Source organism: Neopelma chrysocephalum, unplaced genomic scaffold (genome assembly GCF_003984885.1).
Source record: "Neopelma chrysocephalum unplaced genomic scaffold, ASM398488v2 Primary Assembly neopelma1_59, whole genome shotgun sequence".
Taxonomy (NCBI): Eukaryota; Metazoa; Chordata; class Aves; order Passeriformes; family Pipridae; genus Neopelma; species Neopelma chrysocephalum.
The window spans coordinates 15,198,735-15,269,379 of NW_020897714.1; the positions used below are offsets into that span (position 1 = coordinate 15,198,735).

General features: G+C 43.5%; 4 protein-coding genes across 6 annotated transcripts in view; 2 read left to right on the forward strand and 2 right to left on the reverse strand.

Moving 5' to 3' along the window:
* AGBL3 (ATP/GTP binding protein like 3) overlaps positions 1–9,666 on the reverse strand; it is a 12,083-nt gene extending 2,417 nt beyond the window's left edge. Inside the window, 10 exon segments of the mRNA XM_027679598.1 lie at positions 5,483–5,562; positions 5,719–5,836; positions 6,547–6,587; positions 6,589–6,635; positions 6,638–6,726; positions 6,728–6,769; positions 6,771–6,835; positions 6,838–7,252; positions 7,254–7,287; positions 9,657–9,666. Coding sequence (XP_027535399.1) covers positions 5,483–5,562; positions 5,719–5,836; positions 6,547–6,587; positions 6,589–6,635; positions 6,638–6,726; positions 6,728–6,769; positions 6,771–6,835; positions 6,838–7,252; positions 7,254–7,287; positions 9,657–9,666 — 941 coding nt within the window.
* A 21,239-nt stretch (positions 9,667–30,905) lies between these two features.
* PDE6H (phosphodiesterase 6H) lies at positions 30,906–37,850 on the reverse strand. 3 transcript variants are annotated; one of them, XM_027679768.1, is made up of 4 exons: positions 37,792–37,850; positions 33,021–33,207; positions 32,714–32,754; positions 30,906–31,839 (listed from the first exon to the last, which is right to left on the reverse strand). In XM_027679768.1, exons 2-4 carry the CDS (start codon positions 33,158–33,160, stop codon positions 31,763–31,765), a joined length of 258 nt encoding a protein of 85 aa, XP_027535569.1. In that variant the 5' UTR covers positions 33,161–33,207; positions 37,792–37,850; the 3' UTR covers positions 30,906–31,762. The 3 variants fall into 3 exon arrangements, with proteins under 3 accessions (XP_027535569.1, XP_027535568.1, XP_027535570.1); XM_027679767.1 differs by lacking the exon at positions 37,792–37,850 and adding an exon at positions 36,213–36,506; XM_027679769.1 differs by lacking the exon at positions 37,792–37,850 and adding an exon at positions 36,208–36,506.
* An 11,210-nt stretch (positions 37,851–49,060) lies between these two features.
* ARHGDIB (Rho GDP dissociation inhibitor beta) lies at positions 49,061–57,982 on the forward strand. Its single transcript, XM_027680023.1, has 6 exons — positions 49,061–49,369; positions 52,874–53,062; positions 53,646–53,729; positions 54,596–54,672; positions 56,183–56,246; positions 57,190–57,982. The coding sequence occupies exons 2-6, from the start codon at positions 52,885–52,887 to the stop codon at positions 57,387–57,389; spliced, it is 603 nt and encodes a 200-aa protein (XP_027535824.1). The 5' UTR covers positions 49,061–49,369; positions 52,874–52,884; the 3' UTR covers positions 57,390–57,982.
* Positions 57,983–59,288: 1,306 nt separating this feature from the next.
* ERP27 (endoplasmic reticulum protein 27) overlaps positions 59,289–70,645 on the forward strand; it is a 17,169-nt gene continuing 5,812 nt past the window's right edge. The window contains exons 1-4 of the mRNA XM_027680854.1: positions 59,289–59,306; positions 61,749–61,886; positions 65,310–65,423; positions 68,491–68,616. Of these exons, the coding sequence (XP_027536655.1) occupies positions 59,289–59,306; positions 61,749–61,886; positions 65,310–65,423; positions 68,491–68,616 (396 nt within the window). The remainder of the gene's footprint in view (positions 59,307–61,748; positions 61,887–65,309; positions 65,424–68,490; positions 68,617–70,645) is intronic.

Here is a 70,645-nt window from a genome sequence, read left to right on the forward strand (position 1 = left end):
CGCCTTGGCTGGTGTGACAGGCACAGCCCCAGCACTGATGGCAGGTGAAGACCACATCTCCTCAAGTGCCAAAATGACTGCTGCAGCCAAGGCCCTGGACTCTCCCTCAGCCTGACCTGACCTGACAGATGTGTCACCAGCCAGCCATGGACAAGGTTAGCTGCAGCTGGCTTTAGTGCTGCTCTGCAAATTATTACAAATGCTTGTACCCTACTGCCAGTAGGAGCAAATATATTTTCCCTCTCTGGAATTTGCCTTGAGTTTATTTTTTCACTAGTGAGAGTGTTGTCAGTCGATACATAATAGTGTAATAATGTGATGGAGACAGTTTAAATTATAGAAAAATGAGCTCTTCCAAATGCTGAGATTGAGTGAAACCTCAGCCAAAGAACTCTGTACTTATCTTTGTGAAACATACTCCTTACTGAGGTTTGAGATTATAGAAAAAAATGTCTTACTTGGATTTAAAAAATTAACCAAACATAAAATGCTTACCTTTTTCACTGGGTCAGATACCTGTTGAGTATCAATGCCTTGAGTCTGTGAAGCAGAATAAAAACAGGAATGAATTATTATTATTATTATCAAGTTCCAAAAGACTGATTGACCAAAAGGTATTATCAATCAGCTCCTTTATGGGTTGTTCAAGTAGTGTTCACCAGGATAGGGGAAGCTTGGTAAGAGTTCAATAACTAGTGGGAAAAAGAGTTAACATGTAAGGGGCTGGTCTTCCCCCCCCCCCCAGAGGGCAACCTCGGCTTTCAGTATTTAGCCTGATTTTCAAAAGCTCAGAAGACTCAGCAACTTGTGTTCATTTTGCAAGCTCCTAGGTTCTCAGCATTATAAAAAATATCTAAATTAAATTATTTTTAATGAATGTAGGAACATAACATTAGACTACATTATTTTTATCTATGATCTTAAAGTGTTTGTCAACTCCAACAAGACTCACATTGTCTAAATAGTTATGTAGGATGCTGAATAGCAATAATGGAGAAGTTTTTAAAAAATATTACATCTTATATTCTGACAGTGACCCTTTAGTAAACTTAATCCTATGGTAGTTGCTCAGCCAGCTAATGCTGAAAACCATATTACACACTCTGAATGGTAAGAAGGGTCATGACACACCTTTACAAATATTGCCAGCACAACTATTTCAGAGCTGGGTCTTGGTAATGATTACAAAGTTAACTAAAAAAATGATTGCCTGTTTCTCTAGAATGTTCTGTGACCTTTTCGTTTCTCTTCACTTCACAGCACTCTACTGGACTGGGAAACACAAAGGAAAATATTTTAATGGACTTGGCAAAAATTTTGTTCAATGAAACTGGAAGTGAAACAGATCCAGCTGAGGGAGTGAGGCGTTAGTTGGTTTTGAGACTGAAGAAGAGCTGGTATATCTCCAGCTCCAAGACGTATTCCTTGACAGATCTAAATGCACTGAATATTCAGATGTAATTTTACCATTTTTCCTGCCTCAAACTTGTTGGTATTGATACTACATTCATAGATGAAGAAGACAAGAAAAAGCAATGGGTATTCTAAGTCAGCAACTTTTGGTGACAAAATTGTTTGTATAAGGTTATAGTGGTTGAATTAAATTGTCACATATCAGTCTCTGGTCAGAAAAAAGCCAACAAAACAAAACACAGCATGTTTCTCCTGGGATGACAAATACAAGTATTTTTGATTTTATTACTTCTGTTCTTAGTGATGCTAAGGAAATGTGAAAATGTTCTCCTGACATTTTGGTTGGGTTTTTTTTTCAGAAATGTAGCCATTTTAAGGGCATATCATAGTTACAAATCAAAAAACCCCCCAAGATTTGGAAATAAACATGATAATCACAATGCCAGAAGGAGTACGTATAAGCAAGCTGCTCAAGATTGAATTCCTTATGCTGTTCTGTTCAGCAAATACTTATGAACCTGGATACAAACATATCATATTGACAAGGGACCTCACTTCCTACTCAATACAGCTTGTTTATTTTTAGTCTGGGAACCTGGACATCCATGCTTTCTCAGTAGCATTAATTGCCACTGCTCTGTTTTTCCAGTGTTGAGGCTTCTAAAAAGAAGGATTGGCAGAAAACACAAAAAGCTCGAGAAACACTGGTATAGCTGTTGAACCAATAAAAGCATTAATAAAGCAGTCAGCATTATAATGTTTATATACATAAAAAGAATATTACCCATAAAAATATCAGTGTGTCTTCTTTCCAAATGACAGTTTTCTCTAGGTCACAGTAATAATGCTTCTGTTTTACATCTTAAGGCCATATAGTTTTCTAGGCTGAACAGCAGCAAAATGCCGTTGAGGGCTACGTACAGCTCCAGCATGGATTTCTGTCAAAAATTCTACTGTAGCTTTGATATTTCTTGCTATTCACTTTTTTCAAATGTCTCTAAGAACTTTCATCAAGAATAATAACAGACATTTTGGTAAGTCTTTTGATCTAATAAACTTAATTAGTCACTGAAGTAGATCCACATGGGAAAATGCCCATAATCATGAGAGGAAGAGAAGTAAGAAGCTTCTTGCACTGATTGTGACTCATAGCTAGTCTTTTATTCCATTCCTTCAGCTGGCTCTGATGCTTAAAAAAAAATAAATCTTGTGTGATCTGATTTAACTTATTAACCCAGCAGAACACCATCTCATTCTTTTTGATGTGTTTGTTTTATTCTGTTAAACCAGGTCACGGCAGGGACTGAACATCAGAGGGATATAAGTGGAAGGAATATACAATAGAGAATGTGGCAGGAGGAGAAAAGGGAGGACAGAAAGTGGTTGTAAAATGGCTCATCACATCATGTGAAATGTCTGTTGGTATGAGGGATATGATAGTTCATTACTTAATACCTATCCTAGACTAATTAAACTTTAACAAAGGCTCTTGTGTGGATTCTGTATGATTCTTTTAATGTGGTTCTATGAAGGCATCCCTGCCTTTCTTTGTTCTTGAATATTTCTTTTACATATATTACCATTTTAAAGACTAAACTAAATGGATGAGAAACAATCCCCAACTTTCTGTGAGAAACAATACCCTAACTTTCTATGGTGGTCTTCTATGTTTGTCTGGTCTTATCTTAAGCAGTGTTACACCCTTTCAGTTCTTTTCCTGAGTTTGAAATCCCCCCAAATCAGTTATCCAACAGGATTCCGTATCTCCCATGTTATCTGGCAGCTTCCCTCACCACAAGTGCACTCACCAGAGCCTATCTGACTACAGCATGTTTCGAACTACTGTGTCTGAAACTAGATCTAAAACTCCAAATAATTCAATTTTTCAATCAGCCCAGTCATCAGATATGCCCATCTGCATGTTTTCCAAAGCATTACAGGGGTCACTTCAGCTGGACACACTCTTAGGACACAGTCTGGGTACTAGTTTCCCATTTTACTGGGTTTTTTTGCAGTATTTATGTCACAAATAGGAAGCAACAATTTACAGGAACTATTATTGTTGGCTAAAATTCATCCACAAGCTTTCTAAAATAATTTATATGGCTTTATTAATATAATAAATAACCCCATACGACCCGGTTGATTGGGGTTCCAACAATGAAATCCGTTTATTCAAATGGAACAACAGCTTGTATGTGGGTTTGAATAGTAACGTCACACCATGTGACCTTAACAACCAAGGCACTTTACTGCATGTGTGATAAAGTACTTGGGAAAGTACATCTCCCAGAGTGCTATTCAGCACCCTTCCTGTAACACGATCCCCACACATTTACTCACAAGAGTTTGCTTTGCATATTTACAGGAAACCTCTTGAGTAATATTATGTCAGTCACAGGCACCAAAAAAATAAACAAGTAAACAAGGAGAAGAAGCATGTTACAACTCCCTTTTCTTTTTCAGCAAAACAAGTAAATAAAGGTTTAAGGAAAATAAAATGTCTTATTGCCCCCCAGTGAAATCACTTTGTTAAATCTGAAGCTACATGTGCCTGTGAGCTTAGATGTAGGCAATGGGCACTTAATGCCACTGTGATGACTTTCTTGCATGTATGAGAGGAGTACACAACTCCCGAACACTCTGAAATGAATGTTGCAAAGTATGACTGACATCAGAGTACATGGGCATGATACTTCTCATGCTTAAAGCTGATGCCCTCCTTATCCTGACCCTATATCTGTTTACTCAGCTGTACTGCAGAACCTGAAAGCCACCTTCTTTGGAACAAAACCACAACTTTCTGGACAATCCAGGTTAAGCTACAGGGAAAATGAATACTACTGCTCTGCACTGTTCATTTGACTGTATTTCTATTGATTTGTTAGTTACTATTCTGACTGACTTAATCCTACAGTTTTTCAAAATAGAGGTTTTTAAACTCTAGTGAGTCTTTCCCAGTGTCATTCAGGACAGAGATATAAACAACAAGGAAAAGTCATAGCATACCTCAGTACCTGGTTTTAGCTGGTATGCAACAAGTAAGCCATCTCCTAATTCTCTTTTGATGCATCAAGATGATAGAGCCATCATAAAATCATAGAATGGTCTGGGTTAGAAGGGACCTTAAAGATCATTTAGTTCCAACTCCCCTGCCATGGTCAGGGACACTTTCCACTAGACCAGGTTGCTCCAAGTCCCATCCAGCCTGCCTTGAGCACTTCCAGGGATGGAGCAGTGACAACTTCTTCAGGCAATCTGTTCCAGTGGCTCATTACACTCATAGTGAAGAATTTTTTCCTAATATCTAATCTAAATCTACCCACATGTCTCTTTTTTATTTCTTTGCAGTTCAGCATCAGTTTTTAAGCTCAGATCTTGATTTCTATACTCTGGGTACCTTAAGTTTGATGAGATAGATCCAACGTAATAAAGTTTCCCCAAAAAAGAAATGTACAAAAGTTTTATTCCCCGATAAATGACCACGTTAGGGTCACAGCTCTTCATAATGCATAATGCCCACCTCTCTAAATCACCTGCACATCTGATCTTCCATTAACAGTCTGCACAGGAGGAGCTGATCGTGTTTAATAGGTGTGTTGTTGGTGGTTTAGTCAGTGTACAGATTCTTGCTCTTAGATCAGTTCCCCTGAACTTAACTGCTTTGGCTAAATGGAATCATGCTAGTGTCCTCCAAGGTTAATGAAAAAGGTTTCCACAAAACCAAATAATACACCTTATATGGGGCCTAGATTGCTCTTCAAAATGTAAGGCTGCAAAAAAAAGCATATTGATTTAAGTGATGCACTAGACCAAGGTCTGTATCAATGCAGTTTCATTTCTCCTCAGGAAGGCCACCTGGAGTAGATACAGAGCTCTGCTTCCAGTGAACTGGCTATTAAGGTTTGTCTATAAGATCTGTGTGGAATCTTTTAAGAAGTGTTAAATTAAGAAGTGTGAGTAGTAAAAGTCTAATTTTAGTAATATTTATAACTTTTCCTTTGACACTCTTTATGAGATAAGGAGAACATAAAATAAATTGTGGCATATCTAAATAATTCTAAGTTACTTGGTATTCCAGTCTAACACATCAGAATTTAGGACCTTGGAGTTCACTCTGGCTTGCTGTTTCACTACCTTCTTGTGTTCCTTCAGGCACAGCTAATAATAAGAAACACTGCAAATTTAGTTAATTGGTTAAAGAAATCCATTATCAAATTTATTATTGCTATAGACCTATAGACTACTTTGTTATTCACAGCTGGACTAACTCAGGAAGGAGAAAAGGCCTAGGGGGATCTTTACCTGCTTGTTGTTTACACAGTAGTTTAAGAGAGCATTATGGAAATGCTGTCCTATGGACTCCAAGTCTTTCGCGTGTGTTCTTTCATATGTCTTTTCAAATGTGTGTTTTGTCTGCAGCCTGAAGCATCAGTCCCTGTAAGCTAGGGATCTACAGGCCAAACGCAGGAACACAAACCTCATTTAAAACAAGCTGTACCTAGATGAAAAACATTAAATGTACTATTTCTGACACTAACTTTCTGCACAAGAGTTTTGTTTGTATTAATTTGTTGTAGAAGTTAAACTAGAGAGATTTAGTTTACTTGCTGAAGGTTTAATTTAATACCTGAAGGTTTAGTTTTATATCCATAGTATCAATGTCTTTGTGATTGGAAGTCTGCATAGGAAGTCAAAACTGTTTATATCAAAACAAGTAAATTGCCAATCTTTGCTGTCAAATGGACATCTGGGATCTATTCTGAACCTAACCTCATTCTGGAAAGTAGTTGTATGTCAGAAAAGAAACAAATGAAAGAAATAAGGAATTTGATAACTAGATTTTTTGCAGAGGATATGGGGAGAAATATGCTGAAAACATTTTGATGAAAACTTATTTTGCTTTGAAGATATAATTTATTACCAGAAAGGAGAAAGTATATTAAAGGAAAACCTGCAAATAACCCACTCTGAAATGCAACTAAATCCAAACAAAGCAGTCAGAAAGGCTTGGGTGCAGTGCAAAGATGTAAACAATATCAAAACAATGAGGGACATAGAGACATCAAACTAAAAAAATATGGTGGAAAGGAAAATCAACTGTTTCAAAGGGAAAGAAAATGAGGTTATCTTTTTATCATGTTTTAGGTACACCAGATGGAAAGGTAACATTTCTCTTACAATAGATCTGTATTTGCAATTCAAGTCATGGCCTGTTAAAAGCAGTGGTGATTTCCCACAATCACACCATCTGGATTCAACATTTGTACCACTTTCAAGGTAAAATTGTCTCACAGGAGTTAAGCTTTGCTTACCAAGAATGAAATCCATGAAGCCCTTCATTATCCAGGAACTCTGTTTCTCCTGGATGCACCCTCACTGTCAGTATCACAGCCTTCCTTGTCACTTTTGGAGGGGGATGATGGTGGTGGTGATGATGATGATGGTGTTTCCTGCCAGTGAATGGCATAAGATGTGAATCTTGAAGAATTTGGGCTTCACTGGATCTTTAGAGATGGCCCCCAGATACTCCTGCAGATTGGAGTAGGAGTAAGGATAATAGTGGGCAAAGTAGCAGGTGTATTGGTCATGAGGAAACTGAAACATCCAAAGTGAGAAATAATGATGTCCACTTTGCCCCACATTATTTTTCTAATACTTGATTAATTTCCAGTCCTTTACCAGCCATTTCTTATGCTGTGTCTTTGCATTAACTTCTGAGTACAACAATGTCCACAAGCCATATTTAGATAGGCTGTTATACTTGATAAAGCTGACAATAGTGAAGCGATATGGCATACCTGCCTGTGCATTGCTTACTTGTAAGTAGTACCACTGTGTGTCTGCTTGTGCAGAGGTCAGTGTGTGGGTCGGCTAGTACGCAAATTCAATGTTGGTAGGCAGAGAGCAGACAAACAGTGTGATGCCGGTTAGCACTGTAGTAGGATATAGTGTTAAATAGTGTGTGCTGCCATGAAAAAGCACACCACAGTGAATCAAGTGCAAATCTGATTTACACTGCTATAAATCAAAATCTATGTAGCTGCCAGGAAGATGCCTACTCCCACTAAGCATATCAATAATGCAACTGATATCTTGATTAGGACTTCTAATAACAACTTGAACTTCTAAAAACATTCTCTGCTCTACGCTTTAAAAGAAGGTGTTTAAGAAAAGGTGCTGAGTTTGTGTGTGTGATTATCATCTATAGAACACCTTCAGTGCTAAGCAAGCACCCAGCTTGATATTTTCTATCCCAAGAATTGCTAACTGCCTGTAACTGCCTGCACAACGTCATTCCTCAGGAGAGGAGGGACAACTGGCCATTCTTAAGGCAGCAGTTTTCAGCTCCTCACTTGGAAAGTTTCATTAAGGAAGCCTGAAAACCACAGTACCACAACACACACTTTGTTGGAGAGTTGGAGAGGCTGAATAAGAACCACTTCCAGTTGCCTGTGCATGAAGTTCAAGTCACTAATAAAGAACACGGAAAACTGCACTTTTTAAAGAACAGCAACTAAAAGACTATAACAGAAATCCCTTGTTTACAAAAAGGCAGGGAGCTGGGATTCTGAGTGTTCCTCCACATCTTATCCCTTCCAATAAATTAGCATGTCCAGTTGCAAAGGACAGAGGTTCCTTTCTAGACACACAGCAATTACAAGTTTCCTTGGTTACCAAATGTAGCAACCTGCTTATGACAGGTAATATGCCCATACTGCAGAAGTAGCTAATTTCTAAATAAACATAATGTCAATAAGTACCAGTGCTTTTCAGTGTATTACAAGCTTTTACTAACTGTGTTGGCCTCAAAAAGGGTGCCAGCTCCCTTTCAGTTTTGTGTTTCTGAAAATTTAGTGGCCACAACTAGTTATGCTAGGATTGCAAAATTGTTATTATGCTTTCTTATCAATGTAGTAGTATTTCAGGACCAAAATCAACAACTGCCAGAAGTTCCAAGTTCATCCAAGGCAACTGGATAAACTTAGCAAAACACAGGAAAGAATAAATAACTCTCATACTCAACCAGTGACAGTGAAATAAAGCAACTAACTTCCTTCAACTCTGTCCAATTAATTCTTGCCAGATGTAGAAGCCTGTAATTAAGCACTGATCCAGTCTGGCCAGGTTTTGTTTATAAATTTTGGCAAAAACATTATAGCAAATAGGATAACAAAATATTCTCCCAACATAGATTTCAGTGTTGATGTTTCAGCCATACAGTTCTCATCTTTTTCACTTTCTCTTCTGGCTGTTATAATTCTCCTTTCATATTTTCACAACAAATTCATTTTAAGCTGGTTCATATTGTTATTCATTGAGAACAATGGCTTGAGCTGAGCTGGACTTCTGGGATAAGTAACAGTACAGGCAGAACTTATGGATGATGAGACAGATGCATAACTATGTAACTAATTTTCATCCCTATCTATAGGAAAACAATTTATTCCCAAGTACTTTAAAATAACATAGGAAAGCATATTGATTTCATTAGGCTTTGAATTAGACTCATAAAGGAAAGCAAAGCAAGTCCTTCATCTACCTACAGCTCACAGCAAGATTTATCAGCTTGTTCCCACCTTCTCCTACATAAAAACTTCTTTGTCAAGAGTTTGCTATATCTGTATTATCTCCAAACCTGTTGTAGTGTACAATGACTCTGGAGTAGTAAGTATCCAATCTGAAAAAAAAGAGTCACAGGAGGAGTACAAGCAGTAAGATTATACTGTAATCTTTATAATATAAAGGACACACTGAAAAGTGGTTAATCCTATTTACACCAGTTCCACATAGGTGAATAGGGGAGCCTCCTTTTGAGCCTGATTTTTTGGATCTGTGAAGAAATCTTCACTACAACTCTAAATAAAAATACATATTATTTTGTGCATGTACAAACTTTTGCTGTGCAAACTCACCTCTGTTCCCTGTACATCTTGTTTACCATCAGATGACAATGATGAACATTAGACACCATTGGTACCATTAGGAAAACAGGTGCTTCAACTACAGCGTGAAGTCACCGATTGCTGACCACGCAGATACTGCACGTCTGTAATGCAGTGTCTCCCTGTAGCTGACATGACATCTGCCTGGCATGTCAAAGATAATCTGACGACCGACTCATTCTGACAGTAGGCCTTTCCTTACTGTAGTACTCACAGCAATCCTACCCTATTCCATTCAAGATGCTAGGATTTATTTTCAAAGGTAACAGAATAAGAGCATAGATATCTCAGTCCCACCTCTACGCATTTCCAATTTTTTTTATTATTTCCAAATTTCAGTTTGTTGTATATATAAAGCACAAAACCCGCCCAAGTCTTTACTATCTCAAAATAAGTTTGCAGTATGACTACTGTACGGACTGCATGAAAGCACTTATTAGCTGATATTAATATTTAAATGCATAGCCCTGCAATACAGTACTGACATTGCTAGAACATGAGATTTGTACTGAATCTGTAAGACCTCAACACTAAGGCATGTCAGATTTGCCCCGTCTGAACTTCATCTGCCTGCAGCTCTGTTTCACCTTATTTATCTGTGACAGCAATCTCTCTAATTGACATGTATGGCTAATTTGTTTTATTTTGTTTACCTTTGAGTGATACAAATACAGGCTTATACAGACAGCAGTGACAAGGAATTGTTCTATGTAGAAATGCAGGCTACAGCTGGACAAACCTCCTTCCAGGGGATAACAAGGAGAACAGGGAAATATCTAACATATGTAAAGAACACTGGATATGGTAAATTCAAATGTAACATGGACTTGCACACTCATGAAGAAAGAGAAAGGTGCAGCAAACATATGGAAATGACCCCAGAGTTATTTGGATCCTAGAGTGAGGAAGAAGATATCAGTATAACTGTTATACTTCTCCCAGCAAAGGACTTCAGAGGCTGATAATGCACAACAAACAACTTTTACCTTCACCAGAACAAATTGTCTACAGTGAAACTGATAACCTTAGGATCCAGAGCAGCAGTGGAAGGGAAGGTAGAAGAAGGGTGTGAATGAAGCTTATGTATAACAATTTTAATCGCATTATTATTTTTCCTTTTCCTGCAGCAATTAGATCTGGAATAATAATGATTTTCCTTTTAAGATTTCACTTACACTAACAATAAATTCTTGGCTTTATTAAATATAAGGCATTCTTCCTCTTTGCCCATATACAAGATTTTAAGCATAACACAATGACTTACCAATGTGCTTAATTCTGTTCTGATGACTTCACATTGGTGTGGCCAGTACACTAGGGAAAACTGACTGGAAGGTCACAGGTCATTCAGATTCTGAGGCTCCCAAGGATGGGGCACCACTGCCTCTGAGTTAGATGATAACGGAATCTCTTTTGCCCTTTAAAAAAACAGAGCACAAACAATCTTTAAGAAAGTTAAAGAACCCTCACATCAGTCTCTCTTTCTCTTTCAAGCAGAGACAGGCTGCAGAGATTACCTACATTAAAATACCATAACTTAGCATGTCAGAATAAAATTACATCCCACTGTAAAGGAAATTTAATGTGCCATCATATGCACCGCACTGAACTTAAAAATAGTGTTGAATGAACTGTTAATTCATTAAACCACAAAGCACTAGTGTTCAACTGCAGCAGGAAATAGCTTACTTGGGTTCCTATAGAAAATGTTGGCACCTTTACTTATTACTGCTTTTATGACTAGTATGTTATGGTTAAGGCCTACAATCTCAATGCCTGAGTCAAAAACTGGACTGTGCAATATTGTACAAATACTGAACAAAGCTTATTCCTACAAAACTTATCACACAGTGCGTATGCAACAACAAGATAGTACTGGCTAACATGACAGGAGAGGCAGATTTGGTGCTATCAAGAATTTTATAAAGCAACAGAGGCATTTGAAGGCACTGGGGAGTTATTTGCTTGTGAGCAAGGAATTCTTCAAAGTTGGGAAAAGTCACTTGAATGAAAACATGATAGGCAGAGGAAAGGCTTTGAAAAAAAATCTATGAATGATTGGGATTCTGGTACTGTGCATTCACCACAACACTGCCCAGAGTTAATTACTTGTCACAGAATCATAGACATGATCCCCTTTCAAAGCATTCCCTATCCTTCCTACTATCTGCTTATATCAGGCCAAAAGATAAAAGTTTGATTTCATGTGAATTTGTATTTGCTTTGGGCCTTAATCGGATACCAGTACCATTAAGACTTGTTTTTTGCCAGAAAAAAAATGTCTCATTGCTTTAGATCTGGTTCCTAGATCTAATTCTCTTCACAGCAGACAAAATAACACAATAGACAAAAGGGATTCACCTGGAGGATCTGGTTTCTGGTGTAGATGACATCATATGTAAAAAGGAAATGAATTAAAACCAGAACTGATGAAACCATTTTTGAAATGTAGTGGATACCTAACTCTAATGGATACATGGCTCAGTAACAGGTGATTCAGGGTAAGCTGCAAGATGGGACTGAGATAACTAGTCACTGAGATCAAGAACCATTAAGTGTGACTAGACCTACCTCCAATTTTGTTTAGAGTTTGACAGTAATGTGAGCAGTAATATTTTTCCCCTTCCCCTTTCTTCCACCCTGTGATTTTATAGGGAAAATGTAGGGGAATAATTGAAAGGGTCTTAATGTGTAAGAACAGTACACTGCTCACTGTCTTCTATCACAAGTGAGTTGGGGGGGGTCTTCATCCTAAAAAAACTAAATTAAAATACTAAAATGAAATTGAAAGTCCACAGGAGGACAGCTTGCTTTTGTTTATTTTCAGAGAGAAGAGTTGCCTCTGTTTAGGTTTATTTTATGCCCTGCAGAAGAATTAGTTCAAATCTCCATAGTAATGTACTCCATTGTTGTTCTATGCCTGGATAGTACTCATCCCTGTGTACAATTGAGACAGGGTGCTCTTCAGCTGTTTGAGGAGGCACAAGCAGGAAAGTCTGGTGGGTTATACAGTGAAGGCCCAACAGAAAGGTCAATTCACACAGGAGTTCAGGAATAACTGCAGTGTTGGAGTCCACAGTCACCTAAACATACTGGCTGGACTCTGTCAGCTTCCTCTTGTTCTTGAAGGTAGGCTCTCCTGAAGCACAGTCCAGAACATGAAATTTTGGATCTGCTTGGGTTTGCTCTTTGGAAGACCTGCTTTTCCTCCACTGGTTACAGAGGCACTGGTGGTGAGTTCCTTGGCTAACATAGGAGTCCAAGTTGGTTGTGTGTGAATATCCATCCCCAGGATTTCTGTGAATTACGAGCAGGCATGACTGCCCAGCCCTCTGAACATTGCTCAAAACAAAGGGGACATACAGTCACAGGAGGGACTGTGGTTGGTAAGTGTGATCTTTTACTGAGCAGAAGAGGGAGAATTTAAACCTACTTCTTACAGTAGTGACGTTACTATGTACTCTTGATCTCTATAATCACAAAACACCTACTAGCTCCACAAATAGTCTCCAGGACTAAACAGTCATGGGAGTTTTGCTGTTTGCTGCCACAAGACGAATGCCATGACTTCTATATCAGCTATATGTGTTATGGTCATATCAGTTTGTACATTAAAAGGGAACACTGGTTCTTAATACACATAGGAAAGTTTCTTCATCCCTCTCATCATCATATTCCATGTATACAACCCCCTCTAGAGTCAGACTGAATCTTCAACTCTGGAAAGCAATGTATATGTTTCTCTCTGTAGTGAAGGTGGTCCCGAGATGCACACAGGTGTGGAACATCTGTGCCATGCTATTAAAATATTTGAAATAAATTATGTCTCTGAGAAAAGAAATTTGAACCATAATGTTTCCTTACTTATGACGAGAGAAAATTGTGCATTTAATATAACTATATTACTACAGTGTGCCACAAGAAAACCCTTGTAATATGAGCAAACAGTGGGGAAAAATATCCTGAAACTGGCCTTAAAACTATTCTGTTTTGTAGGATGAAAAGTAATATTAGCTGATTAATATCCTGTTATTTCCAGAATTACTTTTTTCTTTTCCCAAAATGCCAGTTGAATGATCAGATTTTCTTCCCTTGTATAAACAATAATTTCTGTAATTTAATCACAAAACAAAATCAGTCATGTGCTCTTATTTCTATTATCTATTTTTATTTCTGTCACTGTAGTAGTTAAAAATCATCATCTCAATTGTGTTGTGTTAGTGCAATGTTTTGCTAAGAGTCAGCCTTCCTTTAGAGGGGTTAACAGGAGAGGCAGGGATAGGAGGCAGGATTGACTTTGCCCAGAGACTGGAGTGGAAGAACTGCCAATGTGTTATAAATCTGTTCTGTCCACTGGGCATCACTGTTGCTTACTAGAGTTTACAGGGGAAACTTCACAGCCTAAACTTTAGTCTGGGATCTCCAGGAATCTTTGGGTACTTCTGGTGAGAAGTTATGTATTGCTATATTCTTTCTTAGGAAAAAAATGTTTGTCTTGGTAGCAGCTTGATTTAAGATGTTTTCTTTAAGCTTTATATTGTAAACTGTTTCACTATCTCAGTCTTAATTTGTTTCTGAGTGAATCAAGAATGGCAGGAATTTAGGATGAGTGCACTAAAGCTTTGTTTGATATTAGAGAAATCTTTCTTCACAAATTATTAATTTGTTTTTAAAACATCTGTGCTAACTTTCCTTAAAAGTTTTACTTGGTTTTGCAAAATAGAGTGATAGGTGCTATTTTGAGATGCGTGTGTAAACTTTATGAAACAAGTTTTTGACATGTTTTCTTTCATGTAATTCTTTCTACAGTGTCACAGTACAGCTAAAGTTCTTTGGGTTTGCTACTTCTTTCCCTAAGAACCATTTATTTCTAGTGAACAGCTAAGAAAACAGAGGAAAACAGAACTGACTTTTAAAAATTTCGGTTACTGCTGCCAAGAGGTGGAATTAGAATGTCCACGAGGTGGTAGCAGTCTGTAAGGGAGGGCCGGGAGAGGGCTCTGAGCTTCTCTTCTTGATCCAGGGAAGCAAATATGCCCTGCATGTCTTGTGCATTAGAGTGAAACATTTACAGTGTACAAGCAGAGTTATTTTAGATCTATTTTTTTGAGTTATTTCACTTTGAGGTAATCTTGTGTGAGGTAAAGCAGTGAAGGATAACACAGCATCTTTCTTGTTGGCCCCATAGGCTGGCAGGACATGACTCGAACAAGGATGCCAAGTGCAAATCCATTTTAAAATTGCCAGCATAAGCTGATATCCGGGATTGTGTGCTGCTATGGGGCCTTCGAGGTCTTGTTCAGTCCATTTGCTTTTTATAATCTCCTAATGGCATCCAGAACAGCACAGCCCCATGCAGAGTATTGACCTCCTATATACTCCTTCAGCCCTCTAGGATCTGTTCAGAGTAATGTGAGGGGTTAACTTTATACTGCCTGGCTTTATGAGAGATCAGTTGTCATCCACCCTCCTGGGCTGACATAAAGTTCATGTTAATAGAAAAAGACACAGAAAACTTCATCATGTGCCCTGTCTGATTTGACAGAGGTGCAGTCATATGCCCACACATGATCAAGATTAAATTTGTGCTTGCAGAGTGATTTGACAGTGTGCAAATCCCTATTAATGTGCATGAAACCACAGTTCTAGGGAAAAAAATTATTTTTACTTCAGTTGCTCCTGCTATAACAGAGAAGAGAAAGGGGAGTTTCTGATGGATTATTGGGGCAGACAACTATAGGGATAATTTTGGTCTGGGTTGTAATTAGCAGAAAAGATATAGGAGATTGTTCTCTAAACCATTTTACTATGAATTCTGGCAGAATGTCATGCTTTTTTGATACCTGGAATTTGTGGGAAGGTGTGTGAGCACTGGCAGCACTAATATAATTCTATCCTGTATCTGTTCTACATCATACTTGAGTGAGGTTATTGTGTGTCAGCAGGACTTAATGTAAAGGCAACATTCAATTACAACAAAGTTAATTTAAATCCGCAGTGAAGATGAGCCCTGCATTTCTACGTACAAATGCTAGCTGTGTTGTGAATAGCAGCAGTTTCATTTGGGCATGGTGCTCAGATGTGAACACTCAAACATTTTGCAGCATGCGGTTTAAATCTTTTAAAGCAAGAGAAACGGTGCCAGTACTAGTATTGACTCAACTTTCACGGTCGTTTGCTTACTGAGAGCCACAACCAACAGCCTGAACTGCCTTTTTCTCCACAAAGTCCATGTTTTCTGCAAGTTTTTCTCCTCAGTGCTAATGATTTAAACACCTATTCATTGTTCAGTAGGACTGTCCCTGGAGGCAAAGAAGAAGTCTAAATGTCACTTAATGTTGCAGAAATGAAGAAAAGGTTTGTACTAGATCCCTTTCACCCGGTGCAAACATGCACACATGCTTTAAATTTCTCTCAGTTTCCATAGGACTATTCTTAGTGGTACAGTAAAATGTGCTTATGTTAAACACACTACAGAGGAGGTTCAAAATAAATCATGTCTCGAATAGACCTGATTCCCTTCTCGGCTGCTTTCATTTGGCTGTAATACAGCTTATGGAGTGATAAAATGCAGCTCTGAAAGTAACAGTTTGGTTTGTTTTTCTCTGATAAAATTGTTGATACATTTTCCTATTTCTGACTTCATTTCCATGTTTTCCTTTGATTCTACAATTCTCAAAGGTGCATCCTCCATTTTACAGAAAGCAGACTGTTCAAAAACCTATATATTCCGGGTACTTTTAGCTAAATAAAAAATAATATACTCTCTGGATAGTTATACAGCTGGCTCACTTAAGGGATTTTGTAAATGTCTATGAATTTTTACAGGTATTTGAGAAGCCCTTAGTCAAACAAGCTCCTTTAAATACAGTTATTTTTGCTTTGTTCTTTTCTGTTTTTTCCAGATATTTTATTCTCTTGGGTCATCTCACAGCGTCACATCCCTAGCAGCCAATACTGATTGTTGTGACCTTGCTTGGGTTTCTTTTTTATATTTTTCCCTTTTCCCAGCTCAAACTTTAATAAACCTCCTGGGCTTTCTTTGAAGATTTCATTTGCAACTCCAAAGAAACCCTTGTGTATTTTGAGTCTTCTATGTGAATTAAAAAGACAAGTTGCCTTTATTTTAAAGACTGAACATAGAGCTCTTGAAGATAGCTGGGTACTTGACGCATACCTGAATTCAAGCCTGATGTATAGAAAAAGTAAAAAATATTTTAAATATTTTTCTGCTTTCTTTAACAGATTGCTCTGAGCCTGTTGTTACTGAGTTACAAAGGAGGTCTGTAAATATGTTTCTTTCCCATTTTCCTCCAACTGTTCTTGTTATGGTATATGTACAAAAGTTCCCTCACATACTTGGGGAATATTTCTGATATTTTTCTTTGTAACCTCATTCGGTTTAAAGTCTCGGCTGAAGTTCTTGAGACATATTCAAACAACCTAAGATCACCTAAAAGAAAATCTGAAATGTTATGGTACAAACTTGGCCTTATAATGTCAGAAAGTTTGCAAACAACAGTATATGCCCTGTTCTGAGGCAACCCTATTTTCACACAAATGCTTCCCAAAATCATGTTACTGCATTCCAGCACAAGCCCTTGAGAGACATGGATGATGCTGAGACACTCCTGGAAATGGCTGGGGAAAAAAGGAGTCAGAGAAAAGGGGTGGTGACTGCACATGGGTCTTACTCCTCCAGGGATAGGGAGTGTCTTTTTATTATATGGTTGTGCAGTGCTTAGCACATCAAAGCTTTGAATCCTTTTAAAGGTTTTTGGATATTTTGGGAATGCCAGTAAATACTATTCTATTTAACGACTCATGCTGAAGCAGATGCCTGTGTTTGGTTATATGAATACATCCTTCAACTGCAGTGGTTTTACTGACTAGATCCCCCTTGGCAGTCATGCTATAGACACCTAAAGTCAGGAGAGATGAATCCCATCCTTGGAGACCTGTACCGTGCTGCCCGTATAACTAAGCATAGAAAGCTGATGTGTAGATGGTGCCTAACCCAACCCCAGTCAGAGGGCTGGGTGCTGCAGGGACTGTGTCCCTGGCATACTGAAGGGACTCCTCTAGATTTTTCCTGTTCTATGAATCTGTCATAACCATGCCCACAGAGCCAGACACATCTCAGGCAGAGCATGAGCTCCAGATAATAATCTTTCTCCCTTTTCCCCTCTGCCACATCTTCCCTCCCTGCTCTGTCCTTGCCTTCGGCTAATCCCTGCTGCTGTTCCCAGTGCTGTGCTTGTGCCCACACTGTTTTCTACCCACACTGCTGTTTTTTCACTGGTTTCACTTATTTTTCATTGGACATTTTTCACTAATGTTTTTCTAAATACAGAGGCAGCAGAAGTAAGAGAAATTCCTTCCTCAGCTTTTGAAATAGAACATAAGACAAGGGTTCACACACCTATTGCTGTGTTTCTGATAACTGCAACAGTGAACCCTGGGGAAGGATGCAGGGCAAGCCCAGAGTGATACTTTCAGCCTACAGAGGTCTGACTCAAAAGCTTTCTAAATCAAAGACATTAACTTTGAATGACGTTGCACAAACAAGGTAGAGACATGGCAGTGGGTCTAAGGTTGATGGGTCCAATCCTTTCTCCACCCTCCTTGCTCTTGACTGGCCATTGCTGGCTGCGTGGCTGTTTTGGAAACTTGGGTTTACTAACAGGAACCAACTCAATTATTTTTCCTGTTTTTTTCAAAATTAAATAATAATTAATTTTTCCTATTTATAAACTCAATGGAGATTGGCTATAGTCAGTTAACAAAAGCATTCCCATCAGGGGTGATTCGGGCCTGGTGGGAGACCAATGGTAGCAGGATTGATGCATCTCAGTGTCACTGAGTTTGTGACTTGCACTAAAGATTGCCTCTGATTTAATACTCAGCCATCCAGGACATGGATGCCCTGGGATAACGAGTCTCTGAAGAGTCTTGTGTCTTAGGAAGACCTCTGTAAGGAACAGTGCAGCCAGAAGTCTTCTTTAGCTCAGAGGTTACACCCCAAAACCGTAAAATGCAGGCTTGATTGTGAAAAATGTGACACCAGTGCTGAGAGGAACAGTGACCAACATTCCAAAATGGCACAGAAATAGGGAGGGGGGCAGTGAGAAAAGCTGATGGGGAAGATGCTTTAGGGAGGGAAAAGCTGAGACACCTATTTTACAAGAGAGAAGGTGAGCAGACAGTATATGCTTACTGATGGCAAGCTCTGATCCTCCAGCACTGCATCAATAAACAAGAGCATTTAGAGATCAGTTATCCTGACTGAGTCCTGTTACGTACCATGAACTTGAATTTACATTTCCAGTGATAGCCTAAAGCCATCTCCCCCACCAGTGATAGCTTAAAGCCATCTCCCCCATGCCTCTGAAGCTAACCCAGTTGTTTGCAGTCTGCTTTCCTACCTGACTCAATCTGGAAATGACACCAAGTAGTGGAATGGCAAATAGATTATTTTTCTGTGGCTTCTTGTACCTGCTATGTTTCTAATGTACCACTCTTACCTTGGGTGGTTTTTTGCTGCTGTACCAGAGCATGGAAAACATTTTGTTATTTGCTCATTTATTTATTTATTGTTCCATTTCTTTATGGAAACATGCTGTGTAGAGGTGGTGTGGTCTGTGGAAAATACTCAGCATCCCTTCAGTGATTTCTGGACTAGCATGCTGATGGCATGTCTGTATTTCCTAGCTCAAATGTGCTGGAGCTATCTCCAGTTAGAGCTGGAGTACCTGAGCAGTGCTGTGCTGAGACAGCAGTCTGGACCTGGAGGACAGCACAGCAATTTCGCTAGTGACTCCTTTGCTCTGCAGGGAAAATTAGCTGACCAGGCTGCTGTACTGAGGTATTAGGCTGTTTCCCAATGCAGAACTAATTTGGTGGGCATTAACTCAGCAACTTTTGCACCAGGCTCTGTTGTACAATGCAGTTGTGCTCTGTTGCCTGTTTCTGCACCAAAGAGGTCTGTGATATGACAGACAACATGACAAACACTAACACAGCAGAGGTTATTTTAGTCTCTCTGTTGCAAGATAGCTGTATATAGATTAGGACACTGTGGAGTAGATTTGGTGATACTTAGTGAGTCAAGAAGATCTAGGGCTGGCTGGGTAAATCAGCAAAGCAGATCTATAACGCAGAAAACAAATAGTTCAATAATGTTCCTACTTTCAAGATAAAAGCAAAGCCTCTTGACTCACTGAAATGACAACTGTTCAAATAAAGTAGCACTAAAAAGGTGATGAAGCCACTGCACCAGCTTTAAGCTATCCGGCATGGATGCTGCTGAGGAAATTGGTGCAGCAGCAAGAATTCTGCATGGACTGCAAAATGCTGCTGAGGAGCTACATAAAATCACCATAGGTTCATGTTTCAGCTAGTTGAAACACTTATTGTCCAGAAAGACGTATGTATCAAAAAGTTCCTGCTCTATAGGTGACTTCATGGACTTCTCTAGACTGCCTCTGATCTTGGATGATTTCTTCTATCTTTTCCCTAAACATTTAAAAATATTTTTCTAATGGACCGCCCATTAAATCAAAGCATAGTGACAAGCATCTTGCTTGCCTTGGTTGTTTTTTCCTGGGCTCTTTAGAAATAGCTCATGGAATCCCTGGGGACTGTAGACCACAGACTGAAAATCACTTATTAATTCTCTTTCCTTGTGCCTTGCAGACTTCTGGGACACAGCATGTCCCTCAGCAGAAAAATCAGGGTGATGCCTCACAAATGCTTTCATAGCTTATTTGAGACAGGAAGTATGTATCTTAGGTCAAGACAGTGGGGTATAAACAGCAAAAAGCACCTGATAGAGAGCAAAAGGGCTAAGTGACATTTAGAGTACGATAATGAATTATGTTCTTAATTCCTTTTTGCATTTGAAAATTTTCTTTGGGAGGTGAGATGAGAGGTGAGTGAGTTTATAGAGTAGAAAACAGACTAGACTTACTCTGCTGTGGCTAAGTTGTTTTTTTTATATTAAATTTGGGTTAGGAACAGTCTGTGGCAGATACTTTCTTCTTCAATTGTATTTTTAACTTTTGGCAAAGTCTCGTGGTCTTTAAGTTGTTTATTTTTATAGATTTGAGAAAGCAAAATAAATAAAAACAAGCTATTTGTGCTTGTGTCATTCAAAGTCATGACTATGACTTTCACTGTCAAAAGCAGGACCCAACAGCTGTTTTCCTGCAGTTGTGGAGAGCTTGGATAATACTTGATAGTGCTAAAGCTACAATATATTTTTCCAAAAGCCCCTGTCTTTGCTTCCAGCAAGACAAAGTTCTTATTTTTGGAGCATCTGCCAAAAGATAAAACTCATGTTATAAGACTGCATTTTTCCAAGTAAGTTCATACCAACAGCTGACATTTCCTAGAGTAGAGATCACTGCTTTCATGTAGGGGGACTTTATCTTGAGATATACACATATCATTGCGGATGAGCATCTCGGACCCCTCTGTGCTGCTTCTGGCACCAGACACTACAATAATGCTCCCCTCCTGCATGATGGGGTGGGTTGTGGGAGGCAGCAGGACTTCTTAGGCTCTGTGTCCAGATGTCAGGTACTACTACTCCTATGATTCCTCTTCCATCAGCTTTGGAAGTCTCTAGATGTTTCTATGGATGGGGAACTTCCCTGTGTTTCAGTGCCAGTAATGGGAAGCTTGGGAGGGTCTTCACTTGATACAGCCTCAATCAGAATGATTTTACATCAAGGCCTGAGAAGCATGAGTTGGTAGGGCAGAGGTTTTAAGGCTTAGTTTTCACAGAGACTCTTAAAGAATGCCACTGGCGTTAAAGGAGCTTTCTGGTATTTCTGGCTCTAAAAATCCAATAAAAATTTAAGCAGGAAAAACATACCAAAGTCACTCTTATTTTCTGTGTTTACAGATCCAGTTCTCACAATACACCACAGATATTACTGTCTAACCATACAAGGCTGCATCCTCAATAAGGACATCTCTATGTTAAGGAATTTCTCCTTGAGTTTGGCGTGGCCAGGAGCTGAGTGCTCAGCACTGTGTGCAGAGGGGAAGCTGGGCACAGTGACCCTTGAATGAACAGCAGGCAGGACCAGCACAAGCAGGTGGAGAGCCCCAAGAGAGCAGGACGTGTTTGGCAACCACCATCACCATCCTCCAGAGGGAGCTTAAAGGAGACAGCTGAGTACAGTGCATGGGGAGTGAGAACTGCAGAGGGTGCCCACTCACACGCCTGCAGCCTTGCTGTCTCTAGCACTGGAACAAAAGGAATGCCAGGTCAGTCACAGTCTGTGCTCGCTGGTACTGACAGCAAGTCCAAGGAGTGGCCTTGCTTCTCCAGCTGGACTTTGCACTGAGGGAATAAGAGTGTCCTGGATACCTACTTGTTAATTAAATCTTATTTGCTACAAATAAATTATTAGCATCTCTCTGTTTTGATCCCCATGGGAATCTGCTGTTCTCCCTCTGCTTCTGCTATGTCAGGAGACCCTGCCTGCCGGAAACATTAACCCCATTTGAAAGTTAATCACCCAGTTTCTGTTCTAGGTGTGACCTGCCAGCCTTTCTGAGACAATAATTCTCCACCATAACCTTGCTTTGAGTAACCCATGAAATGTAATATCTCCTCAGTTAAGACATTAGTGAGCATGAGGCAGTGTCTCCTGTTTTCACATCCCTGGCTAAAATGCTGAACCAACAAACTACCTTATCTTCTCTATAATGTTCCTCCTTGCTAATTACTTCATGAAGGCTAAGAACTTTACATCTCTTACCATAGTAAAGTCCTCAGACTCATTGCTTCAATGAGTTTATCTGGGTTTTACCGGAGGATCAGCTACCGATGCTTTGGAGAAGCCACAAGAGCATCTGTGCTTCTCCCAAGGACCCAGAAAGCTGTTTTTGCAACCAGTTGCCATAAATGTATGGTGACTTATGGGATCAGTTTAATTTTCAACAGCAGAGGCTCTGACCTTGCATGTAGGGGATGGCTGTGAAATGTATTTTTTTAATATTGAAAATACTGGTAGAACACAGTAATTGGAAAGATTATTTTACCTGCCCACAGGAAATTTACTTTATCAACTTCCAGTAACCTCTACTAACCTTAGCCATGTCCTATCTGAATTCTTGAAATGCAGCTCTTAAGTAACACTGACTTAAAAGAAAAACTACCCTCCCACTGTGTTTTGTAACTGTATTTAAATACAGATCTCTCTCGGTTAGAAAGAATATGGAGTAAACTGGAACACCTGATTTGTAGTTGATTATAACTGGCCAAACAATGAATGACCACAGCATCCTCTGCTTTGGAACATCAAGAGTAGTAGGATAACTTTGCTTTTGTCAGTATAGTACTACTGTCTCTTCCAAGGGAAATATTGAGGAAACTTGCACATGACAGCGAGTAAAATGAGGTGATTTTTTTATGTATTCTGAGAGGAAAATGCTTCTATTTTTTTCTTCATTAGGTATGAATGGGTTTGTTGTGTGAACTCCTTGACTAAGGGTACCATAGATAGTAAAGGTTTCTGTAAGTTCAGAAAGTGTCTCTACTGCATCATGAAGGAAAAATTTACCAAGTACTGTGATATATCAGCTCTGGCTCAGGATGTCCTTGAGATTAAATCAGTGGAAATACTAGATATGTTAGTAATGTACTATTATATATGTTCACCTTCTTGTATCTTGTCCTTTGCATCCATTATTGGCCACAGCTGGAGATGAAGTATTGTGTCTGAGGGACTTTTTGTCTGATTTGGTAGAGACTTTTAATTCTTATGCTTTTCTGAACATTTCTCAGTTAGACACTCAGAAGGCAGAAATAAAGCCCTATTTTGCCTGTCCCATGGCAATAGGCTAGAAATTTTGCAATGCCTGTGTCAAGCACGGTGGCATTATTTTAACATTTTAATGCCAATTCTTTCAAATACTTTGCTATGAATATAAGTTATCATGTTTAAACACAGCTCTTGCTCATGGGATCCCAACTGTGCACCAATGGTGTTAGATTGTCAAACCTAGCTGGGATTATCCTAATGACATCCTGTACAGTTCTGACTTGAAAACTTCACCACAGATGTTACCCTCTACATATCTATCCTCCACCCTGTCACATAGTCTTGGTTTGAAGACCAGCAGGGCACAGATCACGTGGAAAGTTGTTTTTGAGTTTCACTATTTCCTCTGTCAGAAATTAGCAATGTGGTTCTTATCTGAATTTGTCAAACACTAGTTTCCAGCCACCAGATATGATTTTACTTTTGCTGCTTGAAAGTAAGACTCATCTCCTCTTAGAAATGCTTTCCTGTGAAGACATTGCTGGGTCTGATCAAATGGTCTTTTGGCCATCTCTTTAGTAAACCCAAAAGGGGTTAGGGACCCCTGATAGAAAATAATGAAGTTGTTTTGGGTTACTGGGTACTGCTCAGCAGCTGAGCTCCAGTAATGAGTTGTGCTTGTGCTCTGAGCTTGCTGCAAGCAGAGAGGATATGTGCAAGCATAAACCACTGTGAACTCCAGTTTATTTCACACTTGGAGCTGCCAAAGAGGTCGCCTTCTCAACCCAGTCACTGAGCAGTCACTTTTAAAGCTGTAGCAATCCCCTTGCTTTGGATTTTTTTATGAGCTTTGGGCTAATTTACCCTCATTGTGAACATTCAGTGCCTCGTCACAAAGTTCAAGAGACTGAAGGGGCCATGGAGACAGATTTCTCTTCCCATTTTTAAGTAGTGTCAAAGTGAAGACACATGAAGGGCAGAGAATGGTTTTTGCACTGTTGTGTAGCTCCTGGCCACAATTCCAGCTTGAGAGCAAGGGATTTGTGCCATTGGGACCACTTTGGACCTTTATTTGGGGCTCAGAGAGAAATTCCAGGTGGTCCAGAAATTCACAGTATGACTTTTCTCAGACCTTCCAAAGAGATGATTGAAATTTTGCTCTGTAATTAATTTGTTATAACTAGCAACAACTTCCTCTTGTTTGCAATTTAGTTCAAATTAAATTTCTCTCTCTCATTTTTGTCTGTATGAACTTGTGAATCTTGTTTTTAATTGACCAATTTAGGTAGATCAAGAGATAATATTCTTCTAGCAGTAAGCACCCACAGGCTCCAAATTTCCCATGTTAAATCACTGTATTAGCCCTGGGCCAGGGTAGGGTAATATTCCTTCCTGAGGAGTTTATCAAGAGCATCTTAGGATCAGGGTAGCAAATTATTCAGGTTAAACACTGCTTGAAATTCAAAAGTTCCTGTGAATGCAGATTTTGTATACACAGAAAAGATTTGTGCTAAGAGGATATAAAACCATAGTGCTTTTTCAGTCAGGTAGTTCTCTGGTTTGCAGCAGGTTGTTTTGTTTTGGATCCTGACCTGATCCAAAGCCTATGGAAGTCAGTTCGAAAACTCCAAAGAGAATCTTGGCTTTAATTCAAGGAATTAAGTTGTATGCCTTAATGCCATAGGATATTATTGCACTAAAGAGCTTATTAGGATTAAAAATGGGATTAGGTATTACCATGAATGAATGCAAAGAGTTTACATGGCTGGCATAAAGCTGCAAAGCTTTATTCCACCTTTCAGGGAAATGGAGAAAAGAAAAAAAATTACATATCACAGCATTACACACAATGAGGTGCATTTTGTGTCTTTCAAAATGGAGAAATCTGGCACTAATATTAGGATGTAGAAATAGATCTTACTGTATGTTCCAAGGAAGCAGTTCTCACTGAACAGTGAAATGAAAATGTCTCATGTACTTCCATGCTCTTTGTCTTGAGTTTTAGATTTTTGATTTTTTTCCACATTTATTTTTCCAAATGAGTTTTTGGTTGTGGTTGCTTCATTAGCCCCTAGAGAATCTGCAGAGGACCCCTGGTGCTGCAGGGAAGCATGGAAAAGAGAGGAGAAGAGAGGACATCTGAAGCAGCTGCTGTCAGTGTGAGCAGATGGAGGAGGCAAAAGGCTTTCCTGAAATGCATTTTCTGGTGGAAAAGAAAGGCAAAGCACATAAGGGAAGAGGTAGAAGTGGGAGGAGAGAGGAGCAGGGAGGATGACAGGAAGGGGAGCAGAGCATGTCGTGCCAGAGAGCATGAATGGAGGCACACAGATGATGGGTGGGGATCATGTCCCCTGTGCCTCAACTTGGGGAAGGGTTGCTGAGGACTGACACTGCAGACATCTCCACACTGCGCTTTTGCAGCACACGACAAGTGGGAGGCCCTTGCTGCTGACTTTGCTCTCTGATGGTGGAACAATCCTGTGACAGCAGGAGGTCACTTGGGCTGCCTGGCTTTTGCTGAGGGTGAAGAGCAGGTACAACCACCTTTCTCAGAGGAATCACTGGGGGATAAAGGGGCTGTAAGTCTGAGCCAATGGTTCCTACTTGTTGTCTTCTTTTTTTGAGTTCTCACAGAGAAATAATAACTCCTGACAACTATCAGGCAGAAGGGGTAAAAGTCAGCTCAAATATTTTTCCTCCATCATATCAATGTGTTTTTATTTTTCACTGGTTTTTTTATGTCTTGTTATTGGAAACTTACAGACGGCTGCTAAACAGAGCTTGCTACGTATGTAGCTTTGATGTTGTAATGACTGAGCATGAATTTCATGTGAAAAACAAGCTTACTTTCTATATATCACTGTTGTATAGCTTGAGAGACAGCGGCAGTGGAGGTGGCCCAATGACTGCCCTGACTCCTGCAGGAACTATGCCTGATCTGTTCCAGATGTTCTCTGCAGGGGATTCTTGGATGCTTTCTACAGTGCAGTCACAAATGTACTCAGAATCAGAGCCTTCCCACTTCCCATGGGACAAGGGGCCAGCTTTCCCAAGGAAGGTGTTTGTTAGGACTTCTTGATAACAGCTACTTGTAATTTTGATGTTATTTGCAGACAGTTTTTCCTTGTTTTATCCTAGCTAATATTTGTCCTTCTTTGTTATCTATACCCTACAGCTGCCTCCATGTGGGAATCACAATTTCATTTGGCTGTTTCAGGGGGCTGTGCATGCTGGAACAACTTCCCTGCTGACTGTGGAGTCCTTACTTCATTTGTATTTTCTCTTCATCCCCTTCCTACAGGAGTTCAAAATGCTGAACAGTTTATCAGCTTCTGTCCTCAAAATGCCTAGAACTGAATGCAGCCTTCTGGTTGGGGATGCAGTGGTGTTAAGATCCTCTCAGATTTCTCATAATATAGCTCCTTGTGGTACTATTTAGGTATAGCCAGCTTTAGTCCAAAATTTGCTGACCATATTTCATTCCAATGTAATAGCTGACTTGCTTTCCCTTTACTCGTCTGAGATTGGTGCTTACCGCATCTTCTGGTTTAGGACTTTTGAGTGAAAGGACTTTCCCCTTCATCTGTGTGTTCCTCATCCCAGCTGTCTATATACTGACATTTTCAAGACTGCTTTGGCAGGAAGCTTATAGAGCTGGGGCTTCACCACATTGCTTTTCCATGTTCTTGAAAGAATCTTTCCTTCCTGTGCACTTTTCCTGTGCTGACCACTGTCCTGACCAAGCTCTCAAGGTACCAAAAGCATTCTTCACTCCCATTGTCCCCCTGACTAAAGTCCTGCTCTTCATGGGGCAGCATAATTCATTTATTTCTGTCATATCCCTGGTCTGGTCTGCCATAGGTACAGTCTGGTGTATGTTGTGTATGTGCTGGTGATTGTTATGTTCAGCTATTTCATTTACAGCCTCAGGAATGTGAGAGGCCCTCAGAAAAATGCCAGTGTTAGAAAATTCCTGAAGGCAACGAGCCTTCATAGTGAAGGCATTTTTTTCTCCCAGCAGGAGCAGGAAGGACCAAAATTCTCACCACATTTATGCTAAACTTCAAGAAGAGAAACCACATAAAAAGTGAGAGCATTTGTTAAACGTAAGGAAAAAAGCTGCAACTGATAGAATGAAATCCTTACGTACTCCCAGCACAGAGGCTTCAGCCATCCTACTCCCTCTAGGTGGATCACAGTTGGTGTGGGAAAAGCTTAGAGCCATAAGTGCTCCCTGCCTTGGCCTGTCAGGACGAACTTTGGAGGTGCAGGTGCCCAACATTAGGGTACTAAGCTGATCCCAGCCTTAAAAGCACTGACAGCACTACAAGGACTGGGGGTAAAGTTTCAAAGTTAAGTGGTCTGGTATGAGGAAATTCCAGGGTTGAGCACATTTATAAGCATGTGATAGTATCTTTTATTTTCATTGCATGATCTTCTGTTCTTTTGTTTCAAATCTGTCTTGATTTGCATCACAGTGGTGTGGTAATGCTGAAACAGACTGTTGGCTGGCATTACCTCCCCCTCATAAGGCTTTCCCTAAATGCTCTCAAAAACACAGACTTGTTCCTTAGAGCTCCAAGCTGAGGCCCTGGATCTTACTGTCTAGGACCTGGCTCAGACAGAATGAGATTCACTGATGAGCACTCAGAGCTGCAACCATAACCAATGACAGCTGTATTTTAAACACCAAGATAAAATGTTCAGTAGTCTGAAAAATCAGGTATTGGAGACCTAAAGGTGGTGGGCACTCTTGACATTAATTTTTCTAACTCTCAAAATCCCATTTATGAAATAGAAAAATGTCCTACAAAACAGAGTGATATTGTCAGAGGACATTTGTTAGTCCATACCATATTGATCAATACCACAGGAAAATGTAACAGTGGCTTGATATTGAGTGAGGTGCTGACTTGAAAACTGTTGTAGGATGGGAATTTTGCACTAAGCATCTTCAGATCTCCTGAAGAATCCAACTTATACTGAAGGTTTAGATTTTTTTTAGTTTATTTATTTTTTATTTTTTTTTTAATTTTTAATTGAGATTCCTGAGGTGATTTAGATATTGGGTGGGGAAGGGGGAGTGTGAAAGCAAGACAAGTGCTTCTCACTTTTCCAAAGGTTCATTCTTCTTTTCTTGCAGAGATTTGGGTTTAATTAATTTTCTCACTAGAGTCAGAAACTGAAGTCAGTGAGGATGGGACTCTAAAGTTGCAAGAAGATGTTTTTCTGGCTTTCAAAGTGCTGTTGGGAAGAGATTTATAAAAAGCCCCCACAAAGTGACTCCTGGACAATTCACATTTGTATCTTATAGGATAGAGAACATTCAAAGACAAAAGATTTTCAATTGTACACTCAGTGATGAGTTGCAAGAAAAAAACTCCAAAGATGGCACAAAAGAAAACATTTCTAAGACTGAGACTTGACAGCATAACACCAGGAGGCAGTTGAACTTGACAAACTTGAAACCCCTATGAACACTTAGAAAGTTCAGCGGCAGCAAGCAGCAAGAGGAGATGAGTGTTTGCATTCACAATTGTCATTTTTTGCTACACGGTAGAAACATGCTGATGTTCAGTTGCAAAAAGAGTCCCAGAAGAGGTAACTGGCCAAAAGATTTCAGCCCTAAGGAAACCATATGCACCACTTTTGGGAGAACACACCAGTCATCACTCAGAGAAAAACAGTTTCTCAGATGTTATCAAAGTCAGTCTTTATTGTCTATTGTTTGGAGATAAATAGCTGGTTTTCTCCAATGAGAAGTGGTGAGTGACTTTCCCCAGGAAAGCATTTCAGAGTGAAAAGCTAAGTCATCTGCCTTTCTCTGGTTATATTTTTGAAGCAAGTCAGACTAAATTACTAGGATTTTTAAAACATTTTTATTAATTTTTATTCCTTTTGACATATTTTTTATAGTAAAAGAACAGAGAATAACATATTATGATGTATATAGACTGAAGTCCTTCAACAAGCTACTTTTAACACATTCGCTTTCTTGCACCATAGCCACCTCTCACTGAAAAATGGAACTTCCAGGAATTACAGGTCATTAGAAAAAACTCAGAACTTCAAACAAAACAACTGTGAGGGTGTTTTAAGACTCCTCTTCTAAGTCTCAAAATTCCTTACAAGTAAAGGAATGAATGCAATCCCTATTAATGAATAGAAATTATTTTTAAAATAACTAATAAACTGTGTTGACTCAAAGCATCCATCTTCTGATACAGCTCAACAGCCAGGCATGAGAGCTGGGGTGTGTGTGCATTCCTGTTGGAATCCTGTAGGAAGGAGAATGGAGTAGTTCTCTGATGGAAACTAGGGATATGGCAATTAGATGTGGAACTACACCAGGACCCTCCCATTGGCTCAAAAGCTTCAGTTCCTGGACTAAGGAGAATTTTGCTTTTACTCCAGTATTTTCTGACAGAGTATCTCACTATCTTTGGACTGTTTTCCCAAGGCCTGAGATGAAAATGGAGGAAAATTTTCTCTTCTCACTGTTCTCCTGCTTAAAAAACCTTAAAAAAAGGGAAAACTCAATGATAAAAGAGGCAATCAGCTTGCAGGATCCAAAACTGGATCCAATGAGTCTTTTCCCAGAGAGAAGAGGACAGACTGAGACGGTGCAGTAAGGATCATATGATACAGGATGGCATAATGTGAGGGAAAGCATGAGAGCATTGCCATAGGAACTACATTTAACTACAGAAAGAGAGGGCTAGCACATGAGCTTGAAAAAAAATGAAATCAGTCCCCTACAGTAAAAGCTAAATAAAACATAATCTACATAAAGAACACTTAGGGAAAGAAGAAAAGCATTAAAAGGTGAGAAAGGCAGGAGAGATTGGAAGTAAGTGGAAAGGACAGACTGCTTCTGTCCAGGAAAATAGCTGTGGGCTGCAATTAGCTAAATGGTACATGACTTCTGTGCTGTGAGAGTGTTGTGGTTCTGAACCACTCTGTGGTTTACTAGTGTTTCTAATGGCAGGAGTGCTGAATAATGAAAGCTGTACTCTTGACTGCCAACAGGTATTAATTTCCTTTAGTTTTTGGTGCTGAAGCTATATTTTAACCGAAAACGGCTAGCTTTTATTTCTGGAATAACAGTAGCAGATAACTATAGCACTGCCATGGATTTGTAGTGATGCTTTATGTGTGGGGATCAATCGTTTAGACAGGATTTGTTCTCCTCTTCACATCACTGCTTGCTCCCATGGACATGTTCAGCATAGGATAAGATAAGATGGGAGGAGGCAGTTCTTATGCAATGAGGCTTGTCAAGCTAAAGGCAATGATTAAAAATTTTAACTCCTCTTATGCAAACAAACCAAAAGCCTTTCCTGAAGGGCAGTAGGGAATCTTGGTGCCTTCCCCAAACATTTAAGTGGTTATGGATGCCTCACCACTCCTCAGCATTCAGGCTACCAGAGACGAGGCGACACAGATCAATACCGTTAAGTGGATTCACTCCGTGCTTGCCTGCATATACTCATCCTACCCTTCTCTTGCCTCCCCACTTGTTCTGCTGTTACCTCTCTCTGGGGGCACCATTTGTCTGCTTGTCCAGACAAGCTCCAGAGCTTGAAGTTGCCAGAGGGAGAAGAGAGAAAAGCCTTCCTGCTTACGGGGGGCAGTGTGAAGGGAGACTTGTACCATGCTAAATACAGGGAAGAGGGAGCAATTAATGCAATAGCATCTTCTGCTGGATGTGATAGGACTGCTGGCACAGTCTGGTGACAGATCATAATGATTCTCTCTTCCTAACCAGCAGCAAGCATGTCCTGGGGAACAAATGTCTCTTGTAAATATGTATGGGCATGGGGACAGTGCAAGTGTCACACAGGGCATCCCATGAAAGGAGAGGAAACACAGCATCATTTGGAGTGCTGCTTCTTTGGAATTGCAACCACAAAGGAATGAATAATAGGATTAATTCACTTAGCTATTGATCTCAGACACACACATTTTCACTTAACATTATTATAACAGCCAGACTTTCATGGCTTGTGAGCAGTACAGCAGATACAGCATTTGCAAGCCCTTATCCCCATTTGCTGATGAGGTAAATCTTAGCAGCCCATTCCTTATGGTGAACCCCTGGGGAAGGTCCTCCTATGGAAAGATTGACTAATGTCTGGACTGGTGACTTTAAAGCTGTTCTCTACAGATATACTCTCAGCAAATAACTGGTGGCCCAAATAACATGAAGACCTACCCATGGAAACTATATAGAAAGCTGTCAGGGAAGGAAGAAAACAGAATAGGCTTGATATAATTAGGTCTGCACACAATGTCTCAGCTAATCAGGGACAAAGTTCAAATACAGCCTCCCTGTATCTCCATAAATATTGAATATCTGTGACAGTGAGAGAGGAAATAATATAGTGCAGGGAGACATTAAGACATTTTTCATAGTTTCATCACATGGAACATGAGGTCTGCTCAGTGTCCCAAATAACTTCTTTGCCAAATTAATCTGCAAAGGACGTTCTCATAACTAGCTCCTACAAAACCACCCTGCCATAAGTGGGTGGATGCAAGGGCCAAAAATTAGTGTCAAAGGTGGTGAAGACCATGCTGAAATCTGTGGAGTCACCAGGTGACACCAGTAGAGATGCTGACACATTAGATGATCCCAAACTGGGCCAGCTCGTGCAGTTCCAGATGGCTGAAAGCTTCCCATGGGCAAATCACTGTGATATCTGTAAAAGAGAGAAAATTAGAAATGGATTCTGGTCCCTGCATTCCTTGTATTTATTTTTTATTAATGGAAAGGCTGATTAATTCAGGAAACATTAAGAAGAATGAGACTCCACCTGAAGGTTAAATGAGCAGTTGAGCATTTCAAATCTGGTACTACCTGTCAGACCAAACCAGATCAGTGTGTTTTCTCTCTGAGAGAAAAAGCAAGCCAGCATTTCCTACAGTCTCTTCAGTGACTATGTAAACTGGTGTAAAAATTCATTCCAGTTTTGTGATCTCTACTATTCTTATAAACTTACTATTTTGTAACCAAAATGTGATCTCCTTGAAGGTATGCAGCTTTAAATCTGATGATGAATAATTTGGTCTACGGGTTCTGTAACTCCCTTCTTATCAATACCTACAAAGCTCTGACTGGCTACAGCTCATCCAGTGCATGTTTCTCAATCCCAGATGGGTACATAAAATTCTTAAAATTAGGATTCTGATGACAACACAAATACTTAACCATCTGGGATTTAGTTCCTGTGATTTTTGGTATTAATAGCTTGGCATTTAGCATTTCTTTGAGAATCTCATGCTGCTGAAATTCTTAGCTAGAGTATTAGCAGAAAACAAACAAGCACTTTAACAGCCAAATGTGAGTACTGAGAAATTGAAGCATGTCTAAATGGCCTTTCTGTCTTGTAGTGTATGAGAGCATAAGCATGAATGTGGCAGCTTGCGGAGGTAGTACTAGCCTTCCCTGGTGACCCTGAGAGCTGCCGAGAGACCAGGGAAAAAAAGAGGTCACCCCAGAATCCTCTCTCATCATGAAGTTTGTCTGCACTTGTGTTAAAGCAGGGCACGACAACAGCATCCTGCAGAGCTTACCTGTGCCCAGTCCCTCCATGCCTGGGATGTCATCTCCAAACCTAGGAGAGAAAAGAGCAGGTAAGGAGTGAGTTCGGGCCAGCAACAAGGAAAGGGGAGCTGCCCTGAACACCCAGCCAAGGAATGAGAATGGTGGGTGGGCAGCAGAAGAAGGGAAGCAGCTCTAGGTTGAAGAGCTGATGGCACCAGGGGGCAGGAGGAAGCCTTCTGGCTCCTTGCCCGAGCAAAGATGGTATTGCAGAAGCCCAGCTTAGAGTGGGGAGCCACCCAACCAGCATGGTTTCTTCTCTTTCCAACATTCCCTTACCCTCTTACTCCTTTTTTGGGAGGCTTGCTCTTGAACTGCCTTGTCTGTCTCTGCTTGAACTTGGGAGGCCCCTTGCGTGGTGTGGTGGAACCAGCTGGAGCATCTCCAGTGTTGAGGTTGGCAGCTGGGGTCTCACTCATCGCTGGGCTGTGTGCAGCAGGCACGCACCTCTCTCAGATCCCTCTGTCTGCAAGATAACAGCAAGGACTGACACAACACTCTGCTTATCTCTTCTAGGTATCAGTAGTCAGTTGACAGAATTATGGAAAATATAATTGTGACAGGATTAAAGTTAATGATATTAAAGATAAAGAAAGATTGTAATGCATACAAATTAGGCAGGGTAGCACTGTCTTTCATCTGGCAAGCTAGAATTAAGATGTCAAATGAAGAACAGTTGAGCTAAGGCCAAAAAACACTTAACCCCACGGTGCAATGACTTGCAAAGTCATGGGGACTCACACCTTCTTTTGTCTCAAAAACAGCTGGACTCTTGGAGACAGGTTGATGCAGCAGCTTGCCCCACAGTTTTGGTAAAATAAAAAACTTAATGCTGATGTTGTTTGTTTTCTAATTAGCCTTGGAATAGCAGTGCTGATGTTTTTACTGACTGGTTCAGGACCTGACTACTAGGAACAACAAAGACACATGCATGGCTTAGAGAAATATCCTGTCCTTGGGAATGATCATGATATACTTTACCTGTTCTTATACCTGTGCCTAAGCACTATCTGATGAACACTGATGGACATGGGATGTTGAGCTAGATGGGCCCTTTATCTGGGTGGAGCTGCTGTTAGGGTTTCATGATTATCAACACCAAACTTACGGGAAATAGCACAGGATTGTTGAAAGATTATAGAGAAAGCTAAGGCTTGGAGATAGTCTTTTATGCAGAAGTTAATTATGCAGGATTTAGCAGAGTATTTAGAAGAGTAACTTTCCCCAGGATGTGGCCATTTTGGTATTTTTGAAAATTATGTTACATATGCTGACCTCTCTTCACAACACTGTACATGAGCCAAGCTCCACTTCACAGGGGCTAAACAGTTCTTAGGGAGCAATTTTTGTTTGGGAGACACCTCTCCTGCCTTAGAGGGCTGAACTGCTGTACTCTGAACTTTTTGCTTCCTTCCCTGAGAAGACAGCAATAAGTCTCAGAAGTGTCCAAAGGGGAGCTTCCAGCCCTTCATTAAATTTTGTCTAATTAGTATGGTAGAATGGTCTGAGCAAGTGTATTTATGGATAAAAATAAATGCAATTTTTTTCTCCCTTCCTTGAAGTCACGTTCTTCCTCATGACTGCTACGTATGTCCTATCTCCAGGTGTTCGTCCCTGTGCATCCAGGCTGATGGAATTAACTTCAGGATTTGGTAGTGAAGACTAATCTCATTATATCACCATAGTACTTTGGCTTAATCCCCAACATCACCTGCCGTGACACTCGGGACTTTTAATCTCAGAACTATAAATGCCATCAAAGATTTTCTTTTCCTTAATCTAAAGAGGGTTCATGTATTTGACTGTCCAGAAATAGCCAGAGTGCTGGAAAGCAAAGCCTGAGACAGAAGGAGAAAGATCATCTGAGCAATCTTCCTGTGTCACTTGCACATCAATGCAAGGTGAAGAGCCATATTTCTGTATTTGTGGCAGTCTAGGAATACTTCACTCAGGACATCTTTCCATCTGTGGTTGCAGAAGGATGGTTCCAAATGATAGTTCTTCTGTCGCTTGTGGTCAGGCTTCTGTCTCAGCTGTAATATCCCAAGCAAGAGACTGGACAGGTTCCAGCAGCCCCAAATGGAGCAGCAGATGGTTGTGTCTGCAGCTGAAGTATGCACAGATGCTATTCCTCCACAAGTAACACAACGCTTCCTAAGCACACACTGTGCCCACAAACACAGGGATCAGCTCAAACCGTAGAAGTTCTTTGCCTGCCATCTCTGAAGCACCTGAAGAGTCTCCCAATATTTACAGCTTTATCTCCACAGCAGGGTGTTAAGACAGGTGAACAATGTCACCTTCATCTGTTACAGAATGAGATTTGGGTGCAGTGATAGGTATCACCTGGACTGCACTGCTGGATTTCATCCTTGCCGGTGATGAAATCTTTTGACTCATGGTTTTTTAGGCCCAAACTGAGAGGTGAAGGCACTTTGGCTCAAAAACAAAGACAGAATTTGGTGCCTCACTGTTACTCAGGATGGGAGAAATTCAGATGGTACTGCCCTACAACAAAATGCTTTGCATCAAAAAACTGCTTCATTTTTAGCACGTCTGCTAATGCCCGAAGTATATTATTATGCTGCTGTCTCAGGTGCAATTCTCATTGGTAGGTTGTCTCTCTGCATTAGATACCCTTCCTGAACTACAAGGCACATGCATCCACTTTTAAGCACCATGTCAATCTGACATCAAAGATATCTAGCACCCCTCTCAAGGGTTACTCCCAAAAGTACAACAGAAAAAACAAACCAGCTAACAGATTTCCATCCCTTAGGACTGACATCCAAAATTTGTAAGATGCATTTGAGCTCCATCTCCAACTGAATTCTTGCCCTGCTTCACCAAACCCTGCTGTCTGCCAGCATGATACCTTAACCACAAAAATGTCTTTGAGGGTCCACACCTTGTCCCTGACCTCTACTCAACAGACGAATAGCCAAGGGGAAGATTCAGTACTTGGAGTTTCCTTTTCCCCCAATCCAAACTAGTTGTATCCATCTACCAGCTACTCAATAACTCAGGATTTGATAGGAAAAATTATCTGCCCAAATCACACTTGATCCTCTCTCACCTGCATGAATTCAAAAAAGAGCACTCAATGAAACTTTTAGTAAGGGACAATTCTAACTTTTCCCTTACTAACTTCCCTCTACCCATTCTCTCCATGCATCACTAAAAGATTTGACCGAGGATGGAAAGCAACCTTAATGCCACAGAACAACCATATTTTGCAGTAGGAATCAAGCTGCTCTCTCACCACTGAGCTAGTGGGACTCGCCATTGTGCACAGTCAAAGATTTCTCCATTCATGCTGGGATGGGCCCTGACCCACTGCATGGAATCTACCCCAGTTCCCACATCTTGGAAACCAACTGCCCCTACACACAGCCAGACCAGCACCCCAGGATCACAGATTTGAAAGAAATGCCAATAGCAGCTTCTTCACAGCCTTTTGTCTTACCGTACCTGGTTACTTGAATAGTCCTTGGTATCAGATCAAATGTTTTGAGTCTCCTCTAGATCTCTGCAAGTGCTATGATGATTCCTCCCAGTGCTTCCTGGGCTGCCAGATCTCTTTTGCTTCTGCCAGCCCTGGGGTGCAGCTCCTGGACAAGAGCTGATGGCTGTTGATGCAAAGGCTGTTGAGGCATAAGATCCTCTGCCATACACTTCCTCTGCCCCCTCCTCTGACAAGGTGTTACTTAATTGCCCCTGACAGCATTTCTGCTCAGACCAGGGTTTAATCCTCTAGGTAAGAGCTTTGCTTGCATGGGAATGCTAATTATACCTAATATACATTAATGGGCTTATCTCAGTTGCGTCAGAAATCCCACCTCTAGGTTGTTGTCCAGGTTAATCATCCTTATTTTAATTTTCTTTGAATTTAAAGGGGCTTGAATACTACTGACAGATGCTGACTCTTTAATCTGCCCTGTTCTTAATCTCTGATTCTCTGTGGAAAATGTCCCTGGCAGATAATGTAGGTGTCACACTTGATCTTCTTCAGACAGTTTTGGTGCAGGAACTCATCTTCCCCTGTCCAAAACATTCAAAAATACAGACTTCTCCATGTGTGCTTGTCTTATGCTGTCTCAGGGGTGTCAGACACAGAACCTCCCTGAGCCATGGCACTCCATTCAGGGATAAAAGGGAAGTAGACAGCAACCAGGAGGAAATACCCTTGTTTGCACATTCTTTTTGATGGGCTTCTTGCATGCTCAGCTCCCGACCCCATAAGAGCCACTAGCATCATCCTTGCAGACAGGCTTTCAACAGGAAGTATTGTATCCAGTGTAAGATGCCTTTGAGGAGTCTCACAGCTCCAGTCTCAGTTGCTTGAACTGGCTAATCATAGTGATGGAAAAAGCCCACACAGGTCCAGCCCTTTCTGCTCCTGTGTTTTACACAGGATCTCAAACCCTTCATTCTAGCAGCTGTTTTAAGACCAAGAACAGGTGAAAGAGAACACACTCTGAAAGACAGAAACTCATTTAAAGTAGAACTATATTCCCAAATGGAAATAATTCGAAAGACTATCCTAGTTGAAAGAAGGGATTCAGTAAAATCAAAGGTACAGCATCACAGGTTACAAACTCTCCACTGATGTTTCCTGCATGTACAACTGGGCAGCACAGCAGGAAACACCAGCTGCCTGTCCCAGCTACTCCTCAGGAGCCCCCGGTGCTGCTCACATGTAGGCTCAGCAAGTTGCAGACACAAGCCAAGGGGGTTCAGGGAACCCTGACCAAGGGGTGCCCAGCATGGGAAAACGAGCAGCCTTGCAGAGAGCAGAGCTGCTTGTACAGCCAGGAAACTTTGAGCTCCAGCACCTGCCCTAATGTTAGAGGAAACAGAAAACAAACACAGAAGAGCCACAACTTCCTCTCCTAGCTACTGGACCTGTTCGCACTCTCCAAGTTCAAACATCCAGATTTTCTTCCCCATAGGGTTTTATATGGACTTTTCTCTCCCCTCGGTTCTGTAGCCAGTTCCTTTTTCATCCCCCTGCCCCCCTTATTGATTTGAGCTCCCGGAGAACACTTACATTACCAAAGGCTCCTCTTCCAAATCATTCAACTCCCGTCCTGCAGCCTGTGTAGAAAGGGTCTCGAGGTGTCCTTCCTCCTCCAGATATACCCTGCCACCAGGTGACATCAGGACATCAGTCGTGGGCGGATGCTTACGCAGTGCAAGGAGGTGGGGTGAGCACTGGAAGACCAGCACTGTGCAGGTACAGCTCTGGCAAGGTCTAGGGGAGCAACAGAGCCTTGGTACACTCTTGAGGGGTGATGTGCCACTTTCTGCAAGAAAAGCGGTTTATCTGGAGCTCCTGGGGTGAGATCTCTGGAGAAGCAAAGAGAAATAAAGAAATAACCTGCCCTTTGAGCAATGCTGCTGCTTGGGAAAACACGCACACACACTCGTGTCTGCACATGTCAGAGTAGGAAGGATTTGGTCCTAATCACCCCCTATCCCTCCCCTGTGCTGGTGAATGCCTGGAGAGGTTTCCAGTAAACTTCTCAGCAATGCTGCAAAGGTGAAGACACACCTTACAGAGCAAAGTATGCAATCAACCCAATGTCAACAGCGCTGAGTCTGCTCAAGGGAGTCATAGGGAATGCTGCTGAGATGCTATGCAGGGCCTTGGTGAAGGAGCTGGAAAGGCAGAGGAAGAAGGGGGAACCTTTGTGTTGCTCGTGGGTGGCCAGCCAAGGGGGTGGCCTGTCACGTCTGAGACCCAAGATGCTGGGCTGAGGGTAACAGCTAGGTTGCATCTGGGTACCAGTTACATTGCTACTGTGAGGATGTCGCTGAGAAAGGGAAAAGCTGGTGCCTCAGCCCATACTCCAACCCAACAAAACTCCGTGCATGGTAATGCACACTATTTTATTGAGTGCTTTGCATCTCCAATGTATTTTAATAGCCTTTTGTAACTGCCTGGGAGATCAGTGTCAGAGACATAGAAAGAGTCACTGGAGAAAGAGTCAGAATGAAAAGAGAAGATCCAGAGTCCAGCAAAAAGGTGCTAGAAGATCATTCTCAGCTGTAGCAGCATCTCAGTCATGGACTGTAACCATCTGGCTTGAGGCATAGCAAGAGGGTTAACAGTCCTGTGGGGCCCTTGGTTCTGGCAAAGCACCTCTCACTTACCCTCGTTGACCATCCAGCTCACAACATGAGATCAGGGCTGGCAGGGTTGAAAATGGTCCCAGAAAAGGGAGTAGCACTAGTAGCACCAGAGCCACACAGGGCAGAAGGAAACCAAAGTGTGGGTTTGTGTATGATGGATGAGATTTGTCTTTGGGTGAGGCTGGAGGAGGGAATTTTGGAGCAGCCATGCCAGGCAGGGGTGTGACTCTGTGTGACCAAGAAGGGACAGGCTCTCTCTGACATGACAGACCCTGGCAGTGGGCAGCAGTCCAGCACTGTGCTGGTGCTGAGCTGAGACCTGTGGCCTTTCAGATGGTTGAAGTTAGACAAGATAAATCCTTCAGTGAGACTCTTAGCTTACATTAAAAAAATCGATAAGGTCCTAGCCCTTGAGTGGGAACTGAGAAGCTGGGAAGTAAATCCTAGATGCAGTCGAGAGCTTTCAATCTAGCATAGAAGGAGCAAACACACATTCCCACGTGTTTGAAGATGATTACAGAGCTTTCAGAAGCCTGTGCAGTAATTTCTGGGCACAGGAAAGAGGACGGGGGCAGCATCGTGTTGGCATCCTCTCTTCCCTGTGATGACTACAGCTTGTATACAAATGCTTGGGGATTGATTGCACTCAGCCTCTTCTGACAGCAGAAGTGATTACTGTGGGCAGGGACCTGCTTGTGTGGATATAAAGAGGTGCAGCCTGCTGGCAGCAGACTGCACTCCCATCCTGGCTGCTCATTCCCATGCCTCCATCTGCTGCAGCCAGGTTTCTGGGTCGTCCTCCTCCCCTTCTGCCTTCTATGTAGGTAATGTTGCTGGGGAAATCATCTCTACAGCCCTCTACTCCTCTTTTCTGAACCTTAAAAATTTACACATGTTCAGGCTGTTTGTTTTCAAAACACTCCTTTTGTTCTCCTGTTTTCCCAATGAAATCTGTCTCATTTCTCTTTAACAAAAGTGGATGTGTGGGAAAAAAATCTCCATGGTGTCATATGAAGCTGTTTTTTTGCCACTGACAAAACATGACAGAAACTCCCTAAAGGGCCCCACTTACCACGTTCTTATTATCAGGCCTCTCTCCATACATCCTCTCTCTCCTTTCCCCTCAAAAAGTAGGTGGCATTTGCTTTGCAAATGTGGGTGCCCGGCTTCTTTTCAGAGCAACAGGCACCTGCTTCATGCTCACACCTGGCTTCCACACCAGATGGATGACAAATCCTACTCAGGGACTGAGTACCTGATCCCTGTCCCTCCCTACTGAGGCTTTTCCTCCCTTGGCCCGGGAAAGCCAGTGCTGTCCTTTTTGGACGTGACAGCTGCCATCTGATCCAGACCAGAGCTGCACCAGAAGCCAGGGAGTCCAAGGGGTAGCAGGATTGCAGTCCTTGTGGTCTCAAAGAAAAACTCATGAGCTTTGTCACCTCTGGCCAGATTATTCCCTATTCCAAGGAATCACTTAAAAAAACATCTCCAAGGTTTCTGACGCTATTTATGAGCTGGTGTAGCCATGGAAACTGTAGTTATACCAGAAATAGCAGCTCACTTGAATGACAAAGAAAACACAAGTTTACAAGACAGTGATTTTTCCAGAGGCTGGCTGAGCTCATGGGACTGTGGGAGGAAATCCCAGCTGAGGCACAGACTCAGGGATGCAGTTGATGAGGGCTGTGGCTGGCGTGGGCCACAATAACTCTTTTGAAATGTATCTCTACAAGCTTGTGCCAGATACTTGGGAGACTTTGTGCCTTATTGATAAAGCTTTATCACTTGCCACACAGATACACCTGACTGGAAATGAGCAGAGAATTAACCAGGCATCTGCAATTAAACCTTGATTTCTCTCCTGCAGACAGAAGCATACCAACTGCCTCCGGATCTCTGGTGAAAGGGACCACTGTAGGACCTGGATTTAGAGTCAGATTGTCTATTGGTCTTGTAGAAGATCAGAGGTTGTCATATCAACAGCATTTCTGTGAGAAAGTCGGTGCAGTAAGGTACCTGCAGAAGAAGACTTGCATACTGTAATCCTCCTCCCCCAATGCCGATCATGTTTCTAAGCTGTATGCTGTTCGTGCTAGTGAAAAAAAGAGAAACAGATACAGAGGATTGGGCTTTGCCTGGCACAGATATTTAGTTGTTGGAATACATGCAAATCAGCCCATCAAAGATGCAGAGAAGGCATCCTCATTGAGAGTTTTATTGTTTCTCCTTCAGGAAATCATACACAGCTATTTTAGTGTCAGGATTAAGTATCTGTAACAGCCTGCAATAAACTGGGTGTGCTGACTTTGGGAGTCTGTGCCTGCTGCTGGATAAAAAGTTACGTTCAGTGTCCTGGAGCTCAGCTTGCAGAAGAGCCTGGTCTCAATATTCATTTCTACTCATGCCCTGGAGGCTCCTCTGGCATTGGGGCAGAGATTAAAGAGGCTGAGGTCTGGTTTTCCACTGCCAAGGCTCTAGATAGAGATTTCCATGATCAACCTGGAGAAGAGGGTCCTTTGAGGAAATATAAATCAAGCCATAAGGTTTTGCTGAACTATCAGCAACGGCCCTGTCTGTGCTAGAAACTAGGTAGCAGTGGGGATGACTAAGTCCTCAAGCCAAATGGCCATTGCGAAGATTTCTTCAAGAAAAAGGAGTCCCTGCTTTTCTGATTCAGTCAAGAGTGCTCTATTTGTGCATGTCATAACATCATTACAGGACCCAGGCTTTCATGCCCGAATGCTTTAGGACATTCTTAGGTTTTTTATATCAGATGATATAAAATTGTGTAGTCTGTCATACACTTCATTAGTTACCAGAGAGTTAAATTTTCTTCTGAGTAGTGAGTCTAGCCTTTCCTGGAACAGATAGCTGAGTCTTACCATCTCATACTCACAAGACTGCCATGTTAGTATGATTTTATTAACTTACAGGAACTTTTCCCTGATTGGGATAAATAAAATGAAAATCAGAAAGATTTTTTGGTTTTTTAGATAACACTTTTCAGCTTCAGATCTCAAAAGAGAGAATGAAGCTTTCATCATCCTTATTTGTAAATACAGAAGCTGTTTCCCATAAAGTTTATAGACCTGCAGATGAGACTCAGACATGCAGACATCTGCTGTGGGGACTGATGTGCTTGGCCATGCAGCACAAAAAGCTCAGTCCTTTATAACTGCTTTGTGATTCATTGTTTAAGAGTACCCCCCCACTCATTGCAGAGTTGTCTCATGAGAAAGCAGTATCATTAGTGAGCATCCTTTCCATGCACTAACTTTGCTTAATGTCTGCATCCAGGCTGTGGATAATGACACAGTGGGACTAAGTTTGTTAGAACATTTAGAAACCATGCTTTCTTTTTTGTTTTTACTCTGCCCACAATTAAAATATCTTCTTTTTCTTTTGTAAGATTATTTTTGCTCCTGAATGACATTTACAGAACAAGCTCAACATTATTATACTGAACCAAAACTTAGCATTTTTCCTTTCTTTTATCAAACCCAGATAGTTAATTTTGTTATCTATGTGACTGCCATAAATCAGAGCATGTGGTTGCTCTTAAAAATGTACCTGAATCACACAGCTTCCACAATATTGTCTCAAGGGTCTTATTTAGATTTTTGTTTTTCTGTAATTGATTCCTTCTGTATGAATGACACACCATATACCTGCGAACAGTGATTAAATAGTCCATTAGCACTCTCTAAAATGATCATACATTGAACAAAACACAGAAGTAATACTGCCTTGTTAAAAAAAAAATACTTCAAGAGTGTGTTTTCATTTAAATAGAAATCAGATAATTCTAGACCTTTCTTCTTCTGGGTTAAGAAGAAGAAACTGTACACAAGTCAGCTACAGATGTCCTCTTTCCTGACAGCTCCTTTTCTTATCCTTTTTGGTTTTTTTTGAAAGATAAATTCTTTCTCCTTGGTAACCAGCAGCTCAATAAAGGAAGACTCTTCTAAACATTTTGGTAAAACGTTTCTTTCTTCTTCTTAAGGTGACACATCTTTTCCTATGACTTTCACATCATGCAACAGACATATTCTTCTTTCCTCCTCCTACCACATAAAAGCACTGCTGTGCAATCTCATCTAGTTCAGCTCTTTGTCACCATTATTACAATTTTTTTCATGTAACAGCTGAGGCTTTCAAAAAGAAGTGATTGCTTCTGGGGAGCATCTCACACTCTCCTTGGAAACATTTGACTAATGGGCAGAGGAGGCAGCTCTTCCTGCTCCATTATCTTGTCTCTTGGGTGGCTGCTCACCTCCTAGACACACAGATGCTAAATGCTCTAGCTGCCATGTGATAGCAGATCCCTGGTGGAAATAACTGTGGAAGGAGAAAAGCCAGAGGATGAAAATCTGAATCAATTTTTAAAAAAATTTATCTTCTTCTTTTATTGCTCAGGTGTATTGCAAGTACTAAGCCTTCTGTCCACCCCTCAGGATCTTGCAAATGTGTAGAGCTTAATGTTGTTTGTTTGTTTTGGTTTTGTTTTTAATGGCCTTTCACTGGCGGATTCCAACCTTTTTTTTTAATTTAGATCCTCTACACTCTTGCTTTCCACTGGAGGTACACATCTCTATAAAATGCATTCAAGCTTCTTACTGGGAGGCCACTAACAATATTTCTGTGTCAAGAACCTGGAATCACAGATTGCTTCCTGGTCCAGTCAAGCATTATAAACACATAGACTAAGTGAACTGTTTTGTAGCCATCATTGCATGTGGGGCATGCACATGTTGCACAAAGGATGTTTTTGTATAAACAAAGATTTATTTGTGGCACATTGACAGCTGAGGGAATGCTTTGAATGTAACGGTGAAAGTTATTTCTAGAGAAAAATGAAAACAAAGGAAGAGAACAGAGTGAAAAAGGGAAAATTTCCCCACTGGCCAGCTGGGAAGGGCAATGATGGAGTCCAATAGGACCATCCTCCTCTGAGAGCTCTCTCCAGTGCAGCAGGTTATGACAGTGCAAATCATGAATATGATGATTTCTTGCCATGCTTTCCCTTAGTGTGATATATTTTTCATCAAGACCCACTTAAACTCCTATTGGTTATTCCTGGTTGTGATTCTATTAGCTCTGTGAGGAGAAAGCTCATCAAGGGTAAATGCTGCACATTCATTGCTTGTTAAGCTTCTGTGAATATATAATATTGGATAATATTTACTGAGAATTTAAATAGCCATTGGCTCTTTTGTTGAGCACCACATTTTTTTTTCTCTTTTATATACTAAAATTTACAAAACATGAAAAAAAAAGGAGTGGGAGGAAGAGCAATTCTCTCATCAGCTCTTCCATGAGAATCTGCCATAATAAGGTTGTGGGGGTTTACAGAGGCAAGGCTGAGAGAGCAATAATATGGGAACAGCACAAGTGCAATAAAAGAAAAATGTTGCCACAGAGACGCTGGTAATTACTGTCTCATGGCTTCAGAGAGAGGTTATATAGCTGCAAGCAGCACGCCCTGAGCACTGCCTTGGTAAGGCACCAAGGCACATAAGGCACCCATAAGCTAGCTGGAGTTTGGATACAGCCTGACAAGGAGACATGAATTCCAGTATAAAATCAAGTTCTCTGTCAAGAGTAGTGTTTAGCACAGGAATGGCACAGTGCAGCTGGCAAGGGAGACTTCCTAAGGTCAGCAGAGGAGGAGAGGATGGCACAGCTCTCTTCCTAATTTAGTCCCAGCTTCGGATCTGGCTGTTTCAGAGGAAAGTCCTAATGCAGGGAGGAGTGCTTGAATAACTACCTCCTAACACCCTGCCTTGTGATCAGCTTAGAAATGAGATTTGATTACACTTGCTGAGATTTGACCTTACATAACCACCTGTTTCTTCTGAGAGGTCCTAAAATAATCCAGTCCTCTTTCAAATCCAGCTCTGGTGGGTGACTTCTCTAGGGCACGTCCCCTGGATAATGCTGCCTTCTGCCATGGCATCTACTGAGGGATGGAGAGCAAAAGCTGCAGTGCTCTGGAGTGCAGGGGCCGCAGAGAAGACACCCCTGCTCCCCGATGGCAGGGACCTTCTTTCCCTGTCCTCTCACTCACCCCCTTCCAGGTGCTTAGCTCTCCCTCTCCTTCACTGAGCTGCTCTGTCCATCTTCAGCCTTTCTCAGGCTAGCCTCTGGAGGAAACTGGCTCTGTTTTGCCCCTACCCTCTCACCCCCGACCAAATCCTTTTCCTTCCTCTGTCTTCTTGTTTCCCTGCTTCCCCAGAAGTGACATGTGAAGTCTTCACACACCTTCAGGCTTGAGATGGGCGTTATGAGATTAGCACTTTAACAGGCCTGAAAGCCGCTTAGACAAGTATTAAATCTTCAATCTTCCCTCCATCTTTCAAAGAAATCACTTCTGGAGGAGCTGGAGAGATGGAGTCATTTTTTCATGGGTCAGCTCTTCATCCATCTGAGAGCCCTCAAGTACTGTGGCTGGGTGGTTTGAAGGGATTCCCATTGGATTGGGGTTGGGAAGCCCAGCTAAACCCTTACCAGGGGCTCTGTGTTGGCACCTCAAAGTGTCTTCTCCCTCCTTCCTTTCCCTGCTGAATATTGGCTCCCTTGCCTGGCACTGTGTCTAGCCCCCATCCCTTTCCTCCCTTCCCACTCCATCGGCTGCACACTCCTTTGCAGCACTTTAGGAGGAGTGAGTGGCACAGAGTAAGAAGAAAATGGGCACCACTTGTTCTAGGCACAGCACGATCAACCGTAGGATGCTGACTTTTAAAGCCAGTCATGGGACAACATGTGCCTGTGTTATTCAAACTGAGAGAATTCATGCTTCATTGTTTGTATCCCCATTTATCTCACCTAAATGGGAGGCAGAGAAGGCAATGCTGGGATTACCAAGGAGTTGGGTGGCACCTCGTGATGCAGTGAATGCCCCCTCCTATGGCAGAGAAAGGTTCTGTGTCTGAGCTCCCTGATCTGTCACCTTCCTCCGTTCTCATCACCTCGTGACTGTCTCAGGAGCGGATTACCTCCTCCCATCTCTGCAGGGAAGAGGATTTCTGTGTGTAGTGAGGGACACCATCTGGGGACATCATCTAGGGGACACCCACGGCCAAAACTGACACTTACCTTGCAGCACCTGTTGACATGAATTTGCTGCACAGTGAGGTTGTCTTCCCAGCATATCACCTGTAGCCTTTCTGAGACTATAAAAAGCTTGAGGAGGAGGCAAAACTCATGACAATGTCAGGATTCAGCAACATTATTCATTAAAGAGTAATCTAAGTTAATAACACTATGTATTGAATTTAGTGAAAATGCAAATTAGTAGTTCCAAAACAAACCAGTTTACAAGAGCAGCATTAAAAAATAATATACTGTTGATCCTCTTAAAATTACAAAAATGGATTCCCTACCTGTACTGAAATCTCTTTTGATTTTTCCCCTCAGAGCTTCCAGCCTGGGAAATTTCACTCCAAATTAGACAGTTTTGGAAATTACAAGTAAGTGAAAGTAAAAGATTCTAACAGGTGAAGTTTTTCTGAATTTGTCAATTCTAAAGGCTGTAAAATAGTTCTGTTCCTCAAATGCAGCCACCTGTTCCACAGAAGATGGCGATGACATTTAGCAGCACAAAGCTGCAATATACCACCACTGTAAAAAATTCAAATCCAGAAATACTGGACTGATTATGGCTGCAACCCAAATTCAAACAGGGAAAAAATGCCATACCTAGTTCTTTTTAATCTTACAGTTTTAAAAAAATGTCAAGATTTGTTGTTTCCAATAAGGCGCTACAGACATATATGACTGCTGAGAATAAAGGCTGTGTAGTTGAAGGATATGTTTTTAAAAATTTGCATAAGCTTTTTGAAATAAGCTTAGACATTAGTGGTTTATCACACGTATTAATTTGGTCAACTAATTGTGATCAGTGGGGTAAAAGTAAGTAAGATCAAATCATAATATTTTAAGTAGAACATATTATTTTCTAACTAAGAACATACTTGAGACTTTATTATGTTTTTTGCAACAAAGCAGGGACACTCTAGCTGTTGTCCTTGCCTCCTTCTGTCATGGAAAAAGGAGTTGGCTGTGGTTGGACAATGTCTGCCAAGAGATGATCTTCATTGCATGGCATCAGTTTGTCAGAGATTAAATACTAGGTTGTAGAGATTTGCTTCCAGTGATGTTCTGCTCCAGTGTGGTTCAAACCCTTCATTTCTTCCAGCAGAGCAGTGACGTGGTTCCCCAGCAGGATGCTGGATATGCTGACCCAAAGGATGATGACTGGCTTCTAAGTTCCCATCTGCTCCGCATGGTGCGTATCCGACATCCACAGCTCTTTCTCACATTGCTTACCAATAGGAAGATGAAGCACAGAGCAATGGCATGATTTGCCCCTGATTACATACTGACTAATTTCTAGTCTAGGACTAAAATCTACTTCCCCTGCATTCTAGGCAGACATGCCCATATAGGCTGAGGGTATATACATACGGTGGCACACAGCTATACACCCCTATGCCTTTATGCATATTTGTGGATATACTGGTCTTGATTTATGCTCACACGCGTTTAGAAATAGTGTGTAAATAGCTACGGAAAGGCACATGCAGTCTGGTGTTTAATTAAAAAGAAACCCACAAAAGAGACCAAGCTAATCTCAACTATGCCTCAGCAAGAATGATCACCATAATGCTAGTTATGATTGTACTGGTTTCTCTCTACACAGCTGCTAAACCTAAGGAAATTTCAAGCCAAGCCATGAGTGAACAGGAATCTCAACCCACACCTCTTCCCATCTATATAATTTTCTGGTTTTCCAGTATGAACTGGGAAGTTTGCTAAAATCAGTGTTAGTCCAGACAGCAAAGAAACCAAGATAAGCAGTTGATGTACAAGACTCAGTGGCTTCCTCAAAGCTCCCCACAGTTATATCCAATTCTTCACAGCTTTCCCAGGCCAGGACTGTTCACATGAACAATATGAGCCACCATAAAGTGGCACTGTAGTTGAAAGAATTTGGTCTGCCCTTTCCCCATCCCTATCCCACACAGCCACTTCCCTGGTGCTAACATAAAGGTTTAGCCACATTTGTCTGTTATGAACAAATATTGGGAAACCTATCTTTATTGATAACTCACTGGTATATAATTATGCATTTGCTTACATATTTTTGCCCAGTGCCGTTTAAACTCATCTCACTGCTGTATTCAACTCAGTTCTCTTGTGCTGGCCCATGGGGAGGGTTAGCATAGGAGTGAAAAAGAGCAGAAAAGAACAAAATGATTTCTCTTGGTCGTGAAACTAATTCATAGAAGCTTAAAAGGCTTCTCCATCTGTAGCCCCTGCGAAATGGAAATCCATTGTCAGATAGACATATGCTCTGTTTGTCCCTTGAAATGCATGAGCTAAGAATCATTATGCAACCCATAGCCTAAATGAAAGCAATGTCAGTCTGGGAGAATCAGTCCCCTTCCTCTGAGATCTGTTTATCCCTGAAGAAGAGCCCTTTTACCCAGTTGTTTGCAACCTTTAAAAATTTGTGTACAATAAATGTTTTCTAACGGACATGTGGATCCCAGGCAGTGAATTTAAGCCCATGGACAATAGATTTGCTTTGCTTATTTTGCTTCTGTAAGTGCATTAAAAGCAGTGTATCAGTCATTGCAGGTCCAGATTTGTCGGTTGCAAACCAGTGATCTAATTTGTTGTCCACTGAGGACTGCGTACGCGAAGGATTTATGCGACTGAAGAACTAACTAAGTGGGCACTGCGGGAGTGGAAAAGAAAGAAGAAATCTGCTGATATTTCAGAAAGGAAGCGGTATAGAATCTTTTGGATCATTTAAGCAACCCTGGGAAATGAGAGCTTGTTCTTCCTAAGGTAGCTGATCTTTGAAACTGCTTGTGTGAGAATGGGTGGGAGTTGGGAACAATAAGCTGATTAAGTGCAGCAGGTAGCAGGAAAAATGAGATTCATAATGACCTCCATTTGCACTACCCCTTATCTTCCCACGTATGCAGGAATACACAGCCTGATTCTCCGCATATTTTATTTGGTATAAATTAGGGCCAGCTTTTGAAATCGACCTTAATTACACCAGGAAAATAAACAAAACAAAAGCCTGCGGCGAAAAACAAAGACATCCCCCCCCCCCTCTCGCTCCTAGGCACAGCAGCCCTCACCGAGAGCCCGGAGCCGTGCACGGGGAGCACTCCCGCGTACCTGTCCGGGCTCAGCTCCGCAGACAAAGCCCTGTGCACCTCTGCGCAAAAAGAGCGCAGCGCGGCGCCGAGCGGGCGGGAGCGCAGACAAAGCGGGGCAGGCGCCGCAGCATGCGGGGCCGCGCAGGGCTTCCTCTGCGAGTGGGCTGCTGCCGCGCTTTTTTTTTTTTTTTTTCCTGCGTGTGAGTGTTATTTTTTTTCCTCTCTTCACCAACTTCCTTCCTGCTCCAACTGCCAAAGCTCGAGGCTGAGCGCTGACAGCAGAGGAGGACCCCGGCCGCAGGCGCTGCTCAGCCGGTGAGTACGAGGGGCGGGCAGGGGGGAGCCGCGCAGGGACAGCGCAGCGGGCGCACCCCCGGCTCGCTCCTCGTTGGCGCCGTGCAACTTAGCGCCTTTGTTCCCGGTGGCTGGCGCCGATGCCCAGTCCTGCCCGGGGAGACTGGCAGGGCCCTGCCAGGACCCGAGGGGGAAGCCTGTCCACCCGAGGCTCCGCGCGGCGTTGGGGTGGAGGGGCAGGGGAAGGGGAAGCGGCCCCGGCGCCCTCGCGGTGGCGGCGGATGTATCACTGCGGGGTGGTACCCGCGGTCCCCGGGCAATGGGCGCTCTTTCTATCCCCGCACCCCAGAGGGGGTGGGATGGGCAGGCCAGGGCTGGGGGCGCTGCTGAGTCCGGTGTGTTTCTCCCCCATCGCGGAAAATTACTTCCTCCCTGCTAAGCCCGCTTCGTGGAGATAAGCTCTTGGTTAGCGGATGGTTTGGAGTAGTGATGCGCAGAGGGAAGGCAAGTGAAATGCTGCTCCTGTGACACCCCTTTTTGTGCTCCATGGCGGCATGGGGGGGCGAGGAGGTGCCCACCATCCACCCTGTCACTGGCCCCTCCTGCTGCAGGTGCGAGGGCAGCCACCCACCCACGGCACAAGCAGAACTCAGCTGCGATACGCGTGCACCCCTCGTCAGGTCCTCCTTCGCCTCCTGCAGCCTACTGTCTTTGGCAGGCATCCCTAACCCTTACCCTCTCCTTGCTGTTTCATGGATCCTGCCAGGCCTCAGAACTGCAGGTGACACAGGACTGTGGGTCGGGGCTGCAGGAATGCAAGAAAAATGTGACGGGGCAAGACAAAAATCACAAAGATTTCTCCTTGTGTAGAGCAATATAGGGTTAATTTTCTCATTTTTAATGATCCTCCTGGCCTGAATGGAGGGCTCTATCGTAGTCCTTGGCCTGGGCAGTGACACAGAAGCTCATGGACTGCGGCAGCAACATGCTTTCTCTGGGGAGGCGCTGGTGCCTGAGCCCAGGCACGTGTCTCGGCTTGCAGAGCTGGAGCAAGTAGAGGCAGGAACAGTTGAGATGGGAGCTTTCGTCTTGGCCACCTTGTGCCTGGGAATTTGGCAGGAAGGTAGGGTCAGGTCCATGGCTTGGGGAGAAATGACAGAACGGGTCTGATCAGAGCTATCCTGAGATGCATGTGATCCAGGAGTTGTTCATCCCAGACAGCCTAGCTGGTCCTGTTCCCTGCAGGATCTTACTGTTGGCATGACAGGTTGTCTGTCCATCTTTCTGGGAGGTTTTCAGAGTCTAAAAGCATTCCCTCTCAAGTGAGCCACCCCCAGAGGGTGGCAGGGAGAGACTTTGTGTCATGTATGATGCAAAGGGAAGGTCTGAGGGATGAGGAGCAATCGGTCCTGACTCTCTGCCTTTTCTCTGTATGTAGCCAGAGATCTCTCTTTCCATCTCCTGGGTCTGTCCCTCTCCTATGATAAACCACAAGACATGGATGGGGGAGGACAGGGGCAGGCAGGCAGGCAGGCACCTCTGCTCTGTGCTTGTAGTAGTGGCAGATGCAGCCTGGTATCGTGAGAGAGCTTGGGAGAGTCAAAATTACTGAGACCTGCAGCTGGAGCCCAAGTGGAAGGTGACACCTGGCAGTGGCTGTCATGGCTCATCACACCCTCTTCCTGTGCTGAGTGTGGAATGGCACTGAGGGAATTGTGAGGCTTTCTAAAGTGACTGTGCTGGGGGTCACAAAGTGGTGGGCCATGTGTGATCATTGCTTTTGTGAGAGAGCTTTTGGTTTCCTTACTCGTGAGGACAAGCTCAAGGGCCTTTCCTATGGTATTTAGGTACTTCACACTCCTAGAGCTGGGTGTGAACTCAGTCCAGGTTATTCAGCTGCTTTCCTGTCCATTTGAGTTGAGATTCCCTTTTATTTCCCACCTGCCCACTCTGCACTAGTTTTGCACTCACCACAAAATTGCAAAGTTGTCTTGCAATAACCATTTCCCATTAGCATGCCCAACCAAGTCTTCTTGTTTCTGTGCTGCTCAGTCTTTGTAACATGCCTCTGTCCCTTTGTAATATGCCAATATATCACTCCTTGATTATTTTTCCCCCATTGCAATTACTCTGGGAGGTGTACATATTACTCATTGTTGCCTGATACCACTTGCTGATTCACCCTGAAGAGTTGCCTTTTTTTTTTTAAATATTTCCTTTCAGTTTTAATGAAGAAGAAAACTATCCCATTAGCTCCCGATTTAACTTCTGGGAGCAGGGCAAATGTTAAGACCACAGCTGCAGAGAAGGATAAAGGGTTTGTTTGGAAAGTTGCAAATAAGCAGGCAAAAGGGGAATTTTTGGTAGGGACAGCCTCAAAGGAAAAGTTAATATAAGGATAAGTGAAAGTGAACTGAGTGATCTGTGTAGCTTGACCAAATCCTTTTGCTGCCGAAGAACAAGTAATGACTTGGCCATTTGTGACAATTGCCACTGTAGTGGGGCACTGCTTTGTTTTTCAGCCTTTCTTTGAAGAGTGGGAAGGTGGCTAGGACTATGTGGCTGGCTCCATGAGGCAGGAAGCTAATTAAGGGTAACCTGGCATAGCACTGCTTACCTCTCCTGCCTGTCTCCTGTCCCCCCATCCCATGCCCTGGTTGCCCATCAGTTGATCTTTCTCTGCTGTGGCTGCTATTTGGGATGCCACCCAAACAGTTTTGCTGCCCTTCTGAGTTCAGTGGTGCATGTCCCAACCATGCTGGCTGCATGGCTCCAGCTCTCCTGCCTCTCCTTTGCAAGAAGCCCCACTGAAAAAACACAGGTATGCATGGCTGCTCTGTGGTCATCATCATGCTTCCTTCCTCAGGGGGAAGGAGTCCTGATCAGTGCCTGAAGGGAGCTGTTCCTGGGAGCACAGGGAATGCCAGCAGATAGACTAGTGGGTTCGCTTCCTTGAGAGCTTCAGCTGACTTGCTAATCTAAGGGAGTAGCTGTCAGGTATTTGATCTTTCTATGAAATGTGGCTTTTAACCCATTATGAGAGGGCGAATGAAACATCTGTCCCTGACTTTATTTGTATATCTCTGTGCTCCAGTGTGTGGCAGTGACTCTTTGTGCGAGATAGCTGATGAGCACTGAAGCCTTGTACAGTGGCTTGTAATTGCGGGGTTGCCGGCCACAGCCGTGCTGCAGAGTGGCTGTAAATCACTCTGGTTTCAGCCTCTGCTCCTGCACCTCCTCCCTGGGAGGGAAGAATGGTGTAAGTGCGTGTGCGCATGGTGCCTGCAGGGAGAGAGGAGCGGGGGTAGAGGGGGGTTGTGTTCAAGCCAGAATATCAGCACAGCAGTGTCAGGATTGCAGCTGATCACCGTCGCCATTTGCCTGTAACAATCCTGCTGCCTTTGGCACTGGGTGTGTGCTTGCCTGTCCCGGGGACTGAGCCACACTGTGCCCAGAGTGACTGCCCCTGGGGACCCTACCCTGTCCAGAGCAATCTCACTGACTGCCCCTTCCTCTACTACCCAGACCAAGTGACCATGACTGAGAAGACCCAAGAACCTCATGTGGAAGAAGATGATGATGAGCTGGATGGGAAACTCAATTACAAACCTCCTCCCCAGAAAACCCTGCAGGAGCTGCAAGAGTTGGACAAGGATGATGAAAGCCTTGCTAAGTACAAGAAGTCCCTGCTGGGAGATGGACCTGTGGTAGTAGGTAGGCTGGGGCACACTGATAGGGAGGGACTGGGGAGATGTATCACAAGAGTGTGCTGTGGGCATGAGGCAAGGTTGCCTCAAAGAAGAGGGATCTTGTTTGACCAGGGACATGCGCTGCTTCTGCTGGAGGACTGGGGATGGACAGATGGAGAGATGCATGTAAAGGAAGCGGGGAAGGTGCTCTGAGCATTAGGAGTAGGATTACTGGGGAGTGCTGGCATCAGAAAGGGACTTGTGGTGGGAGATGTGTCGGTCTTGGAGGACTCCTGGGGGGTTAGGAACATGAGGGAACCAGCCTATGCTGAAAGGGGGTCTGGTTGCTCAGAAATGATCTTAAGAAGGAAGTCTTCTGTAGTGGAAAGACATCCTCTAGGTATTGGGATGGACACCAGAGGGATCCATGTTTAAGGACTGGGGTAAACTTGTGGTCCTGTTGTGCTAAGAGAAGCCTGGCGTTACTGGGTGTTTCATGAAATGCAGTTTCTGTGTGGGAAGGCATCCCTGTTTCTTCAATGTCATTCCCCTGTGATTGTATTTAATTTTGCAAGCTGACAGCTTCCCCCTGACTTTCCTACCTGCAGACCCAACAGCTCCCAATGTGGTGGTCACTCGACTCACTCTGGTATGTGATTCTGCTCCAGGACCAATCACTATGGACCTTACAGGTAGGCACAGGCTCTGTCCTTGGTCACGAAGGGGAACAAGCAAAGGCCTTGGCATGCTTTAAGTTAAAAGGGAGTTTGTCCTTGGGATGCTACAGTGGGCTTTAGAGGAACTCTGAGGGCATCTTAGCCTTGTTTCTTACTTTAAGGTATCCCCATGTGAATAAAAAAGAAGGAGGTGTAACAGAGGAAAATATCGAGGGCCTTTTTCTTCATCTAGACTGCTCTAGGAGCTGGGTTTCTCCTGCCATCTCTGCTTACTTCCTTTCAATGAGACCTCACAAGCACAAGGGAAGTGCATGCATTCGGTAACAGGCTGTTTTGAAACTTCAGAATCAAGCAATACTGCAGTTCCGGCTCCTGAGGACATGGGGAGAGAACAAGCCTTCACCTTATATGGGCTTTTCTGAAGAGAGAGGAAGCTGGGCCCAGAGAGGCAGAGAGGCTTCCTGTTCAACCAAAGCCACACAGAGCCCTGCAGAGCCCAGGCAGCCTTCCAAGCTGGGCAAGAGCTGTGAAACACACTCCACTCACCCGGGCTGGGCACGGATGGAGCATGCACACACTCCTGGAGGTGCCCAACAACAAGTCTATGCATAAACATCTTTATGTATATGTGCCCAGACCTGTGTTAGTTTAGGCATTATCTTCACAGATGTGGGCACAGACACATATGTACAGCCAGGCATTTCTGTGTATTTGGTCTCATGGTGCAGTTGCTTATACAGACCTCCATGTACTCATTTTGCAGGTGTTGCCAACCTTCAAACAGATGCTGACCTCCAACACCAATCCCAGCCCCATCCTCCCTCCCATGCATGGTCTCTCCTTACTGTGACAACTCTAATGGCTTGATCCTCTCCTTACAGGTGACATTGAAGCACTCAAGAAAGAGACCTTTATATTAAAGGAAGGAGTGGAATACAGAGTTAAAATCCACTTCAGAGTAAGTTGTTTTCCTTCCTGTTGCTTCTCATCAGTTGCTGAAGCCAGTCAGCAGCAGTCTGTCAGATAACTAGTGCCACGCAGCATACCTTCCCAATAGCTGGGCCCTTGTAAAGCTTCCCTAGCTTCAGGTGTTGTTCTACCCAACAAAGGAACAGCTATTTCCAGGGAATTATTTCTGTTTGCTCGCCCCTTGGAGGAATTTGATTTCTGTCCACTCACACTGATGAACAATAAGTGGTTTGAAAGCCAGATGGGTAGTTTTGACTGAGTTTGGTTTGGCTTTTTAGCCACCAGAAAACCTTTACTTCACACAAAGTGGAAACAGACAGGGAGAAGAAGACAAGAGATAATGGCTTTTCATGAAGTACTGATTCAGTCAGTATTACTGGGCTTAATGTACACATTAAAAGGATTTTTAATATTGTAACATCTGGCTGAAGATAGCTGAGTTCTTCTGAGTCATGCTATACCCAAAAGGGCTCATTTCTCCCTCTTTCTTATTAACCAGTGTGTCAGCCATTTCTTCTGTTTACAGCTGAAAACAAAACTTGGCCACACTGCAGCGTGGCATCCAGCACTGAACTGATCATCACCACAAATGTTTGCTTCAGACAAGGCTAGGCTTGGCAGAGAAGGCAAAAATGGAAGGAAGGTAGTTCTCCTGAGGCAGACAAGGGAAGGTGTTAATATTTTGGGTTTTGTAGGGCAGATTTCCCTTCTTCTCCGAGGTTTGCTCTCTCAGAGATGAATGTCCTCTGATGCTGTCCCCCGAGACACCTCCACCTCTCTTTTTGCTATGAAATGTTTCCATCTGTATCTGAGCCCCGTTGACAGGAGATATCTGGAGCCAGACAGGTTATTCTAACTCTCTCCCTCAGTCCCATGGCTGGTAAGAGCTGGCATCATGTGAATTCTCCCCTGTGATATAAAAGGATCTGTCCATCTTGTTTCCAGATTAAGTAGTGTACACTGCAAGAAGGCAGTGTATGCTGGAAGGGAACAGCAAGGGATACATCCAAGCTCTTGATGGGAGATTTGAGGAACGATTATGAACAAAACTCTGTCCCTCTGTCTCTTGAGGAGAAGCTTGCCAGCTCCCCATGGAGCTTAGAGGACAGCTGGCAGTGCTCAGCTAATCTTGCCCACCCATTTGTATTGGAGGGATGACTAGTTACCCATGTATGGTTTTCAATATGAAAATTGTTAACTGGGAACTCCCTGCTTCATTTTTCTTTGTCCTCATCAGCCTGTCTTGAGAACATGACTGATATGCTGCAGTCAGCTTCAAAGTCAGGCAAAGGATGGAGAAGTGCAGGAGATGCACGGAGGATGCTGTTGGTCTCCAGGTGCCTATGGAAAAGTTGTATTAGTGCTCTCTACAATGTGTCCTATTCTGAGCCTCCTTGCTATAGGGAGTCAAGATGGGTATGTCTCTAATGAGAGAGAAAATCAGCAGATGCAGAACCAAAACCCTTCTCCTGACACTTACTTCTGGTCATTTCTTTCAGGTAAACAGGGACATTGTGTCAGGACTGAAATATGTGCAGCACACCTACCGGACAGGGGTGAAGGGTGAGTAAGAGTCCTTCGTGCCCTGCACACCAGTGCTCCTACCTCTATGTTCCCTCTGCTCAAAGAAGTGTTCCTGCAGCTCTTGGCTGGGACAGAGGCTCCTTTGGTCCCAAGTCCCTCCCTGCACTGCCATGCAGGAGGTGACTTCTCAGCAGTATGCATAAGCCTCTATTGCCCAGGACAATTGTTTCTTGTCCCGTGTGAACTCAGTATGAGCCAGCTCTGCTGTCTGTGTGCTAAACTGTCTGCAGCAGCAAAGTCTGCAGGGACTCTGCTTAGGCAGTGCTTGCCACAGATTTCTTCTCCATACGAGCTCTTCACCTCCCCTCCACCTCCCCTCCTCCCCTTATAGAGTGGCTCAACCTGTGTGAAGCTTCCCATCCCCTGAAAGCTCTTCAGAAGCACTTGGTAAAATTCAGACCTGCTCTACAAAGCTTCCCGCTGTGTGTAGGGTCCTGTATTTGCTGGTGGGTTCTCCACTTCATACAGTGCTGGTCTGCTCGGACAAGGCAGAGGAAAGCCCATTTTGCACACACACATCCCACAGGCATTTTTGCATGCAACCACCTCTAAGGCTTTAGCATCCTGTTCAGCACACATAAGTAAGTGGTGTCTTCTCATCAGGAAAGAGAAGTAATGGGGAATCAAGGTAGACCTTGAGCTATATGCTGTGTGTAGTCACTCCCTTCTAGCAACATATAGATGTGACAGGGTATAGACTGAGTTGCCTGTTCACCTGCCCGTCCACCCGTCTTATCCTTCTAGCTGTCCTTACGCTTCACTAACTCACCGTTTCCACCAATTCTGCTCCCCTTTGCTGACGTGGACTGTCCCTTTCTCTCCCATCTGTGCAGTCTGTGATCTGCACTTATGCTCATGGCTTCTTCTCTCTTTACCATTCCCCATCTGAGGGACTCATCTGCTGTGGATTGTTTTCTCCTAGTGGACAAAGCCACATTCATGGTTGGCAGCTATGGGCCACGGCCAGAGGAGTACGAGTTCCTGACACCTATTGAAGAGGCTCCTAAGGGTATGCTGGCTCGAGGCACCTATCACAACAAATCCTTCTTCACGGATGATGACAAGCATGACCATCTTACCTGGGAGTGGAACCTGTCCATCAAGAAGGAATGGACAGAATGAGTTCACCCAGTTTGCCTTCCCCCTTCCTGTCCCCTTGCCTCCTGCACCAGTCTCCAGGTGGGCCGTGCCCACCACGCTGCTCCTTCCTGCCACCATGGCTGGCCACAGCCCTGGCAGCCCTTCACATGAGTGCTGGAGCTCTGTGCCAGCCTTGGTGGATGCACAGCCCTGCAGGCGGCCTTTGCTGCTTCTTCTGATACACTGAAAACAACCCAACCGTTCTCACCACTGCCCCATCGTGACACATAATGGGTTAAATTGGGAAGCATCTCCCTCCCTCTCTCCCAATACTTCCTCCTGTTGCCACCATCCCTCCTGTACCAACTCCAGTCCCGGAAGTGCCTTTTCTAGGAAACAAGATCACCTGGCAGGGCAGACTGGTCCCTGGAAAATCCCTATCTTGAGTTACACTTGCCATTTTGCTCTGACTCATTGTAAATGGTTACTTACCTCCCGTGATGGTCTCCTGGTCTGTATCTGGTGCCCTACCCTGTTAAAATCCATCCTTGTGCAGGCAAAACCAGTCGGGGGAATGCAGCTAGTTGCTGTAATAAGACTTTGGTGTCCCAAGAATAAAACCAGTTTCTTTCTTCTTTTTTGTGTGAGTGTCACTTCTTTTCTGGAGTATGTTTTTCAGTTATATGTATGTGAAGAATGCATTACAGGAAGGCTTAAGAGCATATTTCAGCAGGGAAATAGCCCTCCTCCTTCAAAACATCAGCCTTACTCTGTAAGCAAATTATTTCAGAACTGTTTCCTTCACGGATTTCATGAATCCTTTGAAGCCCAAAGTCTGGGCTGTGATAGGGAGTAGACTTCAGGGTTAGACAGTCTCCACCTCTCATCCCAGATGGCAACTGAATGAGCCAGGGAGCTATAAAATAGCCTTCTTATGTTTAACACCTACCGTAGCAGCTGTTCCCCAGGGCTAATGCAAGAGCTCCAAGTCCCTGTGGCCGGCCTGCTGGGACGCAGCACTTGGAGAGGGATGTTCTTACCCAGCTGGGGTGTCTGGTCACGAAGGTGTGGGGCAGCCGAGATGTCCAGCGCTGTGGATGAGGACGTACTAGTGGCAGTGCCAGTGAAACTCTCCAAGGCTGGTGCCCACACAGCAGGGAGGGGCTTTCTCCAGCCCGATGGTTATCCCAGGAGCTGAAGGCTTTGCCCTGGGCCAGCTGCTCCTTTCCCACTAACCCCAGGAGTGGCTGTGGGCCCCCGTAGCAGCTGACGTGTCTCTTGCCAAGGAGAGGACTGGAGCGGGTGGCATGGCGAGGAGAAGGCAAGCTGGTACCATGGGCGCATCTGTCTTCCCGTGTCTCTTTGTTATCCTACTTATCAGATGCTCCCCATCTGGATGTGCTGGAGATGTTGACTCTGCATCCCACAGTAAGTGAGCTTTCTTCCAGGCTCAGGGAAACACTGGGTCTGCTGCAAGGAGTCCTCCTTATCCAAGGTATGCTGCACAAACATTGTGTTGAGCTTGCAGGAGAGGCATTCAGGTGAGCTTGTAAGGTCGGGATGCTTGTGTGTATGTTGGGGGAGCCTCTTCGAGCTGCTCTTTGTGTACCCTCTGCCCAACCCTGATCTTTCCTCTCCAGGCACAGCCAGCACCACAGAGAAACCTATCCTGTTAAACAACATTGCAGATGCTGAAGCCTTTGTCAGTGGTGCAGAGGTGGCGGTCATCGGATTCTTCCAGGTGTGTTCACAGCACCTCCCCTCTGCCAGTTGTGATCCCTACCCCACACTGATGACAATCTGGGGCTGGATGTGGTGTGAACACCTGCCAAAGGCAGCTATTGTCCCGAAAGGTGCTGGAGCAGTGACAGGCATGTGGAGGGATTAGGTGACATGTCACAAAGGGAATACAGGGAATTCAGTCTCTGTGTGGAAAGGGAGATGGAGCAAGGGAGGAAGGTGAACGAGGTTGTACGAGCCTTGGAGCAGGAGAAAGGGAAATGCTGCAGGGGAAGCAAAGCAAGAATGTGGGTAGCATAGAAACAGTGTTAGTGAGGGGTGAGTGGGAATGTCAGTTTTTTGCTGTAGTCAGCAAAGACAGAGTGAGGCACTGCCTGTGTGATGGGGCTTAGGAAGCTGTCTTGGAGCAGTGCTGGTGAGGGTCCTCTGAAGTCCAAGATGGCTTGGGCTTAGGCTGTAGCGTCCTCCTAGGGAGGCTGTAGGCATGGTCTTTGTCTCACTGCTTGGTTCCCAGAGTTGATATCCTTGAGGTCTCTCTTTTTTTATCTAAATTCAATTGAATTCAAAAGTGAGTGATGGGTACAAGCCCCTTGCCCCCTGGGCATGCATATTTTTCCTCAGGAAATAGGACAAAAATATTTATTGAGTTAGAGCACTCTAAAACAGAGGCCTCTTTGACAGGATACTTATTACTTTTAAGGTCCTCAAATTGCACCTTTTTCTGCCTTTTCTTTGAGCTCTACTCTTCTGCTGCCCACACACTGCCTCATGTCAGAGAAGAATTCAGGCTTTCAAAAACAACTACTTCTGCAAGCACCTTCCTATTTCTGTCTTGTGCCAGAGGACAGCTCTGGGCTGGAGGGCAGCTAGGGAGGGCATCATGCCCTCGGAATAGCGCACTGACATCTCACATCCCAGCACAGAGTGAGGACCAATGGTGCTGCCTGTGCACTGTAAGCAGCAAGTCTGTGAGTGCTGGAGGCTTATGCCCCATGGGCCTTATAAGCACTGATCACAGAGCACCAGCCTTTAGTTCAGTGCCTGCAGGCATTTGGAGCTTCTCGGGGGTTGCTCTTGCAGCGCTAAAGCTGTGCAAACCAGCGAGGCAATCTACACACGCAGAATGAAAGTGCTGAGACGCCTACTTCCCCCAGGGTAGATGGCTGGGCTTGTGGCAGGGCTGTACCCAGAGCCTCCTCCTGAGCTACAGCAGGGACATGGCTTCTTTTGTCTTGTGCCACAGTGACCTCCCTCCCGCTGCAGGGTTTCATTCTTCAGAGCCAGACAGGAGGCTGCTGCCGTGTGGCCCCAGCTGCCAGGAGCACGAGGTTGCAGCCGCCAGCGACGTGTCAGGCATTCAATGCCTGAAGACAGGGCTGCATTTGAACAGTAGATAAAGACGTATGTGTACCATGAGGGCTTGGCCCTCTGCCTGAGAGTATATTCATCCAAATAATGTCCATGTTCTCTGTTCACCATAAATTATTTCTCTAATGCAGCCTTTCAATTCACTGCAGTACGCGGCTCGGCAAGCTTCCCGTATAATGAGCATGGCCTCCCTGACTGGGAACAGCATGCCATGGTGGAAAAACAGCGCACTGCTCCAGAAACCCTGCATGTCTGCGAGAAAGGGCCATGCTTGGCCTGATTAAACCCCAGCTTTCCCAGGAATGCTCCAAAACTCTGTGAGATTATTCCCACCCTAGGCTTTAGTGCTCTTACCAGAGCAATGTTGATGTTCTGGCATTTCCAAAACAGGTCGGGAGAGATGACTTTCTTTGGAATGAACAAAGAATTTTGTTTTCCATTCACTCTGGGCTCACAAACAGCTGAGCTGACAGTTCAAACTAAAAAGAAAAACAAACCAATTTCCAAGCAGAGACCATGTCTTCAGAATTTATATCCAATAACAGAAATATATCACTGAAAAGTTGGGAAGGGGAATAGCAAGGGAGGCTTTAATATAGGCTAGGGCTGTAGTTAATGTTCTTGCTGCAAGAAAGAGAATGGACCTCAAATTGCTGAGAAATTGCACATTTCTATCCTTTGATATTAGCTGAATTAGCCTGAATTAGCTACTTTTGAAAGGATATATTTAAGATATCTTTTTAAAAGGAGACAGGATACTGATAATGCAAGGCGTTCAAAAAATTGTAAACCCCTGACTCTAGAATCAAGGTTAGCTTAAAAATTGTGGGGGTTATATATTTATTTTACACACACACACACACATAATTAAATGTCCTACATCCAGATGCTGGGTTTGTTCCATTCCTTTTGAGAGCCCAAGGGCTCTTCACCATCTTGGTGCGTTCACCATGAGTGTGGGCAGCGAGGTTTGGGAGGAACGCAGGGCAGGGTGCACATCCTGCCATAATTAACTGCAGGCTGTAGGTTGGGACGGAAGGGGCGCTTGGCACCGCCGCCTGCTGACGGCCCTGGCAGAGTGCGGACGGGGGCCGGCGGGGCAGGGGCTGTGCGCGGACCCCGCACCCCGCCGGCCGCGCAGGACGCGGGGGCCGCTCCGGGCCGTTGTGCCCGCGGCGGGCGGCAGGGGTCGCCCTCGCGCCGCCCCGGGCGGGCGGCGGGGTCGGGGGGGGACCCGCGGGGGCTCCGCTCGTCACCGCCCGGCCCTTCACTGCCCTCCCTCTGCTTCCGCAGGAACCGGAGAGCGCCGAAGCGTCCCAGTTTCGCCTGACGGCCGGCCGGATCCCGGAGGTGCCCTTCGGCCTCAGCACCAGCCCCGCCGTCCTGTCCCACTACGGCGTCTCGGCGAACACCGTCACGCTGTTCCGCAGGGTGCGTGGGCACCGCGGCGTGGCGTGGGGTGGGGGGCACACACAACCTCGAGCAGCTCCCGGGGAACACGCTGCCAGGCAAAAAAACTTTCTCAGCATGAGCACTTTGATTTTGGGCCCCCTCACGTTGGGGTGGGTGAGAGGGACTCTAGGACAAGCACTTTCAAGGTGCCCGCAGTCACGGCACAGAAGGGAGATCTCTGGGAAGCAGTGGTAAAAAACATTGAAGCTGCTCGCCTCTCCTTAAAGCAAGCCAAATAAAGGCTTGTCGTTGGCAGTCAGGCTGCCTGCCCACCTCAAAGCACATCGGTATAGCTTCCTGCCCCAAAGAAGGCTTTTGCTTTTTGTTTGCAGAGTGCCCGTCACTGAGACACGGAGCATTTATCACATTTGATGAGATTCGCCTTTTTAAGTGTTTGCCCTATGGATCTGGTTCAGCACCCAGTGCTCTGCAAAGAGCAACGTCTGTGTTTCTGCATGACCTGCCTGGAGCTCGGCATTAACTCGGATGGGCTTTCTGTAGTTTTGGAAAGGGTCCTGAGACACATGAAAAGTCCATGTTACAATGGATCAACACAGCAGGCTTGATATCAAATCTTGCCAAGTGTCACTTCAGGCAGGCAAAGCTGTCTCCCAGCATACAAAACTTTTCCATCATGACTGAAAACAGATCCAGCTGGGTCTCTGCAGTTACAGATGCTCTGCCACCAAAACAAATCCCAAATGCTCTTTTCTGTCTCCTCACTGTGGTTTGCAGACTTATTCTCTAAATAAGCTTTGGTCATGGACCCATTAGAAATGTTACTTTAGAGTTTCTTAGGTATGGAGACTGTGCGAGATCAAATTTTTGTTGACCCCATTGTACGTGCTGGTGCTTCACTGTAGCTATGTTTGCTGAAATTTAAGGAGATGATACTGGAAATGGCCACGTACTTGCTTCAATAATACCAAGAAAAGCTAAGAGCAAATGTTCTACTGCTTATATCAATTTCCTTGTGTTGCCCCTTTTCACACAAGCATGGCACTTGAGGAGAGGTAGGTATATCTGAAGAGCAAAGGAGCCCCAGGTAGCACAAGATGTCCTAAGAGCCAGTGAAGTGTTGTGTCACCAGAGCTCTAACTGCATGGGGTGAGGAGAAATGGGGACACACTACATGTTCTAGGGAAACTAAATATGTCAGCTTGGCCAAGTTCTAGATCTAGGTTGTACAAAGATTGGACAGTTTGTTCTCTGTTCTTTCGCATTGTTTCCTGCACTGTGTTTACCACTGACATTATCCAAATAATTCAAAAAGAATGATCTAAGAGTGAGCAATAAGTAGGCAGGTCCTTTTATTTAACCGTTTATTTATTGTGTGTAGATGTTGCAATTTCTAAGCAACACCCTTTTCAATTTTGGTTTTTAGTCATGGTGGTTTTCTTCCAAAAGTACTGAAAACATCCTTTGTTTTCGTGCTGTGGCAGATAGTGAGGATGACTGCATTGGAAGAGTGTTTGATAAAAGAAAGTGTTTGGACTCTTGGAATTTGGATTATATTGAATATTCTTTGTTTGGAATCCAGGTTTTGTGACTGAACTCTTGTTTAATAGAAAAAAAAACAGCCAGGAAAATAATACACTAGTCAGGTTTAAATGTGGTTGACAGTTCACTTGTCTGATTGTCAATTTTTCTTAAATTATCAGACACATTATTTTTCATTTCATCCTGTGCTGGATAATGTGTAGGAGTTAGCGGTCAGAGATAAAAAGGAATTTTAAAAGAACTGATACAGGAACTTGGAATCAAATACTCATTTGAAGAATACAAAGGTGCGTGACCAGGATAGAAGTGAATCAGAGGCGTAAATTAATTTTTTCTTTGCTTTTTGCAGAGTATGAAACACTTGTAATGCTTAGAAGTTTAAGTCATAATTACAGTAGTAGGAGGGACTGCTGTCAACTGGTGAGACTTCTCTGCATATAGTGTAAAGAAACTGATTCATTCTCGTGAGGAATCTGGCCTGATGGACCTAAAAAGAACAGATGCTAACAACCTAATTATATGGAGTGATAAAGACATTTTGACTACAGCTTATGACTTACAACTTTTGACTTACAAGTATTAGATGCAGGCTATTTTCCATCCTTATTTTCTTAAGAACATAAATGTTGGGTGCAGATTCAAGATGTTATTATCCCAAAATGGAAATCAGGTGTTTTCAGAAGCCCATGAAAGTCAAGAGAAGACTTTCTGTAGAGTCCAGGGTGCTTTAGATTGGTTCCCAAGGCCTGTCTGATCTCATCTGCCCAGGTGTTGCGTTGTCCTGATCTTACTTACTTGAGCAGAACTACTGTTTCATGTTATGCAGAAGGAAAATCTGTGAGAGCAATTGGGCCACACAGTCTGGAAAGCACCAGCTTGGGTTGTCATACAGGGTGGGTGATTAATATAAAAGACCTTGCCAGTGACCACAGAACAGCAAAAATGACTTTAGATGTCTACACCCCACAGGAAAAACTAACACAAACACTTTCAGACGTTGTACAGATGCAGGGAATAAAATCTGGAGTGTGCATATGGGCCTCTCCTTAGCCCCAAGAACCTCATTCAACATATGTATCAATGACCATCAAATCCCAAACTTTAATCCTATTTCATGCCAGGGCCCAGTGTCCCCATAACTTAACTCAGTCACATCCTGTGCTGGTACTGCACAGGAACTCTGCCCCTAAACTCAGATGGTTTAGCTATCATTCAATGGTTGCCTGCTTATTTTGTGTTTACCAGGTCATGAAAACCTCAATAAAATCACATCATTTTGGGGAAAAGGAGTGTGGGAAGATATGTGGCAGGATGGATTTTCCTCTAAAGCTAAAATGTGCTGGGCTTGATTTTTTTTTTCCTGCTGTGCTGGAAGAAAAATCCTCTTTTTATTGGAGAGATTTCTTACTTGCACAATGTTTCCAGGAATTCCATACAGGTCCATGCCAATGTTTATTACTTGTAGAAGAAACAGAATAAGCAGACGAAGACTTTTTAAAAGGAATGTAAAGCCAAAATCTATGTGAGGAGTTAGGCTATTTAATGATCTCTTTCCACAGTGCCTAGAATATTTTGTCAGCTAATCCTCCCTGTTTCCAGTGCAGCAGAAGCTGATAGTGTAGGGATGGCTGGACTCCTAAGTGATTTCTGCTATGCCATGAGTTTGCCTTGTACATGGGACACTGGAAAAGGGTGGAAGATCTTAAAGTGCAGGCTGGCCTCTGTAGGTTCTAGACCTCCAGAAGTGGTGGTGGGGAGAGGTGGGAATTATGTTGTAATGGAGAGAGGATGGTGGTGTCCCAGAGGGTGGGTGCGTCTGTGAGTGAGTGCCATCAGTGCCTCTGGAGGGGGTGCTGAGATGAGACAACAGGTGTGACTGTAGGTGTCTTTGCATGTCTTCAGGTAGACAATGACCGGAGGGATCTGGATATGAACAACAAAGATGTTGATACTGAGAAGATGACTCGTTTCGTTCGGGTGAATGAGCTCCGCCTGGTGACAGAGTACAACCCTGTGGTAATTACCAGCTCCCTGCAGCCCTCACCCTTGCACTTGGCTTTCTCATGGGTGTCCCTGGGCCCAAGAATTTGCATACCCAGATGTGTGTAAGGGTGGATGGGGTTGAGGGAGCCATGCAGCTCTTCACTGCTTCTCCATACGTGGCCTGGAAGCAGATGCTTTGCTGGGGTGTGTGGGTGGAGTGGGAGAGGAAGGGAGTCATGGCAGTTCCTTTAGCTTTCCAGTAAATTTGGGATGTTGATGGGCAGAGAGCTCCATTCCTTACCACTCCTGCAGGCAGTGCTGCTTCCTCACATGGACATTTGCCATGTTGTGCCATGCCTACAGACTCACCTCAACCAGAATCTCCTCTCTTTGGCTTAGAAGCCTCGAGAAACATGGAAACTCAAATGACCCACTCTCAGAAGGCAGACTTTTCTTCATCACTCACTGGACAGGGTTTGTTGTAAGCCTAGATATTTGACTGCATATTCAAGAGCAGGTTGGGATCTTCCCAAGCAAAATTTTTCACATCTCCTCCATCCCTTACTCCAGAATTCATCTGTTCAGCAATAATAACAACAACAACAAACCCCCCCACACACACACACAAATCAGGCTTAGGATACTTCCGTGTTGGCCATCTTCTCTGGCTCTGGCCAGACCCATCTGACTGGCCAGACCCATCTGACTGGCACTGACAGGGTCACAGTGCTCTTCCCTGCTATAGAGGCTGACCAAGGATTTAGGCTTCTCTGAAATCTCAGCAGTTCACTGGGCTAACTGCTGTGGAGTCAATAGGTCTTAGAAGCCCCAGTAGCTGCAAGGCTGAGAATTTATCATTGCTGATGGGGTATTTTGTGGCCTTGTGGATAGCTACGACAGTGCTGACCAGGCTCATTTTAATCAAAGGAGAAGGGCCCAACCTGTTTCAGTTATACCTTTTCAAGTTGATCCCAAGGATGATCTAAGAGAACTGACACAATATGCATTTCAGCCATAGCCCGCAAGTAGGAGAGCTTTTTTTTTTTTGAAAATATAAAATTTTTATTTCCACAATGAAATACTGTTGAAGTTTGTCTTTTTTCTTTAATAAAAAGACCCCAAACAAAACAAACAAACAAACAAACAAAAACAAACGAAAAAACACCTCCCAAAGAAGTGGATTTGCTTTCTCATCTTCATAAGCGATGTGCAAAATGCATTTTAAAATAACAGAATATTTCTGGGGACAGGTATATCATGCCCCACTCTGCTCACAGCCTTTTGAGAGCACCCAGGTTATGTCAGGGGGGATGTTCTTTTTAGCTTTATAATTGCCCAGGCCTTCTTAACCTTTGGAACCTCCATTGCATCCATTTGCAATTCATTAGATCATAAGTCTTTCTTCATGTGTTTCTGCTGATGCTTTGGGTTCTCACTGCATGGTGTCCTGTTTGGCACCCAGGCTGTGTCCCTGACCGAGAAGTCATGAGCTGTTCAGCTGGTCCCCTCCACCCTGACTGTCAGTGCACAAGTTGTGAGGTTTTTCTCCAGACACTCTGGAATGCTATCAAGGTGCTGCAATTAACAGTGCCTCCTGCCGTCTCTGGCCCAAAGCCCTCCTAGCTCCCCTAAGGTATCTTGGGTTTTTGTAAATATTTTTTCCAGGTGCACATGCTGTTTGCATCCAAGAATGCTGCTGGTCAGCAGAGGATGGGGTCACGCAGATTGCACCAAGTGGTGCCAAGAGTTTCACTCCCCATTCTGGGGCCTTTACTGTTTTTCTTCCATACTTGAGGCATTATTAGGCAATGCTTACCCTGTGGGCTTACCAGGAGAGTCAGATATGACCTGACCATATTGATGAGCTCTGCTGATTGCTCTTGCACAAAGTTGTGTGGACAAGCACACCTTTGTGTGGAGCTGCTGGAGGACCTGCTGCTCTAGCCCTATCCACTGTCAGCCCAGCCTTGTCATGGCCCTTGGTGCTGGCTGACTTCACCCTCACCTTCCCCCTTGTCCTCTCCCATGAGGTTCCCTAATGTTCTCCAGCCTTAGTTTGCATCCCTTTTACTCTCCCTTGCCTCAACTGTGCACCAGCAGAGGAGTGAAGGAATACAAAATGTCTGATAAACATCAGGCTAACAGAAGAATCTCGTCTGCCAAAAACTAGATGCTCTGTAGTGCACTGCCTTTGCCAGCATGCACTCCCTGACCCCTTCCTTGTTACTCCTGGAGCCTGTGGAAACTTTCTGCTCCTGCTGGCCGGGAGCTGTACAGTCTGTGCCTCTGTGGTTTTGGTGGCACGGGGGAGGCAGCAGATCTGGCCCCTTTAGTGTTTAATTTGAGGGAGAGGCTGCAGGGCTGCAGGAAGCAGACGGAAGGAGAAGTGAGATGACGAGTGAGTGAGTTCATCGAGATGGTGCGGTGGCTTCTTGGGCAATGCCAGCCCTGTCTCCTCACAGAGGGCCAGTGTGTATTGATTGCCTGCTTGGCCCTTGCCTGGAGTGAGAGACAGCTGGCTCCGGGTCTTCTCTCACTGTGGGACTGCCAAGTCAATTTTAACCCTCAGCACTCTGGAATGCCCAAACCCTGGGGTTGCTGAAACTCTGGACTCATTCTCATCCTGTGCACAGCCTAACACTAAAGAAAGGAAGTAAGGGGAGACACCAACCTTGACACAGCAAATCCTTCCCACTTTCTTGCTTCCATTTCATCTGGATGCTGGACCTCAGTGATTTAGAACACCCTTATATTCACTGTTTGCTGGCCTTTGCTCTCCACATCCTTGCTCTAGTCTTCAGCTTGCTTTATATAGGCAGTCCCCCTACCTAATCACTAACTATCTTGAGGACAGTGATGAACCCTTGTGGTCTTCAGATACTTATTTTAGGAATAAGCAAAATCAGGGGATTAAGTGCTTCCACAAAGAACCCAGACTGGAACCCTCCTGCTTTGAAGAAACCTGTCCTGCTTGTGCTGTTGGTTTGCAAAGAAACCTCTGCCGAGTCAGCAGGACTGATGTCCCTCTGACACTGCATCCAATACAAATTGAATGTTCTCAACCTCCTTGTCTGTATGTTTTTCTCTCTGTGATGGGCAGACAGCAATTGGTGTGATGCAGAGTTCGCTCCAGTTTAACCTCCTCCTGATCACAGACAAGATGTCCCCAAAGCACCCTGAGCGAATGCGCAAGTTTCGGGCGACAGCAGAGCTCTTCAAGGGAAAGGTGAGTCCAAACAGAGACCAAGAGAGGTTGTTAGGGAGAAAAAAAATACAGTAATTTCTGCCATGAATGGGGAGGGCATAATCTCCTCTGTGGATTATGAGAGCAAAGGTCAAGTAGAAGGAAAAGAAGATTATCTGGGTAATTAAGTGGAGGGGTTGGTTCTGTTCACCTTTTGCCAGTTTGCCTCCTTGTGTCCTTTCTATCCTGCTCCTCTGCTCTCTTGGTGGAACATTGTGTGTTTCATTGCTTCTGATCCAGTTTTGTTCCCTTGTACTGGTTGATGACAAACAGCTGCTCTACTTCAGTCTGGCGGCAGTTGCATTCCACTGATGTGAGAGGTTAATTTGTATATACAGCACACAAGATGCCAAGGAGCCTTATATAAGTGACCAGATAGCAAAAAATGTCAGTGCTTCTTAATCCTTAGACTTCTGGTTGGATCCTGGGGAAATGGCTATTTTAAAGGAGTTGGAAGTGGGTTTCTTGGATTTTGCACACTAAGGCGATGAGATAGATGGGGTGTTTGAGAGAAATTTTGCCTAGTTCCCATCACTTGTGTACAGAGCTCCCTGAATGGTAAATCAACCCATGGCTGATTCTCTGCCAAGCAGCTGGATTCCGGGGGAATTTGTGTCTGAGGAACAGAGGAATGAGCTGACAAGCAAAGGAGAATTCAGAGCAACAGGAAGGCGCTTGGGGAAGGTGGGAGTGGGCAGAAGATAACAGCAGTGGGGACAACTGAGCTGAGAGACAGGCAGAGATCTTCCTCTGAGAAGTGTGGAGCTGGAAAGAGTTGGGATTTGATAACTAGAACATCTGCATGCCTCTTTTTTTGGCACGAAATGGGCAGATTAGAAATCAAGTATATTCTCACCTTCAAATTCTGGGGCCATCTCAGGACCATGCACTCCCAAAAGTCTTGAGACATGTTTATGGCAGGACTACTTTGGACCTTGCCATCTTCCTTACCCATTGGCAAGAGACTAGGCAGAAACTTTGCATTAAAGTCAAAAGGTCCCTTTGGAAGGGTTTTGCTTTGGTGAGTATGATAAAAATCCTCTCATTTATCTGAAAAATTCTATTCATCTCATGTGAGATGTGTGTTATATTAATGCTATTGTCACTGTCCTTCATGAGCAGCAGTCTGATACAGGTCTCCCCCAAGCAGCTAAGTCTTCTAACAAATTGCTGTTTAGCACTGCTATCCTTTGCTGATACAGCTGCATCTAGTTTTCATGTGATACGCCTAGATCTGAGAAAAGGGGAATAATTTTCCTAGAAATACTTCACAAAACATTGGATAAAATGTTGTACTGAAGTCCAGATAGTTTATGAATTTTCATCAAGCCAAATCTAACTTTTTTTTATTCGTGCAGGCAAGTTTCCCACCTCAATCTAGAAGTTTGCCAGAGTAAAATATAAAGAATAAAGATGTGGGAATTTGACTAATTATTTCTGCTTTACTGCAGTGTTACTGCAGGACACAGAGATGAAGAGACTTAGAGTCTAATAAGTTGTTTTTCCTGAAGGAATGGCACTCTAAGGAGTAAACCGTATTTTGAACTGCCCTCTTAGAAAACAGCAAGAGAGGTATGATCCCTCTGTTTGGCTTTTAGATTTGGACAGCAAGGAGTAAGCAGGGTCATATGCCCATTTAGGTTTGTTTCCATTGTTCTGTTATGTAGAAAGACATGAATTAGTTTGGGTATCAGAAGCAGCCACTGCATAATACCATGATAATCTCTGCTAGCTAATTTTCCTAAATGGAGTTGTCTGTTGTCAGGACTACCAAGTTAACTGAGGTTTACTTCAAAACAAGTAAAGAATTGAGTAGATTTTGCCTTTTTGTGGCTTGTAGATTGTCTGAGAATTAATGCAAGATTATTGACTTGAATTTTATTAGGGATTACCAGTGAATAATTCATATCCTGTGGGATAGTGGTGGAAGGCTTGCTTGTGCTGCAGGGTTAGTGCTGTCAGTAGTTTGAGCAAGGAATCATTGCTGTGGAGTGGAGAGGTTGTTCAGGCT

Bases quoted from the DNA above. Each gene is read 5' to 3' on its own strand.
- ARHGDIB (XM_027680023.1), top strand. From the start codon at position 52,885: ATGACTGAGAAGACCCAAGAACCTCATGTGGAAGAAGATGATGATGAG. The intron at 53,730-54,595 runs GTAGGCACAGGC...CTCTCCTTACAG, and splicing joins AATCACTATGGACCTTACAG to GTGACATTGAAGCACTCAAG. The intron at 54,673-56,182 runs GTAAGTTGTTTT...CATTTCTTTCAG, and splicing joins GAGTTAAAATCCACTTCAGA to GTAAACAGGGACATTGTGTC.
- PDE6H (XM_027679768.1), bottom strand. From the start codon at position 33,160: ATGAGTGAGACCCCAGCTGCCAACCTCAACACTGGAGATGCTCCAGCT. The intron at 32,755-33,020 runs GTAAGGGAATGT...TTTCTCTCCTAG, and splicing joins CCCAAAAAAGGAGTAAGAGG to GTTTGGAGATGACATCCCAG. The intron at 31,840-32,713 runs GTAAGCTCTGCA...TCTCTTTTACAG, and splicing joins CATGGAGGGACTGGGCACAG to ATATCACAGTGATTTGCCCA.